At 43.5% G+C, this 72,089-nt stretch overlaps 1 protein-coding gene across 1 annotated transcript; it reads left to right on the top strand.

Moving 5' to 3' along the window:
• Positions 1–41,717: 41,717 nt before the first annotated feature.
• LOC147607584 (ATP phosphoribosyltransferase 1, chloroplastic-like) lies at positions 41,718–61,285 on the top strand. Its single transcript, XM_086790369.1, has 12 exons — positions 41,718–42,016; positions 42,150–42,247; positions 57,895–57,954; positions 58,067–58,180; positions 58,304–58,369; positions 58,451–58,558; positions 58,634–58,717; positions 59,612–59,713; positions 59,812–59,925; positions 60,003–60,083; positions 60,178–60,297; positions 60,817–61,285. Exons 1-12 carry the CDS (start codon positions 41,815–41,817, stop codon positions 60,913–60,915), a joined length of 1,248 nt encoding a protein of 415 aa, XP_086646495.1. The 5' UTR covers positions 41,718–41,814; the 3' UTR covers positions 60,916–61,285.
• The last annotated feature ends 10,804 nt before the right edge of the window (positions 61,286–72,089 follow it).

The following is a 72,089-nucleotide window of genomic DNA, read 5'->3' as shown; positions in this document are numbered from 1 at the left end:
GACTATATATCATAGCATATATAGACTACAAATAAGTCCAAGCATAGCTCCCATGATCATCTGAGACCGTTTGGACTCTTCAACGGGTCCCATAACCCAAGAACAATGTGTCCTTGGTTTGTTATGTCTAGTACTCACTTATGTAGTCACATAGCCTGCACAAGCATGCATCCTATTGGCAAAGTGCCAAGTCTAAATAAGCCATCTCCTAACCATCAAAGTGCCAACTCTACATAACCCATCTCCTAACCATTTGAACTTTTTTGTCCCTCAGTAGTTTGTGCTCTCTGCTTGACCATTGGCCTGTGTGGATAGTAAGGTGATGATTTCCGATGGACTACTAAGAATCCATGAAGTAAATAATAAATCACCTCATTAATAAAATGTGAGCCGCGATCACTAACTAATTCTAATGGGCAGACGAATCTCGAGATGATTTGCTCATATAAGAATTTTGTTGTTGTTTATACATCAGCTTGCTCTGGCCTCTACCCATTTGGTGAAATAGTCCATGGCCCCATGATCACATATCGGGCTTGTGTGATGGATGTGCCGCTGGACTAATAGGTCCAACACAAAATCTACTCCCCATTTTTTGAAGGGTTATCTTACAATAATAGGGGTGAGTGGCATCTTGTTCCTTTGTTGTGGGATAGCAAAGCGCTAACATTCTTTGCACCTTTTAACAATCTCTATGGCATCTCCAAATAATGTAGGCCACCATAATCTTGCCTTGAATTACCTTGTTTGCGAGCCGTGATTTCGCCAACAAAATGCCCTCCGCTATCCCTGAATGAGCTTCATCTAATATCTTGAGACGAACTCATCTTCTCTCACACATCTTCTTAGGACATTATTTTTACCTAGCTTATATACTTCTCCCACAATTAATTGATAAGGTGCAGCAAGCTTGATAAGCCGCTGCATTTTATCTTTGTTCAAGGGTATTTCCTGCGAAAAACCATAAGCTAGATAATCAGATATCTCCTTGCTCCATTCGAGTACCATGTCCAGTTTGAACAAACAAGCATCAGGGAGATCATCTTCAACACCAGTTGGCTGGTTCCCCATTTGGAATTCTTGACATATGATCGGCTAACACATGTTGTGTCTCTTTTCTTACCCTATAAAGTTGAATTTCAAATGTAATAGCAACCATCATGTGATTCTTCCAGTGGTATAAGGCTTATTCACTAAGTATAATAAGGCTTGATGATCCACAAAGAATATGAATTTGTTGGCCAATAGGTAGTGTCGATACTTCTTGACAGTGTAAACCATGGCCAACAATCCTTCTCTCTCTGTGGTGGTGTAATTTACTTTTGGCTCATTCGACTAGCGAAGCAGACTGGATAGTCCAATTTGAACTCACCAGGCTGGTCTAGTACGCATCCAATAGCAAAGTTTGATGCATTAATATGTACATGAAATATGAGGTCCCAATTGGGGTGTCTTAGAATTGGCGTGCTAGCCAATGCATGCTTCAGTCAATCGTATGCTTCTTGGCATTCCTTAGTCCATTCAAAGACAATAAGTAGCTTATACAATGGCATGGCGATTTCAGCATAGAAAATTATGAAGCAGCGGTAATACCCCACGTGGCCCATAAATCTTTGCACACCTTTGTAATTAGTGGGCGGTGGTGGCAACTCCAATATCAAGTTGACCTTGCTATCATCCGTGGATATATCGTTCTTTGAGACAATGTGTCCTAATATCACACCATGTTTGACCCAAAATTGGCACTTTAAAGGGTTTAGGGATATACAATATAATCGACATCACTCTAACACCTTCCTTAAGCAAGCCAGATGGTCCGCCCACATCGAGAGTGTGCACTCAGATCATCAATGAATACCTCCAACCACTTTTGCAAGTAGTCTTTGAAGGCTGTGCACATCAATCATTGGAATGTTGCTAGGGCATTGGTGAGACTCGAAGGGCATGACTTTGTATGCAAATGTCTCCCACATTGTACTGAAATCTATCTTATGCTGGTCTTCTGGTGTGCTATTGACACCTGATTGTAGCCAGAAAATCCGTCCAAGAAGCTGTAAGCTTCTTCACCAGCCACTCTCTCCAAAACATGTCCGGTTGTAGGGTGATGGATAATGGTCTTTCCTAGTAGTTGCATTGACCTTTTTAAGATCAACACATACCCTAAGTTTTCCATTATTTTTTGGCACTATTAAGATTGGTGACAACCAATCCATCTATTCTATCTCATAGATGAAATCCTTAGTAATGAGCTTGTCTATTTCCTCCTTTACAATTGCCGCATACTTATTCATCTGGTAGGGTTTTTGCCTGGTTGGTCTTGATCGTTCCATGATTGGAATCGTATGTTGCACTACCTCAGGTGCTACACCCTTCATGTCCTTGTAATTCCAGGCAAAACAGTCCTTAAATTCCTTAAGGAGGGCAACGAGCTCATCTTCTTCAGCACAGCTGAAGTCAAAGTCCTTAGCAAATGTATACAGGTCTAGCTTCCTCCCTTGGTCCTGCAATATCAACTTCCTTGACTTCTGTCGGGCTATCATATGATGTGGATAGCCCATCCTCCTTAACCCTTGTTGCCGTTAGTCGGACCACTTTCCATTCATCTCAACAATGCAGGTTTTGAAGTGGTTTGGTACTGAGAGCAAGTCTGGTTTATCCTCATTCTCACTTTTTGTTTTAGCCATGACTTTTCTAGCCTCACGTTCGGCTTTTGTTAAAGCTTTATTTACCTTAGTGGCCTCATGGCATCTCAACCATTGGGCATCCGTGGGTTTTCTTCGTTTTATAATAGGGCATTTCATCGAGCAAATTATCGTTTCTGTTTTTGCCATCTTCTGAGGCGTTGAGCGTTGGTACGGCCTTGTGTTACGGTACCTTCTATGCTAGAGGTCTCCTCTTCTGATTCTTCATCAATGGTTTGCCAATTAACCATACAGACAAAGTTCATAGGGAGGACAGTTCCAAATTCCACATATTTGGTCCCCCTGGGTTGCATCACATCTATGGTAGCTAGCACACACATCCAATTTTTACTGAAGTTTGGAGAAGGAAGTGATGCATACATTTCCGTTTCCTCTTCTTCCTTGGAATTTTCCACCGTGGGTTGACATATTTGTACAGATGTGGTCCGCTCCATGTGACGGAATCATTACTGAACAATTTTCCTTCCATGGGGTGTGCTTTCCATGTTTTCAGATCGATCTTTAGAATTTGTGAATCCCTATGCACATACACGTGATCTAATGCCCAATCATTCACCAATTTGGATTCCCTCATGAAGGGTCTCCCCAACATTATGTCATATAAGTCAGGTTGGTGCAGGAATGGACTAGAAACAGAAGCTGACAACGGCCCTATGGGCATACTGAACATCATATAAGGTAGTGTGACGGGATACACTCCCTTCCATCTAGCTTATGAAGTTGAGGTAGTAATGTCTATGGAATACCTAGTTCCAAGCTTAAGGATTGCAGTGCAAGAACGTCCGACGGAGAATGCATTAGCTGAATGGCTAATTGATTTAGAGAAGCTTGATGAGACCAGGCTAATTGCATCGCATGGACTCATGGTCGAGAAACTACACAGAAAGCATTGATTCGACTAAAATTTGAAACAAAAAGAACTGGAAACGGGGGACCTTGTCCTCATGTATGGTGTAGGAAGCACTAGGAAAAAGAAACTCAAATACAGAGGCCTAGGACCCTTCTGAGTCTAAGATCACACCTCTCATAGGTCCATTAGAATTGAGACAATTGACGATGTACAGATGGAGGGTTACGTCAATGGAAGCAAGCTCAAAAAATATTTTGGGCCACTGACCCAAGAGATGCCCTTGCAAGAACATCTCTTAAAATAACAAAAACAGCTTGCAAAGGAAAAAATCCAACAAGCTCAAGAAGAGGCTAAGGGAAGGGAGGCAAAAGCTAAACAATTACTCCAGAAGAGAATGTTACACGTCAACATGGCTTCCTTGACTCTCTTGGATGAAGAGGAACTGAAGATTGAACCAGCGTAACCTAATCTCATATGAGACATGGGTAGTCTTAGATAGACTGCACCTTGAATCCACCAATGCACAAGTATGGAGTATGGAACTCTCTAACGACTAAAAGTCATGCAACAAGCATTTCACCAATAAATACGAGATCAAGTCATAACTTGATCTCATATGAGACATGGGTAGCCTTAGATAGACTGCACCTTGAATCCACCAATGCACAAGTATGGAGTGTGCACTTAATAACTACAAAAGCTGAGGGATTTTTAAGTGTTAGCATTTCCATCAAAAATAATTCCTTGCTTGGAAAGGTGTTCGTCACGCCTGCATGTTCCATGGAAGAGGAAATGATCCTAGGGCGATCCTGGATTTACGCCAGCAAATGTAATATCCAATGGGAAAAGCGGAAAGCCCTGCTGAACGGGGGATACAATGTCATGTACGTACCTTTATGGAGCTTGACAAACACAGGGAAACAAGACGTGATTGAGGAGATAGCGACATCGAGCAAGGTGACATCAACTCATACATTGAGCACGGTGACATCAACTCATAAAACATCGAGCACGGTGACATCAACTCATAAAACAAAACAAGCATCTGTTCCACAAACCCTACACAAACAATATCCAAAGACACAAGGTACACAACAATGGGTGCCCAAGGTTCAACTCAAAAACCAGCCCCATAAGGAGGAGAAGCAGGCTAATACGAAAACAATAAGAAAGATTCAAAAACGGGCCAAAAACCAGAATTGGCCTTTACCAATAGGTTGGCAGTACTCCAGACATACCAACACCCCATAAGGCATTCATAAACAATAGGTCCAAAAGGATTTACTATGGGCACAAGGATACTACCAAGGCAATATGGCACTATGGGTGCCCCAACCCCGGTTAGTGGCCACCATCTCACAAAATATTCCGATAACAAAGGAAAGGGTAGTAAAAGCATGCAGCACCAACTCCCAACTAAAACCAATGCTAAAACTACACAAACATTGGTATAGAGGGAGAAGACAACTCAACAAGATGAGTTGAGGGTTACCAAAGGAATGTCAGTAACCACTTCGATCAAGGAACTGAACAAGGATCCTAAAAGTAGAAACTAAGAAGTTCAACAAAGGGACACTCATAAAAGCTCCCAACCACATGATCCAATAATAACATTGTTCAGTTGGGTGGAAGGAAGAATCAAAAACTCCCACACGGAGCTAAAACACCTGTAGCAACACCTACCTAGAAGTGCCAAGGTATCACCTTGGTTTTCATGGCAATAAAAGAAGAAGGTATCCATTTGTTGCCCAATGGATATAAGGTAAATTGGGTATCATTCACTCATTTAATGCATGTTTGAATGACTGAGCATGGAGGAAAAAAATTAGAAGGTATCAATCTTGCACACTCATGATCTTAAACAGTTCACGCCGCGAACTAATCCAAAAAAAAAAGTTCACGCGATGAACTGGTTCAAAACAATTCACATCATGAACTAGTCTAAAATGCTTCACGATGTGAAACGGTCACTTTCACAAATCTTCCACTCCTTGTCCCTTGCAATCTGCACAGCATCCTCAAACATTTTGGGTTTCTTCCCTTTGACCTTGAGCTTCAACGCAGGAAGCAAACCACTTACAAACAATCCTTTCTTCACAAACATCGGGGGAGCCTCACTCCGCAAAGAAAAGCACCATCGATCCCACAACCCTGTGAACACATGCAAAAAATCATCCACGTTTTGTCCTTGTCCCTGTCGCAAATCATTGAGTTCCTGCCATAGCACACTCGAGTCTTCAACTCGCTCTGGAACCGCTCCAAAAGAGCCTCTGTCAACCTGTCTAATGTCAAAACACTAGGTGGTACAACCTTAGCTTCCTTTACTTCAAAACCTTTGAGCCAATCTCTAGCATCACTCTTCAAAAAGATCCTCAAAAGTTTCAACACCTGCTCTTCATTATCAACAAGGTTGCTAATGCACGCAACCTCGAACCTCTCAAGAAAATCTGCTACATCTTCATTAGAACCACCAAAAAACTCCGGATATGACATCATTTTTATCCCCAAGCTTCACCTCAGACCAAGAAAAACACTGGAAACACCTTCCTTCAATCTCTTACTCTGGGGCATACACCCTCGTAGGCAAGAGAAATATACTTGAGCTCTCCTAAGTGGGGGCACCAGAAAGCATGTGAGGTGAAAAAAGAAAAAAGACCATGCCTCTATAGCCCTTCACCTCCCAAACTTTGAAAATACTAACACGAACGGGGGCACCACCAGCCACCACCGGCTGAAACACTTCTCATAGTTCACCACCCACCCACACCAGAAAGATAGCTCAAAACCACGATAGACAAATGATCATTCAGCAAAAACATACACAGCACCATCCACACTGTACAAACTCAGCAATTTCACCAAAAACCAAGACTCTGGCCTGGATTTGCTGCCAAGGGAATCCACCCTTGCGTCTGACAACCAAGCCTCTCTCCCGGTCTCTGCTTCTCTTCAGAGGGCGCCCCACCAGCAACCCTCAACTTCCTCTGTAGCCCAACTACTCTTTGTCCAGTTGCTGCCTGCCAAGTGTCGTAGGCGAGTTTCACCTGTCTCCAACCCACACATCAGTACCTCTACTGCAGCCAACACAAAACACCCAAGGCACTCTTTCTCTTCAGAGGGCGCCCCACCAGCAACCCTCCTTCACCGCTTCACTCTGTCCCCTCTCTTCTTTTGCTGCACACATCCACGCTGTCCACCACCAGACCTGTTCACCTGACTGTCGCCAGCCACACCTAAGACGGCTTCCTTATAGTCCCTCGCCAGCCAGTTGTCCACGCTACTCCCCTGCCCTGCTGCGCTGCGGCTCCAAGAGAAGCATCCCCGTGTGCTTGCGGCTGCACCTAGCCACACACAACAAACAAAAGGCCACACTCTCTTCACTGTCACCGGTGACTCCTTCTGGCGGCTACCTCTCTACAATGCCTGCAGGCTGCTACCTCTTTCGCTGATGTACCCAACGCTTCTCATCACCAAGGCGGCTCCCCAGCACTCGCCTGGCCCTCTGCAACGCCTACTCATCAGCCTCTGCACGATCACCCGAGCAAAAAGCCACCCTCTGGTCGCATGCTCCAGGCTCTCTCCCACAAGGCAACAACACTCTCACCTTGTCTGCATCTCTCTGCAGACTCACCAGAGCCAGGCCTTCACTTCCCCGAGAGCCCCCTCGCACAAGGCTGCCAACTTCCTTTTTACAACCCGACTCCACTTCTTCCTTGCATCCATGCTTCGCCAACCTTCTTGAACCTCACGCTGGCAGCGAGATAAACCTCCATGTGGTCTCCTACAAGCCAAACACAACCATTGTCCATGCTCCAAAGGCGGCTCTCTTTCGAATCGGTCGGTGCCCTGCATTTGGTAACCACCCGCACACCATACTGCTACAATAAAAAACTTCCAAATCTCCAGCATCTGCTCCCAAAAAAAAAACGTGCGTGTACCAGCTCACTGCAAAGCCATTCGCTCTGTACATTTGCCAGGGCATTCAGGGCAAAGTTTTACACATGCCATGCATCCCATATGTACACGGACCCAAAACACCTTTTAGAAAAACGCCTGACAACGGCGACTTACGTTGGATCACATGATGTGAAATGACAAAAGGGTGTTCGAATGAGGATTCCATACAGGTTAAAAAGCCAAAGCAAAAGGAGTGCTTGACAGGTCTTGAAGAGAAGCCATCGTTTTTGGAAAGCAGGGTTGTCGACGAAGACGTTATTATGCCGAATGAAGAGATGGAGGTGCCAATTTGTGTAGAGGAAGAGATGTCCTTGCAATCGTATGTCGATGCTGTTGTGGAAAGTGATTTGGAATGCTCTTTTGGTGATGACTTGATTGTGGCTGTGGATGTTGAACATATGTGTGATGACACACCCATGTGGGAGGATAAGCAGGTTCTTTTGGCCAACGAAAAAGATGCTTTTTATAATGATATTTGTTTTGATGATTCTTCTATACAAATATTACCAAGGAGGACAGGGTAGAGAGCTTTTCACTTGAGGATGATGATGTGAGTGCTTATATGTGTGGACAAGATGTGGACCATGAGCTGATTGCTTTGAAGAATGAAGAGGAGCAGGTCATTGTGGACTTCTTGGATGAGCATGTTTATGATTGTGAGAATGTGATTGATGCTGTGGATGTTTTCTTGTCTGATGAGCCAAGTGATATGGATCTTATGCATGAAGATGAAACCTGGATGGGCATAGACAAGAATGTTATGGATGATTGCTTTGATGTGACTTTGGATAGGAAAGATGATGCTCCCTTGTATGCTTTGGTTAGAGGATGGTGTTCACAAGTGGTCTTGAATTTGATGATGAGTGCTGCCATACAACAGGTTAGACAGATGAGTCTATGCATTGTGGGTTATCACTTATGTGATGCTTTGAAGCAAGAATCGACCAAAGTTTTGGACAAAGAGGCCAGGATGTGTGATGAGGATGTTACAAAGGGGTTTTTCACTGCTATGGGTGAGAATGGTGTGGTGATAAAGGAGAAGCTTTCAATGGAAAAGATGGATATATGGTCAAAACAGGTACTCTTGGATGTTAAAGTTGAATGGTGGTCTATGCTTTTTGGACATGGTTTGCATGCAGATGTTGAGGGTGCTTATCTTCTCAAGTGGTGGCAGTGTATTGATTAGTCCTTGTTCTTTCAAGAGCCTTTATGCTGGCATGGTGAATTTAAAAGGATGCTCTTTGACCCAGGTGGGTGGATGTGGTATGTTATGATGTTAAGTTGGGTGATACAACTTTGGTCGTTTGATCCAGGAATATGAATGCAATTCTTGTTTTCTGCTGAGCATGAATGCTCTAGCAGGCTGGGGGGTTGGCAAAGTATGTCAGGCGTTTTTTTGAAAGGTGTTTTGGGTCCGTGTACATATGGGATGCATGGCATGTGTAAAACTTTGCCCTGAATGCCCTGGCAAATGTACAGAGCGAATGGCTTTGCAGTGAGCTGGTACACACACGTTTTTTTTTTGGAGCAGATGCTGGAGATTTGGAAGTTTTTTATTGCAGCAGTATGGTGTGCGGGTGGTTGCCAAATGCAGGGCACCGACCGATTCGAAAGAGAGCCGCCTTTGGAGCATGGGCAATGGTCGTGTTTGGCTTGTAGGAGACCACATGGAGGTTTATCTCGCTGCTAGCGTGAGGTTCAAGAAGGTTGGCGAAGCGTGGACGCGAGGAAGAAGTGGAGTCGAGTTGTAAAAAGGTAGCCTTGTGCGAGGGGGCTCTCGGGGAAGTGAAGGCCTGGCTCTGGTGAGTCTGCAGAGAGACGCAGACAAGGTGAGAGTGTTGCCGCCTTGTGGGAGAGAGCCTAGAGCGTGCGACCAGAGGGTGGCTTTTTGCTCGGGTGATCGTGCAGAGGCTGACGAGTAGGCACTACAGAGGGCCAAGCGAGAGCTGGGGAGCCGCCTTGGTGATGAGAAGCGTTGGGTACGTCAGCCGAAAGAGGTAGCAACTGCTGCAGGCACTGCAGAGAGGGAGCCGCCAGAAGGAGTTGCCGGTGACAGTGAAGAGAGTGTGGCCTTTTGTTTGTTGAGTGTGGCCTTTTGTTTGTTGTGTGTGGCTAGGTGCAGCCGCAAGCACACGGGGATGCTTCTCTTGGAGCCGCAGCGCAGCAGGGTAGGGGAGTAGCGTGGACAGCTGGCTGGCGAGGGACTGTAAGGAAGCCGTCTCAGGTGTGGCTGGCAACAGTCAGGTGAACAGGTGTGGTGGACAGCGTGGATGTGTGCAGCAAAAGAAGAGAGGGGACAGAGTGAAGCAGTGAAGGAGGGTTGCTGGTGGGGCGCCCTCTGAAGAGAAAGAGTGCCTTGGGTGTTTTGTGTTGGCTGCAGTAGAGGTGCTGATGTGTGGGTTGGAGACAGGTGAAACTCGCCTACGACACTTGGCAGGCAGCAACACTGGACAAAGAGTAGCCGGGCTACAGAGGAAGTTGAGGGTTGCTGGTGGGGCGCCCTCTGAAGAGAAGCAGAGATCGAGAGAAAGGCTTGGTTGTCAGACACAAGGGTGGATTCCCTTGGCAGTAAATCCAGGCCAGAGTCTTGGTTTTTGGTGAAATTGCTGAGTTTGTACAGTGTGGATGGTGCTGTGTATGTTTTTGCTGAATGATCATTTGTCTATCGTGGTTTTGAGCTATCTTTCTGGTGTGGGTGGGTGGTGAACTGTGAGAAGTGTTCCAGCCGGTGGCTGGTGGTGCCCCCGTTCGTGTTAGTATTTTCAAAGTTTGGGAGGTGAAGGGCTATAGAGGCATGGTCTTTTTTCTTTTTTCACCTCACACTGTCTATCTTGAGCTCCCGCATATTCGATCGTGCATCACCTTCCCCGGTTCCTCCAACTCTAATCAACATTCACCCATTAAGGTGGGAGCTTGGACCTTTTATTGTTTTGTTTTCTTATTCTTTTTTCCTTTTCCTTTTACCCTTGAGTATGATCAATCAATATTGTGCTCTTTGACAGCATTTGCATCATCATCACTCTATGTTGCTTCTAAAACTCCCCTTACAGTATCATCACTTGCACTCATTGAATCTTTTGGATAGACTGAAACATAAAAATGTAAACATCACAAAAACCTATAGTTTCATGGAATTGCCACAAAATTGTAGTTTCACGGAACAATAAAAACCTACAACTTCACGCTTCCAAAAAATCTCAAGTAACAAACTCTCACAGGATTCTATCTCACGGAACTCCCTTTCACGTCACAAACTCTCACGAGATTCCGTCTCACGGAACTCCCTTTCACATCACAAATTCTCACGCGATTCCATCTCACGAAAATCCCTTTCACGTCTTTAACTTTCAAGTTTCACGTAACAAACTCTCACGGGATTCTGTCTCATGGAAATCCCTTTCACGTCTTTAACTTTCACGTAACAAACTCTCACGTGATTCCATTTCACGTAACAAACTCTCACGAGATTCCATTTCACGGAACTCCCTTTCACGTCACAAATTCTCATAGGATTCTGTCTCACAGAAATCCCTTTCACATCTTTAACTTTCACAGGATTCCGTCTCACGGAACTCCCTTTCACATCACAAATTTTCACGGGATTCCATCTCACGGAAATCCCTTTCACGTCTTTAACTTTCATGTAACAAACTCTCATGGGATTCCGGGATTTCGTCTCATGGAGCTCCCTTTCACGTTAAAAATTATCACGGGATTCCATCTCATGAAAATCCCTTTCACGTCTTTAACTTTCATGTAACAAATTCTCACGGGAAGCCCTCCTCTCACGACCTGCAAGTTCACGGGACCACCAAACTCCTGCACCTTCACGCCATAACATTCACCTGTTCAATTAACACACCTTGTTTATTGCTCCTACAATAACACACTTGTCTAACCATTTTACCTTTTTTTTTAAAGAAAGAAGAAGAAGGAGAAAATAAAAGACAAGAAAAGGAGTGGTACCTACCCCACCAGTTTGGAGATTGATTTTCTTTTCATGTACAGATGTCGGCCTCAGACACCGAAGCAGTAGAGACACCTGCACTCACCCAAGCTAGCACTATAGGCTCCCTGTGGTGAGCAAAAGAAGAAACCATTGTAGGGACGAAAGATGAATTACTTGGGCCCATATGCCCAAGCCTTCCATGGGGCCATCATCAGCAAGGAGATCCATATGGCCCATGGAAAGGTAGCACTGCAATATTATAGCCCGGAGTGCCTCCAAACTCTAGAAGATGCAGAGGTAAAAGAAAAGCTGGAGAAAGTGGGCCTAGGGAGAATGGCGTAGATTCTTCCAAAGAACATCGACACGGAGCTCTGTGTGGAGTATATAAAGACTTATGACAAAGTTACCAAGCGTGGCACCATCATGAAGGCCGACGGCACAACAGAGCAGGTCTTAATCATAGAAGAACTCATCCGTGAAGCTCTGCAGCTCCCACCAGCAGTCAAGGTCCACGCCCATGCCTTTGACAAAATGCCTTTGGACGCTATGCTAAAGAAGAGTTCGTATAACTCCAATGGGGCAGAGTATGAGAATATTCAGGATGAGGTCACATAGAAAGCATGCAAAGCTATGTCGTCGATCATGCAAGTGAAGCTAGTGGACTGCTTCAACAAGGTCCCACTGAGCAGGATTGCTAAAGTCCATGAAGAGAAGGAAGAGAACTGGGTGTATTATATACATTGGGAAATCGAAAACTATCTCAAGGCCTATCAGTCCAAAATATGCAACCCTTACCTGCTATTGACACAAGTCCTCAACCAGGTGGCAAAAGGCCTTTTCCAGAACCCGAACAACCAGAAGAGCAAATGCAACTAACATTACTGCCATAGCAACCAGCACTAACAGCTAAAGAGATGCAAGAGGCAAAGCTATGTTAGTGGAAACACAAGCCATAATGAAAGAGATAAAGGAAGGGAGGAAGAAGAAGACGGAAAAGAAGATGAGGGGAATCATCCCGGACGTGACTGCAGAATCACAAAGGCTAGAGGCTAAGCTGGCACATGAAATAAGATCATACCAGGAAGCACTAACACTGCAAGAAGCCACAGACAGTCAAGCCACTCAAGAGAAAACGTAGCAAATTACTCCTTCGACCAGCCCGGCACAACTTGTCTTCACAAACCTATCCCCACTCAAGGATTCAACCGTGGGCAAACACACCTACAGAGATAGAACCAGAACCAGCAACATCAATTCCAGTGCCGGTTGAGGAATCACAAGAAATGGAGACAGCAACACCCCCAATGCAAGATCCAACAAACCACATGGATACATGTAAAAGGCCAAGGAGTGAAGAGCCATCAAGCCCAAGCAAAATAACACGTCTGGAGGATGAGGGGAGAATACCCCAGCTGTCCTTCCTACATAAAATGTCAATTATGAACAGTTCATACAGGAAATAATGGAAGGTTTAGATGAACTGTTAAACATACCACATGTTGGACTAGAAGGGGCCGCAAGCACAAGTGCACCACTATGGGAGCAGGAGCAAAGAGTATGGCATTGCCACCACCTCACAACACACATGCTGCATGATCATAACGCTGCACTTTGAAAGCAGGTTAACGAGTCAAAAACACGAGTACAAACTTTAAAGAAACACTTGACACAGCAACCGAGGCCATGCATCGGGAGGTCATCATGAAGAGTTTGAAGGCCACTGAGGAGAAAGAGACCAGATACAAGGCACTGGAAAGAAATAATTTGGTTCTAAGCCAAACTATTGTTCAGAGAATCAAAGAGAATACGGACCTTAAGGCAAAGTTGGAATAGGCTAAGGAGCAACTCTAGAAAGAGGTTACCCACAACCATGAGCTCACAGCCCTTCATGCCCAGCAAGTACAAGAACTCCAACTCAAATCCATGGCCAAAGAAGAGGAGCTACAAAGCCAGATCCAATAGTTATCCTCAAGTCTAAAAGAAGCGGAAGCACAATAAGAAAGTGAACAATCAAACAAGGCACATGCAGAGAAAGTGAGAGCACTTAATGATGCAATCAGTGCCTGTCAAGTCGAGATGCAAAGGATGGTGTTAGCCCACCAAGAGGAAATGGCACAAATCATGAAGCAGTTACAAGATAGCCAGAGGCTGGCTGCCAAAAGGCTCCAGAGAATCATAGAAGCTCAAGAAAGAGAGGCTACAACCAGACATGCCCAAGAGGAAGCAACCCGACGATTTGAGGAGTTGGATGCTGCAAGGATGGTCCGTGAAACGCAATATAAAACCTCCTCAGCACTAATGACTTTCCTCTACAAGAGTTGGAATGCCAGTTGGCAATACAAGACCAAAGTCAATGATAGGAGCCTACGGATGACATGTGCCTACTCCTTGAGTGAGCCTCGAAGATAGGTCAGTTGCCAGTAACCCCTCGAGCCCTTTCTGAAACTCTTACTCTGTTTTTGTCTACACTAACACTCTCCTTACTTCAATACGATATAAATATATATGAGGACCTAGGCCTAGGTGAACTAACCCTCATTAAGCAGAATACTAAACGTGATGCTGACCCCACTATTATAATGGGAATTTTGAGATATAGTATTAACTAATCCACAAGATAACTTCTTTTATCCATTACATCCTATTGTGTTAACCTTTGTAGTTGGTGTCGGGTACTACAAAACTTTGAAATTCTAGACAACAGTGTCGAAAAATTAGACCTGTTTATTCCAGATGACATTCCCGAGACACCGGCCAAAGGTGGTAGCACAAAGCTATCAGTGGATTATAAGCCATGGGTGGCTAGAAGTCTACAATACTCACCAACATTTAAACTTATGTGAGTCTACCTTATATCACCCTTTTAAAATTTTAAAACTATACTCTAATATCTACAAACACTTAGAATCCATGTTAACCAATGTACTCTACACTTTTGATGCCACCCATATTGAATATCCTACCATAAATCTTGAGGATATCCGTGATCTTCACTCAAGAGTTTATGAAATCTCACAAACCTAGCCACCCACCCCCCAGCACAGGTCATGGTCAGGAAGAGGCATCGTCTTCATCTTCTATCTCCACTTACCTCGTATATTCTAATGTCGCTAGTAAGCTCCTTAATCCCTATCCTAATGCCCCACCTACTAACAAATCTCAAGCCGACTGCATATTCTCTACTTTCACTCCTCAATAGATAGATTTTCCCACTAACCCTCTCGCCCCCGAGGAGATACTGGCACCTCACCCATCTCCCCAACAACGGCCACCTCAGGAGGTACACTATACGGCACCCCAAGACAATATTGAAGCTTTTACTACTAATGATACAGTTTTGGAGTCATTGTTTGGTGTAGAATATGAAGGCTTCATTTGAGCTGGCAATCCACTGTTAAAGCCTAAGCTGATGTTCAAAGTACTCATGCAAATAACACCATTTGAGCCAACTCCGAAGGATTCTACCAAAAGCCTACTCTGAGGTCACACCAACAAAGCAGCCGTATATGTACCATACCCTCTACAAGTGCCTTCGAGATTTAGAAGAATTACTCCCTTTGGCTGGCGAGGGTACATTGTGGTCTAATGTGGCACGACACACCAAATTAGCCAATCCCTAGGCCGACCTGTTGGAGATCAGAATTCTCACATTCATAATCAATTATTGCTTTTGCAGGCGGAGAAGGGCTCGCCCCATACACAACAAGAGACGGCTATGCCACTATTATCACACGAGGGACATCCCAAATTAGAAGACTTTGGAATACAGTTGGATTGGAGGAAAGAATACTTAACAATTCCAGAATACAGCCAAGTCTATATGGGCACGCCACCAACTCAGTGAGTTGACCCATTATACATGCCACTAAAGAGAAGATGGACTCCATTGGAGTTTCAAGAGGCCAAGCAGTGCGACTCCTATGTCTATTACAATTTCCCAGTCTTCATTCTAGCAACCTTTATAGACATACGGGAGCAAAGGAAACAGATGCTCACTTGGATACAAGCATGGCGTCGTATCCCAGACCCATCAATCGTGTGGCTAGTGTTCGATTTTTGAAATTGCGTGTGGTCTTGATTGATCAACCCAAAGAGCCCTATGATGGATATGAAGCTGAGCAGCTGTAGTTCGACATGAATCAAGGCCCATCTGGCCGGGGTATGATGCTATATTACCATTGTCTACAGTGTCTTCTAGCATACATGCATGTCACATTCGAAGACATGGTGGACGCAAGGTTCTGGTGCTCACACTCAGCATTTAGACAAACCCTTAGAAAGCTTCACTCACGCCGAAAATTCTACCGACATGAGTTCAGTAACCATGTCTTTCGACCTCGGTAACAGGTTCTGATGAGGACAGAACCTACATCAAGTAGGGGGGATGTTAATCCCATTTTGGATTAACAAGTATGCTCCTCCAATTGAGGACATTAATAAGTGTCATTAAAAGGCACTATAAAAGTTGTACATTATGAGATATTAGCCACCCAAGGCGCCTAGTTAAGTAAGTTTTGGGCGCCCATGTGTGAATAAAGGCCAAATGTATATAAGGCATTTTCTCATAATGAAAAGACACAATCCCCCTTTGTGCTATTGAGAGCTCTTCTTTGTGTCTTGAGAGAGATTGAGAGAGAGCATTCTAGCATTTGTGCCTCTTCTATGCTTGTGTGAGTCATGCTTATGTGGGAGAGTGAGAGAGAGTGATGGCCTTATGCGACGGTGTGAGCGACTCTATGGTGACAGCGTGGAGGTGGAGCTCGGAGGTTTGGAGCTTAACAAGTGAGCTTAGAGGCCTCAAGGGACTCGAGTTCAAAGCATTGGTAAGTGCCCTACAACAGTTGTGTTTTATTGCTCATCATCACTTTCAACTTTAATCTTTTCACACATTTTTTTATGAGCCTCATAACTTTGATGAATTTCAAGAGCATGTTTTTGAATAGTGCTACTACCCTCTTCTCTGAAAATATTACCCACTTTCAAGAGCTCTTATAGCACAAAGGGGGATTGTGTGTTTCTCTTATGAAAAATGCCTCTTATACAACTAGCCCTTATTCATACTTGGGCACCCAAAACTTACTAACTAAAGCCTTGGCTGGCTAGTATCTCATAATGTACAACCTTTACAGTGCCTTTACATAGCACTTAATGTCCTCAAATGGAGAAGCATCTTTGTTAATCTAAAATGGGATTAACATCCCCCCTACCTAATGTAGGTTCTATCCTCAGAACCTTTACCTAGGTTGAAAGACCTGGTTGCCGAACTCATGTCAGTAGAAGTTGCAGCATGATTGAAGCTTTTTGAGGATTCTTCGAAATGCTAAGTGCGATGTCTAGAACCCGGTGTCTACCATGTCTTCGAATGTGACATGCATGTAACCTGGTAGACACTTGAGGTGATGATAATAATAAAGCATCATTCCACGTTCATTCAAGCCTCTGTTCATGTTGAAGCATAACTGCTCTACCTCATATCCATCATACCTTTCCTTTGGTTAATCGATAAGAACTATGATCAACTTCAAAAATCTGACGACATCCACTATGTTGAGATCTGGTATTCTACGCCATGCTCGTATCCACGTCATCATCTGATTTCTTTGATAGGTAATATCTTGAAATGTTGATGGTGAGAATTGAGGGAAGTTATAGCAAATGTGGGAATCCCGTTGCTTTGCCTCGTGCAACTGTAAAGGATGAGCCGCCTTTTTGATTGGCAAATATAGAGTGTCTACTCTTTGTTTTAGCGGGGAGCACTGGTACTGAAATCTATACTCTGACACTGTGAGATACTCCTTTCACTAATCAAGCTATATTCCAAAGTTCACTAGGCGGGGGTTGATATCGTCTATAACTATTGATGTGTATCCACCCCATGAATGTAATGGATGCTGCTTGTGCCACCTACGAAAACAATAACTAATCACATAAATGTGACTAGTCAAGCTATATTCCAAAGTTCACTAGGCGGGGTTGATAACGTCTGTAACTATTGATGTGTATCCACCCCATGAATGTAATGGATGCTGCTTGTGCCACCTATGAAAACAATAACTATTGATGTGTATCCACCCCATGAATGTAATGGATGCTGCTTGTGCCACCTACGAAAACAATAACTAATCATAAATGTGACGATGCAAATTTTCAGCAGATCGGCCAAGTGTGGGTTTGCCAGTTTGGTGTGCCTCGTCACATTTTCTCACAAAGTGTGTCTTCACCTCCCATCATTGGCAGCAAATCTACTAAGTCAAGCATTGGGGCTCATAGAGGATATGGCACATATGGTTGCCACCTAGATTCCATTGTCAAGTAGGCCTCTGGCAAGATTCTTTTGTATTAGTTGAAAGGGTGTAATCTGCATTAGGACTTTGAACATTAATTTAGGCTTTAGGAGGGGATTTCCTGCTTGGATGAGGCCCTCGTAGACTCAATGACATTTTCATCTAAAATCTTGTAAATCATCATGAGGAGGTAGATTAAGTACCTCATTAAGTTACCGTGGTGGAGATAGAGTAGTTGCCGGCAACGCCTCGGGGTCGAGATGGTTAGTGGGGAATTCCATAGGGGTAAAAGAGTAACGAGAGAATATACAATTTGCCTTAGTTTAGTTAGTAAGAGAACCGCTATGAAAGGGATTTAGGAGTTTACTATAAAGAGAAGTAACCACGAGGTAAGTTATGGATGTTGAGGATCCTAGAGTATCTTCCTAACCTTCCCCTAATCCGGGTGAGGGGGTTTCACAGTCTTCATAAAGTCATGAAGGCTAGGGATTTCTTCTGGGGCTATAGTGGGATATGCAATATGTTCATGATCAAAATGATAATTAACATTAGTAAGCATATCCTCTAGATGTTTATCTTTTTATAAAGTTTTATGATACCTAGGGGATGATACAAGGTTGATGCAGAAAGATTTAGATATTGATGTGTGTCATAAATTTCAACCCACCCATGGCTAATAAACTGGTTGCTTCTAGCAACAACCTCGTAGTTGGCTCATGTAGATGGCATGTCATCTAGCATGAATAGGTCGAGTTTGTCAATACTGTCATCGAGAATGACAGACTGTTGTAACACCCGACACCAACTACGAAGGTTGAACACTATGGGGTGTAACTTAAAAAAGAATATGTCAATTGGGTTAGTAAGAATGATATCACTTCTTAATAACCCCATTACCAGTGTTGGGTCTGCATCCCTTTCCACATTTTGATGTATGAGGGTGAGATCTCCTAAGTTGAGGTCTTCTATTAGATTTATTTCATACTGAAAAAGAGAGAGGGTTAATGTAGTTAAAAACAAAGTTTGAGTTTGAGGAGGGGCCCGAGGAGTCACCGACAAAGAGCCTCGATGAGTTGACATAATTCATCAAATTGGTCCTCCCTTTGAGGTTTGCTAGAGTGCTAGCCTTTTTATGTGAGGCTTATGCTTTCAATTCCCAATTGGGGGTCAAGGGTTGTGGTTACCTTCAATGGTGTTTAGTGTGCTCCCCCAGCGCTGCCTGATATGAAGCAATGTCCTTGGTCACCTTCTCTTCCAGGTGCTTGGTCTCTATTTCCACTTGTTGGAGGATACCTCTCATCTTTTTGGGTTTTCGTGGATTCTTACCTTCCTTGTCTTCCTTGGTGATTTCCTTTAGGAACTCTTTTGTGTCTTTAAGGACAGCTTGTCCTTGTTGCAAATCTATTGTGAGGTGTGTTGAATCCGCCATGACCTCTTGTTGTGTTGGGGCTTGTGATGCTTCCTGTTCCTGAGTTCCTGGGGCTAGTGTAACGTTACCTACATGGCTAAGTATTTTGGTGAGAAGGTAAGGGTTGCACACCTTGGACTGGTGGGACTTAAGGTAGTGTTTCATCTCCCTATGGATAAGCCATGTACAATCCTTTGTTTTCTCCTCATGTACCTTGGCGATTCTGTGAAGAGGTACTCTGTTCAAGGATCATCGACATGGCTCGACAGGTTCGTTCATTGGCTTCTTCTCTGATGTTTTCATATTCAGCCCCATTTGAATTATATGGAATCTTCTTTAGCATGTCTTCCATTGGCATTTGATCTATGGGATGAACATGTGATTGGATGGGGAGGGGGCAATTGTAGTGCCTATCATATCATTCCCTCAATGATGAGTACCTATTATGTAGATCCATCCAGCTTTGTTAGTGTACCTCTTTTTGTATTCCTGTTGTATTATTTTGAGGAATTTGGCACAGAGTGATTGGTTGAACATGGGGGGTAGTACCTCTGCCATTTTGCCTAGCCCCATCTTTTCCAGCTTATACTATGCACATCTGTGTCCTCAAGAATCTAGAGGCACTCGGGGCTGTGGTATTGGAAGACGATCTTTCCCTGATCCATTTGGAAGTCTTCTTGGAGCATTGTCCCCTTTAAATCATGTGCATAAGGTCTGAGATATGTTAGCTTGGTGCCTCGTGGTGCTCGCTTCTTTTTTGCGCGGCCAGAGATCTTATAGCCCCTGGCTTGAGTCACAGCGATCAGGTTCCCTTCAAACTCTAGATCGGAGTTTTCCAAGGATGCCATCTATAATATTATCAATAGAGCATCAGTCAATTGTTGACTCGTAGGAGCTTGTGTGTGAGTGGTGCGTTAATCGATGATGTATGATGGGAAGAGTGTTAGTAAGGTGAGCAATAATAATAATGGAGTGATGTGGTGAATTAGCATGGTAATTATGCAAATTACTTTGTGTTAGTAAGGTGAGCAATAACAATAATGGAGTGATGTGGTTCCTCAATCAACACCTGGTTGATCTTGGCCTATGGTGGTTATGGTAGTAGAATAGGTGGCAGAAATGGTGATATGTCCTACATTCTAAACATTCCTCTTGGTAGTAGAATAGGTGGCAGAAATGGTGATATGTCCTACATTCTAAACATTCCTCTTGGTAAGTAGGACGTATTCGGATGCCTTGCAACCACATTGGTTTGCGTCAGTGGTGCTGGTAAGGCTAGAGGCACTCGGGTGCTGGTAATTATGCTAAAGGCTGGATCCTTAGATATCTGTACATGGCAGTGTCATGGTTCCCTAGTCTCTGATACTGACTGAGCACAATAAAGTAAATTCCTCGGCCCTAGGTGAGGGCATTCAGTGCTCGTATGATTTTGTCTACAGATTGAGCACCAAATCAATTCTTTTCGGGGATAGAGATGGGCACTTCTTGATGCTTCTTTCCCATCCCTAACTTTCAACTTTTCCAAAATGGCAATACCAAGTTCCTCAACTGTCATGTTGCCAACTTGCTTGTTCTTGGATCCCACGTCCTAATGATTAGAGACTCGTGATGCTGCTACCACCAAAGCTACCTTGGCGTCTTTTGGTTTTGCAACAACTCAAGCATGTTATCCTCATATTCAATCGCAACCTTACAGCATCTGTCTAGAGTAGTCGGTCGGGCTAACACCAAATAATCATGCATCTTATGATCTCGGAATCCTTTCCAAAATCAGGGCGATAACTGATCATCAATTAACCTTTCCCTCAATTTGCATCTTGAGTTCAGGTGCTTGAGAGCTAAGAAACATAATCTCGCATGGACTCATCTTCTTTTTGCTTGATGTTGTGGAGCTGAGCCACAAGATTCCATCTATCACCACTTCAAGCAAAGCTCGATATGAACACATACTTAAGCCAAGTGAAATTGACTTTATCATCAGGCTTTAAGGTTTGATACCATTGGTGGGCCTTCCCTTATAGGGTCAAAGAAAAATCATGTATCATAGTTACATTTCTCACTGGCCTACATGTTTCACAGGTTGACTCAAAGATCTCTATGTGCTGGATCAGGTCCCCATCTCCTGAGAACTTTTGCACAAGCTTTGAAATGATGTGTGGCTTCATGTGAGATGGTATGGATTCAAGGGCAGTGCCTAGTTCCCTAACCATGCCTCTGCCCATTTCTGCAGCCATACTAAATAGATTCATCCTTGTGACTACATTTAGATCTACATTGGGATCCACAATTGGCCTTCGAGGAGCAACCCCCTACCTAGACCTCGTCCTCTTCCTGCATAGGTTCTTCTATTCAATTTGGATCCACAATTGGCCTTCGAGGAGCAACCCCCTACCTAGACCTCGTCCTCTTCCTGCATAGGTTCTTCTATTCAATTTGGATCTATGGCTAGGTCCAAGCACATCCTCGTCACCACACTTGGCTCATCATTAGCGGCCTCATCTCACCTTTGTTGAATTAGAAGTTCCATGCTCTGCAAGAATGTGAAATCATTGATCATTTCATGTATATCCTCTCTCATATAGAGCCGATCCTCTCCTCTTGTAGATGCCCTAGGTAGATTGTCTACTTCTTCTTTGTGTTTTGAGGACTTCCTCAGCGTTGGGTTCCTTGTTTATGGGTTCTAAGGTTGGTATTTCACCTTCTGTCATTCCCATCCACATGTTATCAGTAGCATTTCTAGATGTTTCGGGTTCCTTAGCACGTGGTCGAAACAAATTCAAATTATCAATTTCCCTCTATTCTGCCATCATTCTTTGTGTATCAAGCTCTTGCCTTTTTAAGCCTAGTAGTCGCAATTGGCACTCGGCTTCAGCCAATTTCATGTCAATGTCCACTTCCCCCAATGTGGGGAAGAAGGGTTGACCCGTCTGGGCAGCATTTTCGTTGTCCCTCCTAACCCTAGGAATCATTCCACTAATCCTCACTGTGTTAGCATTCTTGGGGCTAGAAGTTAGGGCTGTTTGGGTTGGTAAGTCCAATCTTAGACCATTTCCCACGCTTGTTAACGAGCGTGTACCCACAGATTACACTTCATCTTCCGTGTCGTGCTGCTACAGACTAAAAAATCCCCTAGCCATATCAAAGATTTCGCTTGACTTCGCAGGAGAAGCTAGTTTTTCTTCTCCAAAGCTATAGAATCTTAGTCTTCTTCCATGGATTCTTCACTATTGGTTTCTATGGTGGTGAGATTCCTCCAAGTTGCAACACTCAATTGAGTGCTTTCGCCAAGCGGCCTGAACCAACACTTTTTTGGTAGGAAGAACCTGTGTGATTTGATGCACTGTCGTCACACAGCGGTGGCGACAAAGTTGTCTCCAATGAGTTTCCTTGACCTCAAGTGCATGAGAATATGATTCAACAGGCTAAATCACTACTCCAACCGTTACGCTTGGTTTTCTGTCAAACTGACTCTTCTCGTCTCATGAAATGGTAGATATCCATGAAATAGCAGACTACGTTTCACATCGTGAAATAAAAGTTTATGTCTCATGTCATGAATTGTGTTTCATATCGTGAACTACTTGTGTTTCACGCTTTGAAAATTTAGTTTAGAATTGCATTAGTCCAAGTCGCGAAGACTCTTATAGTGCAAAGATGGTCCTCTCTTAACTCTAGTCTGACAATCCTTAATCGCGAAGACTCTTATAGTGCAAAGATGGTCCTCTCTTAACTCTATTCTGACAATCCTTAATCCATGAACTAGTAGGTCTCCGTGAGATAGCGGACTACAGTTCACGTCGTAAAGTAGCAGTCTGTGTTTCATGTCGTGAAATAGAATATGTTTCAAGCCGTGAACTATTTGACTGCTCTTTCATGAGATAAGATTTTCTGTTTCTTTATGTTAGACGTGTCAGGATAAGATGCCCTAACTTTAGTAAGGTAATCCTGAAATTTTCAGCGTTAATGGTGGCGGATAGTGTTTCACGTCATGAACTATGTTTCACGCCGTGAAACGCATTCTTGCACTTTTACATGTTTAACAGTCGAGTCCACAGTCGAGTCGACATAATGATGTTTTGATTGAATTGGAGTGTGATTTCCTTGCCCAAAAGATCCACAAAGGTTGTGCCTAGTAATTGGAATGCAATGCAAGTCACCAAAACAACCAATGGCTCCTCGTTTTTATAATTTCCGTGATTTTTTGGAAAAAAAACAGAACAAAGCATGTGTCACCACTACTAGCTCACGGTAGCAAAATTGGTGTCAAAAACAACAAAATTGAAAGTAAATCCCAATGTAGCTTTCCTCTAGGCAATACCAAGTACTCGCCCACATTCCAAACACACAATTTTTCTCAACTACTCTAATTTATTCTCTTCCACACAAAACTTATCCACACTATTTTTCACAATGCACCTGTAGAATGCAAAGGCAATAGTGAATCTTGCATAATGGGAGCTAGAGCTCTGAGAGAATGGAAGAAACAATGGTTGTTTCCTTGACAACAATGCCAAAAATGTTGTGGGCTACCACACCTCCCAAGAGGGAACTCCACACATCCATAGTCGGCAGAAGAAGCAATAGACAACAACTATTGTTGCGGGGGTACTTACTAATGCTTTGAGCTCACATCCCATGAGGCTATCCAATATCACTTTTGGAAGCTCCACTCCTCCAATCTCCACCTCCACGATGTCACCCCAAAGTCGCTCACACCAAAATGCAAGGCAATCTTCCTCTCACTCTCCCACACACATGCATAGAAGAGAAACATGCACTAGAGTACACTCTCTCTATCTCTCTCACAAGACAAAGCAAGAGCTCTCATAGCACAAAAGAGGGAGGATTATATGTTTCCATTATGAAAAAATGCATTTTATACAACTAGCCTTTATTCATACTTGGGTGACCAAAACTTACTAACTAAAGCCTTGGCTGGCCAGTGTCTCATAATGTACTACCTTTATAGTGCCTTTACATAACACTTATTAATGTCCTCAAATGGAGGAGCATCTTTGTTAATCCAAAATGGGATTAACATCCACTGGGGAAACTTCATTGTACGGATACATAAAGGTTCTTTGTTTTTGTTTTCTTCTCAAAATAAGATCATGTCAAGACCTAAGAGTCATGTGTGTGCAAGCTGGGAATTCCACAATCAATGAATTGGTGCCTAGGACTAATTTATCTAAATCAAAGCATGGGAGTTGCATAGTAAGAGAAAATTATAAGCACAAAATTAACCTCTATGATGCTTGTGTCACATATATAATTAATGCAATCTTGCAATATGCTCGATAACTAGCTTTCATGGAGGGAAAAAAACATTAGTAGTGGTCCTGATCTTCAAATGCTAATAATAGATAGAACTTTGCCAAGGCAGAAGACTAATCACTTGCATCCACTTTACGAATAGTTAGTGATACAATCATGGGAACTCCAATGTTTATGTATTGGATCAAATTTAAGGGGGAGAAGAAGACTATTAGAGCAAAGAGGCCTCTTCACTAAGGAGAAGAGGAAAATGCTGCTAATTGTAGTCATAGACCTAAACTTATCTCTGTGACAGTAGACTGGGTAGACTTTGTGAAGGCAGAGGATGTAGAAATAGACTTGGAGGAGCATGACACAAATAAACAACTAGTAGAAATGGAGACAAAAATTCATGACACTAAATGGGCTATCATGAGAATTCCAAAGACAAGCAAGGTAAAGTGCCATCATTGGGCAAAGGGTCATAAATGTGATGTACAACTTTAGGGGGATGTAGCTCTATGTTTTTCAAGTGATTATTAATTATCACAATGGAAAAAATATAAGATGTGCTATTTTTATAATACTATGTTAGATATACATGGAAGATTCAAACAATGGTTTTACATCCACCCCCTAATGTTCTTAATGTATGGCCTATTCAAAGGGCACATCCTTGAAAATTGGGGAAGAACAAAAGCTTATTCACAAGTTTTAATATTGGTATTTTGCTGGAGGATCTCCCAACATCCGCAACTTCACATGGTGATGGTGTCCTTCTGGGACAGAAAGCCATCCGTTTCCTTATAAAAGAGGTATACTTAAAGTAGTATTTGAACGGATTCAGCAAGACTTTAACATGAAAACATAGATTGTTGGTGGTGCTATATACAAAGTTGGTGTCAAATAAATGTTCTGTGTAAAAACAAAGGATGCTGATGAGAAGGAGTTGCCACCATTTGAAGTGGTAACACAGAAGGAGCCCTCATGTTCATGTGGTGCATTTATGGAAAGGGTAAATAACATGAAGACATATCTTGCTTGAAACATATATATTTTGTGTTTTTGATGGTGCTTAGGCAATATGTGAATACCATAAGCACATCCAATAAGCAAAAATTGCTCAACATGTTTTGAAGGATATGCTCACTGTTAGATCACCGTAGCGCCACTACGAGTGCTACCACAGGAGGGGACGGCCTCTGGCCAGCCACAGAGGAAGAATGAGGATTGCCCCTCATCCCCCAGGCTATATAGTGTGTGGCCTGCCGTCCACACTAGCCTGGCCGCCCATGACTCCGCATGGGCATCCTCTCCCCCGGATCCCTCGGATGGCCACGTCCTCGGCCATCCGGTCTACCGCCGTCGGTCACAGGCGTTACAGCCTACATGACATTACTCCCTCCTTAAGAAGAGTTTTCGTCCTCAAAAATAATATGGGGAAACCTTTTGGTGGAAATTGCACTACGGCGTTCCCAAACAAGTAGCTGCCTCCTCATCCCTGTCTGTCCACTTAACAAGTACCTCCTGGTACACTTTATGTCGGGTTTGTCTGTCACGATACCTTAGAATCTTTTCAGGTTCATGTGGTATCTTTGGTGGCTCTATCAAGTCCACCAAAATCTCTGGAGAAACTGCGTTCTCTAACCCGTGAACCGATTTCTTCAATTTACTAACATGGAAGATAGGATGGACTTGAGAACTCTCCAGTAACTCAAGTTTATATGCTACGTCCCCAATCTTCTTAAGTATTTTAAAAGGACCACAATATCTCGGAGAAAGTTTATCACACTTTTCCATTTTTATGGTTTCAGACTGTGCAGGAACCTTGAGGAATACAAAGTCACCTTGTGCAAAGGTCACCTTTCTACGTCCTTTATCCGCATAAGTTTTAGCGCAATCCTGCGAATGCTCTCACGTGCGACTCTAAGCATATCATTCATATCTTCAAGGAAATCCTTGACAGATTGAATCTTCTCCTTTTCTAGGCCTACAGCCATCAGAGATCTCGGCTGGAATCCATACATTAACATGAATGGTGTAAATCCATACATTAACATGAATGGTGTAAATCTAGTCGCGCTGAGTGTTTGGAGCTGTTATAGGCAAACTCCAATAATAAGGGCAAGTACTCTTCCCAATTAGATTGCTTCTTACTAACATAAAAACGCAATGTATCCTCTAGAATTTGGTTAACTCTTTCAGTTTGACCATCAGACTCCGGATGATCTGCCGTACTCATACTCAGAGTAGTATCCAACTTTTTGAAGACTTCCCTCCAAAAATGACTATTGAACTTTCTATCTCTATCCGCCGACACTATATCCGCGGGGAGGCCATATAGCTTGCAGAGATGTTCCATAAAGAGTTTTGCCAACTCTGGCGTTTTAACAGTTTTCTTCGTGGCGATAAACTTTGCCATTTTAGTTAACCTATCCACTACCACCCACACCGAGTCATTCCTTCGACTTGTCTTGGGTAAACCGGTAATGAAATCCATGGAAATGCTTTCCCATTTCCCATGAGGAATCTCAAGTGGATGGAGTAGACCTCCAATCTTAAGATGTTCGTGTTTATTGACCTGGCACTTATTGCATTTCAGCACATAAGTCTGGACGTCCTTAAACAAACTAGGCCAATAAAACTGTCTTTTACTAGTGCATAGGTCTTCTGAATCCCGGGATGACCCGCACTTGGACTCGTCTTGGGTAAGGTAATGAAATCCATGGAAATGCTTTCCCATTTCCCATGAGGAATCTCAAGCGGATGGAGTAGACCTCCAACCTTAAGACGTTCGTGTTTATTGACCTGGCACTTATTGCATTTCAGCACATAAGTCTGGACGTCCTTAAACAAACTAGGCCAATAAAACTGTCTTTTTACTAGTGCATAGGTCTTTTGAATCCTAGGATAACCCGCACTTGGACTATCATGACTTTCTTTAAGAATTTGGGCCCGAAAGTCACCAATAGTTGGTACACATACTCTACCCTTGTAGAGTAAGTACCCGTCGTCAATGGAGTAAATAGCATATTTCTCCCCCCGACGAAGTTTATCACCCCCCTTTGAAGCCATGGCAGTCAAAGGTGATGAAGGGCCTACGTCCTCTCCGGCTCCAAACTATACCCGGAAGACACGGCTAGTCTCTCTGGACTAACTCTCCCTTCCCTTCCCGTTGCACCTTTGGCCAGTCTCTCTGGACTAGCAATCCATGCCAATGAGGGAGGTGGTCGCGTTTGTAAAGAAGTGCATACGTGTACAGTGCGCCAGACCTCTGTAAAAGATAGATCATGCTCACATAAACCACATAGTGACTCCAAGAAATCATTCTTGAAGAGTGTGAAACTAAGTTCATTAATCTGTGGTGGCATGCGACTAAGTGCATCTGCCACCACGTTATACTTACCTTTCTGGTAACGTATCTGAAGGTCAAACTCCTATAGAATCTCCGCACAACGAGCTATTCTACCCTTCAGTTCACTTTGACTTGAAAGCCATTTCAGACTTTCATGGTCCATCCGGACCTCAAAAGAAGCACCATATAAATAGTGTCTCCACTTTTTCAGTGCATGCACTATCGCTAGTAACTCTTGCTCGTCGTCGTAAGCCGAGTAATTACGCTGCGCATGATCTAACTTTTTACTCTCAAATGCAATTGGGTGTCCCCTTTGCATAAGTACGGCCCCAATGGCCTCATCACTAGCGTCTGTTTCCAAGACAAACGGCTCATTTGGATCGACAATAGTCAAAACAGGTGCAAGTGCTACGGTCACCTTGAGCTTATCAAAGCTCTTCTGTTGGGCTTCCCCCCAACTAATGTTTTTAGTTTTTGACGTAACTGGTCAGTCACAACAGGACTACGATCTTCGCGTAGTCCTTCACATACTGTCGGTAGAACCTCGACATGCCAAGAAAAATCTGCAGTTCCTCGAGATTCTTCGGCACTGGCCATTTAAGAATAGCCTCTACTTTTTCTGGCTCCATCCGCATACCATCAGCGGATATAATATGGCCAAGGTAGTGAATTTCTGTTTCAAAAAATTCACATTTGCTCTTCTTTACAAATAGTTTGTGCTCTCGCAACAACTCGAACACTAAACGCAAATGCTCTATGTGTTCTTTCTGTGTCTTACTGTACACAAGAATATCATCTAGGAAAGCTACTATGAATTTTTCCAGATATGGACGTAAAATGCTGTGCATCAGCATCATAAACGTCGCTGGAGCATTGGTTAGCCCAAATGGCATAACCAAAAATTCAAAATGCCCGAAACGGGTCCTAAATGTTGTCTTCGCAACATCTTCTACTTTAATTCTAACCTGATGATACCCTGATCTCAGGTCTACTTTTGTAAAGTATCTCGATCTATAGAGTTGATCAAACAACTTATCCATGCGTGGCATCGGATACTTGTTCTTCTTAATTGTTATCTGATTAAGAGCCCTATAGTCTATGCACATCCGCATAGATCTGTCTTTCTTCTTTACCAGAAGAATAGGCGATGCCCACGGACTTGAACTAGGCCGAATGAAGCCTTTGTTCAAATATTCAGTCATCAATTGTTTTTCCACCTCCTGTGCCTCGAAGAGTGGCTTAACCTATAAGCAGGTTTGCTTATAGGTTTTGATCTTGCCTTTTTCAATGCCATGGTCTACTTCTCTAGATGGTAGTAAGCTATCTGGCAAATCATCACGAAAAACATCTTGAAATTTCTCTAATAAATTCATTAAAGTATCTGTACTTTTTCTTTAATGTCTCTTTCGTCTTGGATTTTTTCTTGTTTGAATCGCATGCATGTCAAACACGGTTTTCAAACAATGGGTCTCGTCTCAAAGGCTATTTTGTTTTCCTTGTTTGTCTACGCAAACATCATCTATAGTTTCATCTACGGTCCAAGTGGCAGGACGAGTTGTCAAACTCATCCACCACTTATAGACTTTGCCGGTTAATGAGAGGCTAGCCTCCTACGGGCACCCGGCTAGGCTGCTATCACAGCGCGTGTAAGTCTAACCACTTTCCTAGAAACATGTTGACCGAGTCCTTGTTTCTCTCCTTCTCCTCGTCGCCACCAAAACTAGGCGGCTTCAAGTCTTTCAATAACGAACGAAGCTGTCTCTATACGGACAGCCCCACAGGCGCATCGGCCTGTACTCCTGCAATCACTGGCGAGACTACGCTCACCCGTGCTGCAGGAGCTCGTCTATCACGAGGAGTCAGAGTACTAGCCGAGGCGACTGTCAGTGCGTCTAACCGTGTGGAAATGCTCTGTAGCATCGTGACTAAGTCAGCTTGGACTTTACCTATATTGTTCAGTTTTGCATTAAGATATTCAAAAAGTCCACTAGAGAGCTCTGTCTCTGTCAGGACGTCAACAGGGTCCAAAAGGTCATAATCATTGTCGTCATATTCCAAGAGGTCCTCCTCGGTCCTCTTTTGGTGACGTCGGTGTTCATGTCATCTGGCTCATCGGCCAGAAAGGGATCATCTGCTGCGACCACTGCTGCGAGCTCGCTGGGTCCTAAGGTGGGGTCAATAGACAAGGAGGGCGCTGGGGCGGATCACGTGTGATCGACGAGCGCACTCCAGACCAGACAACGATCGGGCGTATACGGCCTGACAATTCAGTCATCGGGGTCAAACCCGCGAGACCGAGGACAAGAGACCTAAAAACCCTAGAGAAGTAGAAGGCGGTGGGGACACACTACGCCTAGCAGACATATTTTAATTCTTGCACCCAAATAAAAATGTGAGAACTCAGAAATTACAAAAAAAACGCTAATAAAATGAGCAGTGGAGAAAGAATAGTCACCTCCCTTATGGTCGCCTGCGATTGTCATCGACTATCGATTTGTGTTGCGCTGCGAGCCTCTACAAGCGTCGCTACTCCAGGATGCTCCGATCCGAGAGAAAGGTGCCTACAACGCATTAAAAAAAATTATTCCCCATGGGAGCTTGTGCGTGAACCACCCTGGATTATCCCTCCACTACCGGGATTATCCCTGAACCACCCTGGATTATCCCTCCATTGCCGAGAGAGAGGTGTTCGTGCCCCGTCGGCACTGGCCTGGCTGGCCGCAGGCTGCGCTAGCCTGGCTGGCTACCTAGGGGCTGGCCGCCACCACCGGCACTGGCCTGCTGGCTGGCTACCCCGGTGCCAGGCTGGGAGACAAGCGCGCCACAGTGTGTGCGAGTAACCGGTTCTGCACAGCTGCGCCAAGCGTCCAGATTCCCACCCCAAATCCCTCTGGCTGGCCGTCTTCCCCCCACACACAGTGGGCTATTACACAGTCGACCAGATTCCCACACGGTCGACAGCACCAGACAACCGCCCTTACACAGTCGACTTCTTCTCTTACAAAGAATTAAACACAAATTAACAAGCTCCAAAGCAAAAAAAACACAGAAATTGCTTACCTACAATGGAGAGCTTGAGTGTGTGCAAGGGAGAGAGAGAGAGAGAGAAAATAGAGGAAACCTTCCAGCTATGGCCAACCTCTTCTTCTCCACGACTTCTTGCTGTAGGACCTTTGGGATAAGGTTATCCTCCCAAATTTGATTGAGAGCCAATCATTAAATGGCTAGGCCCGCTTTGCACACCACTCGCGATCTCGATGCCAAGCTCTGATACCAATGTTAGATCACCATAGCGCCACTACGGGTGCTACCACAGGAGGGGACAGCCTCTGGCTCACCACGCAGCCACAGAGGAAGAATGAGGTTTGCCCCTCATGCCCCAGGCTATATAGTGTGTGGCCTACCGTCCACACTAGCCTGGCTGCCCATGACTCCGCATGGGTATCCTCTCCCACTGAACCCCGGATGGCCACGTCCTCGGCCATCCGGTCTGCCCGTCAAGCGTTACAGCCTACGTGACACTCACAAAATTTATAAGGAGCTACCCTACTACTTCATACTAGGCTAAACTTCCATTGCCTCTTTTGATGTTGTACTCTTTTTGGGTTGACCAAGAAGACGTGGTATATCATTGTTTCTTGATGGTAGAAATATGAATATAGGCATCTCTATGTTTCTTGATGGTAGAAATATGAATATAGGCATCTCTATGTGAACTTTTTGACTTTATCATTAAATGTAATTTGTTTTAGATTTTCCTTACTAGCACTATAATGTTACTTGTTCTTACCTCAATATTACCCTTGGTATATTTTGAATGTTACATGATCTATAAAATTTCTTATCAAAAAAGATAGGCATTTTAGTAAAAAATCTCATTAGTGCCATCTTTCTTGCTCACACACTGGTCAGTTATTGACCTAATCTACTCGCTCACTCATGCTCATTCCATAAACATTCTCATTAGCAAATGCTCCTACCACATCCAACTGCCTCATGTAAGAAATCTTCAAAGATCACTTCAATGATTTTGTCCTTGTCTCCTTTGATAATTCTTTTGATAACGAGATGCGTGTGCACAATTAAGTCCAAGAAATCCTAAGGAAACTCTTTGTCAAAAAGAGTAAGTGTACTTTCTTTATCAACCATGTGGAATACTTGGGATATATAGTGGGATATATAGTATCCAAGGATGCCCTATTTGTGGATCCGGCCAAGATTCATGCAGCCATAGGTTGGCCGGAACCTAAGATAGTATAAGAAGTTACGAGATTTTTAGGATTGACTAGATGGTATCAAATCTTCATACCATTGTATGCAAAGATAAAATCTCCATTAACTTTCCTTCTAAAGAAGAATACCCCATTTCAATGGACCCCCTTATGTCAAAGTGCCTTTGACAAACTAAAAGTTGCCTTGGTGCCCAACCATGTTCTTAAGTTACCATATTTTGGTACATTTTTTGAAGTTATCTTCTAGGACAAAAATTCACATTAATGACTACAAAAGTCTGAAATGGATTTTTACTCAAGATGATCCCAAATAAGCACGAGAAAAGATGGATGAAGACTCTCCAAGAGTTTGATTTTAAAATCAAGAACATAGGACACGGAAGGAGAATGTAGTTGCAAATGCACTCAAGGCAAGATAGCCTCCTTGCTTATTATAACCATGGTTTCAAAACCTTACTAGGGGAAATTAGAGAGAGGACCAACCAATCTTCTTTACACCCATTACTTCTCTACTTCTGTAAAAGAGCAAGACTCCTCAATGGAGTAAAATGGAGAATCCTCAAGCTTATGACAGTCTCATTGCTGATATAAATTCAAGTATTTGCTTACACATCTAAAGTGCATGTTCCGTATTGTTGGCTAACTAACTTTGCCATCTTACCTCCTCAAACAGGCACTTAACTTTTGTAAGACAGCATTGTACCATATAAAACGGCCTTACCCTACACTTGTCAACTAGGAAAAGTCTACGGACTTACTATACATAGTTGCTTCACTACTAATAGAGGTCGGACCATTTTTTAGTTTGGCCAAACTAGTGTGAAAGCTAGTCACTTGTATATAAGTCAACTCGGTTAGGAGACGTGAGCCCACAATCTCACACAAAAAGACACGAGTCTGGACACGTGAGCCTATAGACATGAACTTGGATACGTGAGTCATGTCTAGCCATGTGAGTCGTGAGTCCGAACTTGTGAACCTATAGACATGAGCATGAAGATGTGTCTAGAGGCAGGTATACTCATATGGACACACTTACCCATTTCCTTGGAGGATTTTCATGTCATACAATTAAATTCCAAGAAAATTTATTGTCCTTTGAGGAATTTACACTTATTACCTAATAATTGCACACCAACCCTATCATAGACCGAGTTCCTAGATTTCCATGCCATATGTAGGTCCTTTCATACGAGGGAAGTACGTGAAGTGAGTTCATACAAAAAAGGTATGAGCTTACATATGTGAACTTGGACATGTGAACATGCATATGTTAGCCTAGAGATGTGAGTCTAGAGATATGAACCTGCTAGACACGTGAGCCTACAGACATGAACGTGTAAACATGAGCACAGATATATGAACCTGTAGAGCAGGCAGATGTGAGCCTATAGACATGAGTCTATAGGCATTAATCTAGAGACGTGAACAAAACAAAAAAATAAAATTGACTTCTTTTTTTTTTTGTATGACACCATTTTCAAACCTACATGATGTGAACTCGATCTAGACTAATTGTTGGAAATGATGATACAATCAATTGTAATGCATCAAACTAGACCTCCTTGAGCCCTACGAAGCCTTCAATGACCAGTACTCAATAGAGTGCTCCCCTATTAAGAAGACTATACTCCTTCAAATCCACCTCAAGTGAGGAGCTTTGGGAGGAAATGAACTAACAAAACACATACGTTGAGAGCGGAGGACTAGTGAAACCCCTAGAAACAAGAGCTACCACCATGGGTCTCTGAACTCCGGATTCACCAATTGCCTTTGTAAATGCCTTAAATTTTACAAAGAAGGCATCCCCAACTGCCCTCTTTTTGGGCACAGTTCCAATAAAGGAGCGGGAATAGGACCTATAATCTCAAGGTTTGTTCCCACATGAATCAAACTATGTCCAATGCCACAATATTTCAAACATTTGGTTTCAATCCTGAACTAGGTTTATCCCAAGTCGACCATGACCATTAAACAACCCAACAACCACAATTTCACAACAAATGGGACATGTCTCTTTTGCGTTACCACCAAGGACAAATATTCCATAGTACAACAAGTACGCACACAACGCATGCTAGAGTCCTTCTCTCCACATAAGTCCATTATAGAAGCGCCTTTTTCATAGAACCAAGTTAAAAAATTTTCTTTGTTTGGATGAGGAACATCAAACATAGGGAGGAGAGGAGCCAATGCTAGAAACTACCTTATCACAAAGGAAGCCATTCGAGCATTCATAGAACATAACCTCATTCGTACAACGGTGAGCTCGAACCACCTTTAAGACTAGGCTAATAGAGGGTAGCTGCCATTGGAAACCGCATAACCTAACTACATAGGGCAAGAGATTACGTATCCTAAAATACAAGGTTTCATTTATAAGCTTGCACCCTTAAGGCTAGGCTGATAGAGGTCAAGTCCCATTGGAAACCACACAACCCAACCCCATAGGGTAAGAGATCACATATCCTAAGATGTAAGGTTTCATGCAACTAGCTCCTTACATTTCATCACTACATGAATATGCAGAAGACATGCTGAGGATGGCATTTGGAATAGAAAGGGGGGTTACAACCAACATAGCACCTAGAGGTTCAAAGTTGGGCAATCCACATATCAAGGATGATGACTAAATTTGATGGAAGTGGAGATCCCATAAAGTACCTAGAGAAGGTCGATCAAATTTGTGAGGCTATGGGATGGATTTTATGATCCCACCGAGATTTACTCATTTGAATTTGCCTTGAAGGAAAATTTCAATGGTTTAGGTTACTAAAACCACTTGAAAAGGCAAACTATGAGGTCTTGAGACATGCATTCATAGTGGGATTCTCACCCAATAGAGCCAGATGGAGCCCCATCGTGTAGATCTATAACCTCAAGCAAGAGGAGGGAGAAACTGTGCAAGACTACATTGCTAGAACCAAGTATCTCCACATGAGATGCAACACCACAAAAGACAATGATCTATCCCTCATGAGATCGGTCTTATGAGCAAGAGGCTTCACGGCCATATCTATAGGTCCATGCACATCATCTTTGATGAGTGCTACCATGAGGCAATAGACTTAGCGGGGATAACTTACAAGATCAAGATGTAAAAGTCGTCCACTCGAACTAAGAGATAGGGGATCCATCATCCAAAGCCTCGTCATTGGCTAAGGGTACCCTCCAACCAACACCAGCTAGAGTCCTAGTTAAGGATATGAGTAATATGATTCATATATATATCTCTAGCAACCCCCAACCACATTGACTATACCTCTCTGTTCAAGGCCATGGTACAAGAAACAACGAAGAACCTTAACAGAGAGACACATGAAAGAATGTGGAAAAGGGATTGCCACATGGCATGACACACGTAAAGGAGATTGGGCTAGAGGTTATCTATATTAGAAGCCTTTCATTGTGTGTGGTTAACAACACATTGCAATAGAGATTGGTTGAGTGTGCCTATCTTGTCTACTTTACATTAGTGTGCTAATTATCATTATGGATTTTCTTGATTATTTTGAGCCTCCTAGACTTAGCACGATTCCACTTGCTTAACAAAGAAACCATTGGGAAAATAGGAAAATTAAAATAAATACTGAACCCAACTTAAGGAATGGCTCCTTGCCATTTCTTGAGGAGTAGACTAGACTTACCATGATTCCACTTTCTTAACAAAGAAACCCTTGGGAAAATAGGAAAATTAAAATAAATACTTAACCCGAGCTTAAGGAATGGCTCCTTGCCACCGTAGTCAAGATTAATCAAAAAAATCCCTAAAGAAAAGGGAAGTTAATTTAGATCTCGTAAAACTGATGGTTAATTGGCTAACTAATCAAGGAAATTGTCCTTAGAGAGTTTAAAATAGACGTGCTTAGAAAGATTACGATTATAAATACCAGTGAAATAATGACTACACTAGATTTAGGATCTTGACCTAAACTTAACCCACCAAGATGTTGGGTTAAAAAATGACAAAAATCTGACAAGAGAAACCTTGGCTGTGAATGTTTTATGGTTATAGACATTATATGAGAAGTCCTTGTGAGAGAAGGACGTGAGATGTGTTCATAATTCTAGGAAAGTTCTAACCGAATGAATCTTGATGACGTATATATGACTTTATCTTGATTTGTATGATGCCAAAGTTAATTCAAAAATATTTTTATATATTATTTATTGAAAACAATGATTGATTCAATCTCTAGGAAGGCATTGCGAGCCGTATGGGCTTATGTGTGATGTGGTGCTAGGAAATTCGTAATTGAATAAATCCTAATGATGTATATATGGCTCTCTCTTGATTTGTATGATGCCAAAGTTAATTGAAAAAGATTGTTTTATATTGGTTGTTGAATGCATTGATTGATGCAATCGCTAGGAAGGCATTGGGAGCCATGTGGGCCTCTGTGAGATGTGATGCATTGGGATCTTGGCATGTGACATAATTGAGTTCAGTGCACTAGATGGGGTGTCGATGCCAGAATGAAGCTACCATGTGAGTGTCACTCTCAACTCCATGCGGCCATCTTCCAAGGTAGTGACGTTCCTCTAGAAGAGTGATAAAGAGTGTCCTCTCGGAACAACTGGGCAAGGAGCATCAAAGCGGCCTCTTGAGGAAACTATGCTCCCTATGCTAAGGCCTAGCTAGAAGAAGTGGCTCAGAGGTGGGCATGCTCTAGTGTAATCCCATGACCCCAATTGCCTGCTTAGAGGGAGAGATGTGCATGACTCCGTTAAAGGTTCTAGTCCCAAGAATTAATGTGTGAAGAGTTGATTCCTCATTGATCTACCCATTATAAAATTGGAACTAGACAAGGGTAATCCTCAAGAAGCCTAGAGCATTGAGCGGTAAAATGAGAGGTCTAAAGTACATGGCATAATGTGAGGACCTAAATGAATTGGTCATGAGAATTTCATTGTGCATATATGATGATGGAAATGAGGAAGATTATGTGGATAATGATCATGATGTTAAATTTATTGTTAAGTTTATGTTATAGACGTTGATTTTAAATAAACGTGAATTAAAGAAAGGCATTGTTTTAGATAGATGTATATGTACTTAAGGTGTGAAAGCAAAAGTAACAGGGTGGGTGAGTACCTAACATGACACTGAATCCATAGCTTGAGTGGTTGGATGTAGACCACTAGACTTGTGGTAATTGGATGATGCTAGGCTCAACCGATGAATCTGGGAACATAAGGAAAGGAAAATATATATAGCCCACTGGCATTGTCATGTTTAATTTAGGATTTACATAATTTATTTCTTGATGGAAATGATTTTTTAAGTTTCGTGGAGCTAGTACTAGGATAGCCTAACGTAGGGAAAATTATAGGAGAGGGCCCGAGTAAGTCACTATCCTTTAGAATAAGCCTTCTACTATACATTTAGATTAAAATGATGAGGTAGGGGTCATATAAAAAGATCTGCCTCTCTTAATGCATGATGCTTGGGAGACCTTCCAATTTCTTTGAGAGAAGTATTGCTTATTGAGGCTTAGTCGAGATTGTCGCTTTTTTTTGCTCTTCAGACCTGGTTGAGCTTTGGGGGTGGTATTAAAGGCACAGCTTTTGGTCTTCAATCCATTTTAGATTTTAGGAACCCAAATGTGAGGATTTCCTTCATAGTGGCCTTGGGCTACTAAGAACGTTGTTGGGATGATCCAATGGGGGTTTCATAATAGGGGTTTGACTTTGGTGTTCTTTGTGTCCTGCTTTGACTTAGGTTGGGTTTCTTTGGTGACATGTGGTTGCTAGATCTTAATTTTGGCATCATAGATTCCTTGGCTAGCCATGGTACTTTTTGTCATCTTGTATTGGTTTGGGAGCCTCCTTTGTGTTTTAGAGGTGGGCTTCATCTCTATGGGCAAGTTTTTAGATTATTGTAAACAATTTGAAGGGGAAGTTGGCAAGCCAAGGAGAGGAGTTTGTTGAGTTTTAGGAGTTAACATGTATTTGGAAGACAAGGCATGAGATGTTAAAAGGTTCAAGGTGTTCTTGTCCAACAAGGGTACAATAATTGCTCTTGTGGGGAGCTCGAACATTATGGTTCTATTGTGAATTGATTGTGCAATTAGTGGTATCCCCTTCTAAAAGGAGGATGATTTCTTCCACCATTGTGCATGCTATAGTTATATAGAATATGCAATAAACAAGCTTAGTTCCAATGTAAGACTTAGTTTCAAAACAATAAATGGTTAAGGATAGACAATTATTTACCATGGTGATGGTAGTTGTTGAGGAGGGGTGGCCGAGTGAAGGTCCACATCTCCCAAGATAATAAGTTATTACTAGCCTTGGTATCAACATAGACTATCCACATGGTCTTTCTAGGGAAACTCTAGCTTAAGACAAGTAGGTTTCATAGTGGTTTCTTTTTCTTTCTATTTTTGTCACACCTTGAAGGTCGACTTTGTGCACGGAGATTTTACACTTTTAGCTCTACAACCTCCTTGGTTCCTTAGTAAAGTATGTCTAGGGTGAGATGTCTACAATGGCATTTAGTTTGTGACCATTGAAATATCCTCCATCTAAGGTCTCTAGTCTTGTTTCTTGTGGATTTAGTAGAGTATATCTTCGTTGAGAGTCTTAGCCAAGATGTCCGCACAAGTAGTGGCATTTTAGTTTGCTACCATTATTGAAATATCCTCCATCTCAATCCCATCCAAGGTCTCTATCCTAACTGCTCCTTTAGGAGTGATTTTTGTGACTTGAAAGGGACCTAGGCCTCTATACTTAAGTTTCCTTTTGCTATTTTTAACCATGTACACGAGTATTATACATAAATACCATGGCATCTTCTTTCGTGTTTTTATCCTTTAGTTGGTTGTCAAAACTATTGCTTGCATTGAAATAATGCACTCTTTGCTCACTTAGTTGCTCTAGGGTAACAAGTCTTTTGGTGAGAAGGTTTCCTTGAAGATCATGGCAAGATGCAATTTACTCTCCATACATGTGTATCACAAGCTATGGAAGTTGGACTCTCATGTGAAAAGAATGTTGGACCAAATGGGCTACTCTTCTCATATGGGGGTGCCATTGTTTACAACAATTTAGAGAAAAGCATTAATGGTTATAGACTCATGTTAGATCAACCACAAGTAGGCTACTCTTCTCATATGGGGGTGCCATTGTTTACAACAATTTGGAGAAAAGCATTAATGGTTATAGACTCATGTTAGATCAACCACAAGTAGGCTACTCTTTTCATATGGGGCTGCCATTGTTTACAACACTTTGTGAGAAACTTATTAATGATTCTGGACTCATGCCTACCAAGTTCATAACAATGATTTAGAAAAGTATCCATGATCAACCCCTCACTTACACTAATCACTTATACTAAATGCATCCTCATCAATAAAACCCCTCATGAAAATATCACAACTAGATTCTTTGCATTAAATATTACAAAAGCTTTGACCCCCCACCATAGTGGCTTCCTTTGATGGCAACTTGATCCCATGTGAATGATGTTGATGTAGATCCTTCTCTTCATGTGGCTGTGTGTAAAAGTATATGCTCTCCAACTTCTCCTCTTTTTGTTTCCAAGTGTTAAATTAGCTTCTTGATGTTGCTCTCCAAGGCAATCAATGCATCTTTCATGCTTGATTCACCTTCTCCATCATGCCCATCGAGCTTCTCCTTACACAAGTCTTCTCCCCTTCATCTTGTCTTTCCTTTTTCTTTTCGTTGTTTCCACAAACATAACACTAAGAGGCTTAGAGTTGAGTAAAACAAAGCTAATCCATACCTCAAGGATGATGGTCAAATTTGATGGAATTGGAGATCTGATTCTGTAACTAGAGAAGTTCAATTAAATTTTTGAGGTCAGGAGAAGGATTAGTGATCCCACTAAGATATGTTCATTCCGAACTTTGCCTTAAAGGCAAAGCAAGCCAGTGGTTAGGCCTCTAAACCCACTTGAAAAGGCCAGCTATAAGGTCTCTAAACCCACTTGAAAAGGCCAGCTATAAGGTCTTAAGGTGCACATTCATTGTGGGACTCTTATCCAGTGTGGAGCTAGATGAAGCCCTATTGCACAAATCTATAACCTCAAGCAAAAGGAAGGAGAGATAATGTGGGACAATATTCCTAGAACCAACTATCTCCACATGAGATGCAACCCTCGCAAGAGACTAGATATGGATAATATGGTTAACTTCCCGATGGGTAAGGTGAAGGGAGGGTGAATCTAGGCTAGCAAGTGGTCCATGTGAAGCCCTTGTGGAAGCATCCAGCTTGTATGAGAAGGGTGGCAAGTGGTGTGTGAAGCCCTTGCATGAGGAAATAATGAGTGTTTCTTGCATACCACGCTCTATCATGTTTATGCTCAAGGAATATTCAGGGAATATATGTTTATCTAAGGTGTGAAGGGGATGCATGTATGTCACCATCTGAAAGAGTGCATCCAAAATCTATAAGAATGATGGAATAAAGCACTTATGGTGGGTGGGTGGGTGTGTGTGTGTATGCGTGCTTGCGTGCGTGTGTGTGCGTGTGTGTGTGTGTGTGAGAGAGAGAGAGAGAGAGAGAGAGAGAGAGAGAGAGAGAGAGAGAGAGAGAGAGAGAGAGAGAGAGAGAGAGAGAGAGAGGGTGGGTGGGTGGGTGTGTGTGTGTATGCGTGCGTGCGTGCGCGTGTGTGTGTGTGTGTGTGAGAGAGAGAGAGAGAGAGAGAGAGAGAGAGAGATTCACATGCTATATCTTACTCATTGAATGTCTTGGGATTCTTGCAAAGTTTGCTAGCTATCTTGGTTTTTGTATGAAAGGTGAAAGTATACTACAAAAAAAATGTAATGCACAACCACCTTCAACCTTTACCTAATTCTTTAGTGACATTGAACAATTGCAAATTACCTTTTATTGAGCCATACCGGTCACTCCCATTGATTGCATAGTGATGCCTATGGAGGAGAAAATTAAAGAGACTAGAGCACTATCCAACGACCACAAGCTCCATGATTGGTCTTCCTTATTGCTCCTTGCTAAAATAATGAGTTAATGCATTTTAACTTTAGCTAATGATGCCCCATGAGTTCCATGCTTGGCTTTTATCAAAACCATGCATTTGTACCTTAATGGATCCTTTTTAGTGGGACTTGCATGATTAATTCTAAGGGAACAATCACCTTAGTGAAGCTTGTATCCTTAGTGAGGTTCATTGTGGGGGGCACTTCCCTCTCTTACAAATGTGGTGACATAAAGAATTGACTTGACATCAATACAAGAAAACTCCAAAGCTTTACCACCTAGGGACATACCATTAGCCTATGCACATTAGTTTTTTTAAAAATAAAAATGGGAGATTGTTACGCATACAGCCTAGGAAAGTCCTACCCCTGCCCCCATGTTTATACAACAACTTACAAGTGTAGTGAGAGAGAATTGAATCTAGGCCATCTTGGGAAATTTCAATGCGGTATCTCAGATATCTTTATTAATAAAGGTGTTTTTTGATTTCTGTGAAGCCAAGTTTAAGGTTGTTCGATATTCTTGAAAAAGACGAATAAAATTGTTGTATTAGGATAAGCGCTGTCTAATCTCTAGAGAGATATAAGCTCCCAAGACTTAGATAGTAATTTAGTTTTTGGGAATAAGTGATTTTATATCCAAAAGTATGAGAGCTTGAGAATTGTGGAACTCTAGGGGCACACGGAATTGATGGAAAACATGCAATGGACATTGGACCTTTGAAAAATGGCAAAAAGTTCAAATCAAGGATTCCGGGGGCAAGTATAATACCTGGCATATCATAAGGCCTGAGCTCGCCTTTCCTAAGCAATTGTGCTCCCGAGTCTCCCCCTCCCCAGCCTCTGGCAATTCGAGCGATGGCCCAGCAGAATGCTTGGTCCGTGTCCGAGCTTCAGCAAAACCTTGGTTTTCGGCCTTGCTTTTCTTTTTCCTCCTCTCAGGGTTTAGCATTGCAACGCTGCCGCTCCCCCCCCTTTCTTGCTCAACGTTGGCGAGGCTTCCCCCTCCTGAGATGCTCCTCCACCTCTACCATCGCCCAGCCCCAGGCCACTAATGCAGGTTTTGCACTCCTTCACCTTGTGCTCCGATTTTCTATAGGGTTTTCTGTTTTGCTTTCTAGGGTTTCGGCCAAGCTTTCTCTTTGGGTGTGACTTGGGGGCTGCACACTGATGCAGACTGGTCACCGAAGCAGGTGATAACCCGGGACCGCAGAAAAACGACCGCTCGGTTGTACGCCTGGCCCTTCCCAGCAAAGGCAGGATGGCGGAAGACACGCTCGGTTTGCTGAAGGTACCATCTGTCTTTTCCTCATTCAACCTTTGTATCCGTTTCTGAGAATTTTGCAAGCTGTATTGACGTCAGTAAGCTTGGACAAATGGTTGTCCATATTGGTTTAGTCAAATGGGTTCGTGGGTTCTGGTCCTTACCAGTCAAATGGGTCCATCTTGGCTTCCCAAGGGTTACGTGATCGGGGATCAGACGACTGATATGGATAGGGAACTGACAAATGGTCCCACTCCCATGGGTTATGGGGTAGGGAGTGGTCAAATTAGATCCACCTTGGCTGCCCGTCGGCTGTGGATAGCGGCATCAGTCATTCAGTCTTATGGACCCTTGTTCGGTCGAGATTGGTGACACGGAGCCATAGATGTGTAACAGACAATGGACGTGTAGCATGTGCCCATGGCCCATCTTGGCTATGGATAGCAGGGTGGTCAGATAGGGCCCTTCCTCCTGGGTTGCAAATGAGTTATGGGTAGAGGACCAGCGAACTGGGGTCATGGGCTACCATGGGGTATCAGTTACATGGGTCCCTTGTGGTCGTGCACAGGAGATTGGTCAAACGGAGTCCATATTTGTCATACCAATGGATCAAGCCAATGGGCCGTGGGATTCAATTGGGCAGATGGGCTAGATAGGGTTAGCCTGCCAGCAGGAAAACGGAGTGTGACTGTGTGTCGTGGTGGCCCATTGGCTGTGGATAGACTGCCAGTTCGCATCTTTTTTTTCCATTGCCTATGGATAAGGGATTAGCTTGCTAGTCAAGTGGGCCAATGTTCCTCCATGAGCTATGAAACGGGAGGTAACCCTAGTTTGATAACAAAATATGTCTCGCTGTTCCCAGACGCCTCCTTATCAAATGGGTGTATCAATTGATGGGAAAACTTGCCATTTATAGTCCATGGATGGACATGGTAACATGGTTGCCCTATTTCAAGGAGCAGGTTACTCCCCTGGTGGCAGTTTAGCGGGTGGCCAAGGTGGCCTTATGGTGGCTCCATAAGGAGCGTGGGCCCTCCACCGATCCGACAGATCTGATTGTTGAGGCTGAGGGCTCTTTCTGAAGGAGGGTGGCCTTGATCCTCTGTTCATAGTTTAGTTGATTGCCAAGATGGCCTTAGGGTGCCCTTCATAAGGTGTTAGGGGGCCCTCCTCTCTTCCATGAGATTTGATTTGGTGAGGCTCCTTTGGGGAGGAGGGTGGCTTTGACCCACTGCTTGATAGGGTGCTGATGTAATCCTTTGAAGTCACACCTTAGCCTCCTTTTGAGTTGGATCCTCCTCTCCATACTTGCTTGAGTTGCCAAGACGACCCAAAGGAGCTGGATCCCCCTATCTATACATATCTATCTTGCAGACTATAGATTTTGATTGGCAGGCTCTGCTCAGTTACGTTCCTTAGTACGGTAACCTGAAGTTTAGCTTTTGCACTATAGCCCATCCCAACATACAGTCAAGTTCTCCCTAGCAGTCTCAGCGTCCTTGCTTTTGGGACTAGCAGGTTTGGTGGCTGAACATGTTCCTGTTCACTTTGGACCTGGGGTCCTTTTGTGTGGTCTCCTGGGTGATCATTGCATGGGGAGCAGGTGTGGGACCAGCACTCCTTTATAAGGAGTTGGTGAGGGTCTCGTGATTCTGCGCACTGATTTCAGGATTTTCGCTACTACTACTGTGGCAGCTTCAATGGCTCGGCAGTGGGAGCTCATTAGCAGCATCGCAGCCAGCATATATCTTGGGGGTGCTCACTGCTGTGCAGTGAGGCCATTGAGGGCAGTCACCCCGCTTGCGGAGACCATTCACTTCAGTTGGATAGATCTCATTCACATAAAGAAACGCGGAAGAGCTGCCTAGGAGAACCGCCAATGATGCGGAAAGGACGGAGGCCTAGCCTGGCCGATGATGGTCTCCCCACCCCTGGTCTCGTTGTCCACCATAAGTGGGGGTCCGGGGATGAGGCAGACCATGGGGCAAAGTGCCCCATAAAGGAGGGCTGTGAAGGCCGAATCCCTGAATGTGGGATAATCTTTGCTGATGTGGCAGCGAGGAGAGAGGGTGGTGAATTTCAACGCAACACTAGACACCCAACCAATGCCGAGCATCAGCGCCCGAACGATGCCGAGCAGGAACGGAACCCAAGAGCTGAACAGGCTCTGATACCATGAAAGAAAGGTGGAAGAGCCGCCCAAGAGAACCGCGAGTGATGCGGAAAGGACAGAGGCCTGGTCTGGCTGATGGTGGTCTCCCCACCCCTGATTCCGTTGTCCACCATAAGTGGGGGATGAGGGAGATCATGGGACGAAGTGCCCCATATAGGAGGGCTGTGAAGGCCGAATCCCTGAATGTGGGATAATCATTGCTGACGTGGCAGCGAGGAGAGAGGGTGGTGAATTTCAACTCCAACATGGGAGGCCACCTCAAGTAACTCTGAGAGCATGCAGTCACGCTGTGCCACCTTCCTATGTACACAGTACGTGGAGCCTTGGACCCTTGCTCACTTGAGCAGATGGCGGGTACATCCCCCATCCACTCACTCCCAAGATGTACTCCTCTCTTAGAGTGGCCAGCCATGGAGGGATCCCTTCCCTTTTTTCTAAATGTATCCTTTTTCCTAAACGTATACTCCACTTTTTACTAATAGAAGGATCTTTTCAAACATATGGTCAAGTTTGGGATGAGCTTTGCTTAGTTCTTTTAAGTATCACATAAAGAATTGCATGGGAAAGGTTTCCAAAGATTATTACAAGGGAAACTCTTGTAAGGGTTATTTTGAGAGGAGGTCATGACTGAATTGGCAGGGACCTTCTTCTAGATTCCAACGCTTTTCTGTCTTAGGAGAAACCAATATTATTTTCAATGGAAAGACCCTGGCTTTAAGTGCGTGGGGGCTTGGACACCACCTATTGACCTGTGACCATATGGAGTCGTGGCATCAGTTGAAGAAAAGGAGTCATTCAAAACGGCTTGAACCAAAGGCAAAAATTGTTTCCACTTATCTTGTTGATCGTGGACATAGCACTTCAACATGCTGAACTCCAATCAATTGTAAATCTTAGTCTGGCTGTCCGTTTGTTGGTGGAATGCATTGGAAAAATTCAACTTAGTACCAAAATGATCAAACAATGTCCTCCAAAAATGATTGGTAAACTTGGCATCGTGATCTAATACAATGGTCCTAGGTATGCCACCTACTAGGTACAAATACCGGATAAACAGTTTTGCAACATCTTCGGCAGTCACATCAGCCGTGCAAGGAATAAGTATAATGAATTTGCTAAAATAATCAACAATGGTCAAACTCTGTGTGTTACGCTTACCTGGATTGGGAGGTAGATTTGTCACCAAATCCATAGAGATATCTTGGAAAGGGCCATGGTGAATGGGCAATGGGTGTAGCAAATCCGTTTTATTCCCATGCAATGCTTTCACTTTTTGACCAAAAGGATAATGTTGCAGATACGTGAACACGTCCCGCCTCATTCTGGGCCAGTAGAATTGCCTCTTGATTATCTCCAATGTTGAGTTTGAGTATCTCCAATGTTGAGATCATGCCCTTGTGGCCACCCATGATGGCATCACGGGCATCGTGGAGAATCGTTATCCTACAGTGCTTCAAGACACAGAGTCAACTTTTGTAGAAAAGCTAACCATCCCATATCAAGAATGGTCTTGTGGCGTCTAGTGCATGTTTCCACTGAGTACCAAATTCATCAAAATCCACTTACTTGTGCTTCATTTCTCCAATGTTGAGTTCAAGCCCCTACGGCCATCAATGATGGCTTCATGGGTGTCATGGAGAATCATTGCCCTAAACTGCTTAAAGACTACGGTTGACTTTTGTAGAAAAGCCAACCATCTTGTATCCACACATGACATGGTCTTGTGGCATCCAATTGTCACTAGCCCGGACATTTCTCAATATGAAGGGATTTGGTGGATTCCAACACGTGTCATGTGCATGAAATGCCATGGACATTTACTGAAGCTAGTCCAGAAAAGGGGCAGCCAGAAAAGAGTGTGAGAACCAGAAGTTGGAGCATTAGGTGCTGTTTGGCAGTGATGGACTTGGAGCAAGGCATGGAAAAGAAGGAAGGGGTGTTGTCGGCTGCTTACAGGACCAGTCGGCTGAACCAGATCATGGCGGCTGCAGCAAGCGCTTCATCGTTAATGGGAACAGGCCTGCCCGACCAGCGTTTATGAAGAATATGCCAAGAAGGCTAGTCGACCAGTAGTCGGCCAGTTCTCCACATGTCCCAAGGCCTATAAATAGACGCATATGCTCATTGTAGGAGTCATTCAACTCATTATGAGTTGGGTCCTTAGGGTCCAAGTATAGGACAAGATTTTGGGTGATGTTCACCTTTTGTATGAAGGCAACCTAGGGCTGCAGAGTCAGGTACCTTTTTGTACCATAGGAATATATTGAATTTCTAGCACATCTCTCTCTCTCTCTACCCTCCCTTCTGTCTGCGTTTTGCATCAGCATGTTCTCAGTGGTGTTTAGGGCTGAAAGAAGACTCTCAGAGCTTCCGCGTGTTACATTGGTATCAGAGCATTAGGCTCAACAAAGCTAAACACCGATTCAGTTCCATATGATGGTGTACAGGTCCAAGGTACAAGAAAGCACATGGATACGAAGCCCAAGGCAAGGAACACAGAATCGGGAAGAGCTCTCAGGAGGTTTGTTGGTGGTGTTCCACAAAGCCAGAGGGGATGGCAGCCCTGTGAGCCAGATAGGTTCTCGGGCAATGGTCCCAAGGGAGGATTATCCTCCAAGGGGTGATGTGAGTGCCAGACTCATTTCTCAGGAATGAAGACCAAGACAGTGTTCAGAGTCTGGGCAGGAATGGATTGGGGATTGGAGGGAATAGATGCATAGATATTATTCAGAGTTAGAGTGGTTTTGGAGACCGGGCCGGGCTTTCAGAGAAAAGGGTTGTCAGAGATGGATGGATGACAGAGGGACTTCGGGAAAAGATTGGGATGATGACACTCATCCAAGGGAAAAGTTGGAATCCCATCATCAAGTTTAGTAGAGGGGGATGTCACGTGCATGAAATGCCATGGACATTTACTGAAGCTAGTCCAGAAAAGAGGGCAGCCAGAAAAAGAGTGTGAGAACCAGAAGTTGGAGCATCAGGCTGTTTGGCAGTGATGGACTTGGAGCAAGGCATGGAAAACAAGGAAGGGGTGCTGTTGGTTGCTTACAGGACCAGTCGGCTGTACCAGATCATGGCGGCTGCAACAAGCGCTTCATCGTTAATGGGGACAAGCCCGCTCGACCAGCATTTATGAAGAATATGCCAAGAAGGCTGGCCGACCAGCAGTTGGCCAGTTCTCCACATGTCCCAAGGTCTATAAATAGGTGCATATGCTCTCTGTAGGAGTCATTCAACTCATTATGAGTTGGGTCCTTAGGGTCCAAGTATAGGACAAGATTTTGGGTGATGTTCACCTTTTGTATGAAGGCAACCTAGGGCTGCAGAGTTAGGTACCTTTTTGTACCATAGGAATATACTGAATTTCCAGCATCTCTCTCTCTCTCTCTCTGTCTCTCTCTACTCTCCCTTCTGTCTGCGTTTTGCATCAGCATGTTCTCAGTGGTGTTCAGGGCTGAAAGAAGACATACATTTCTAAGACTATTTTTGGACAACCCCGGATGGAAATTATGTTCATGTCATTGTGTCTATAAGCTAAGCAGGCCAACATAGCTTCTCCAATAATCCACACAGTTGTCCATAACCCATATGGTTGAATCATAAGCCCATAAAGCTGTCCATGAACCCATATGGCTGAATCATAAGCCCATAAAGCTATCCATAAGCCAATATGGCTGAGATGTAATACCCCATGGCAATATCAAAGTGCCGAATGGATCAAATACATGCTCAAGTTTTGTCCATATATAACCAATTAAAAGGACGAATGCCCAATGGCTGAAAAGCATAATGCAATGATCAAATACCGTTGCCTTCAATATTTCTTTGCGATGGAAGCCTTCAAAACAGTCCCCAATAGGCGGTATACTTCATGGGCAGCGAGAGAGAGAGAGAGAGAGAGAGAGAGAGAGAGAGAGAGAGAGAGCAGCCTTTGGGTATTGGTTTTGCTCATCCTGGTTGAGGCTACCACCGGTCTTGTTTGCTTGCGCTTTCTGGTATAGAGTTTGTTTCGGCGCATTAGTCGAGTTCTTGGAGCCAAAGGCTCTCTTGCTCTATCCTAGGGAAGAGCCCGCTTGGTTCGCGTTGTGGGCTTGGAAGTCTTGGGCTTTCCACTGTTGTACTTCATCTCGGCACCTTGTGCAAGCGCTAGTACCCATTCGAAGATCGGTGGTTCAAACATACGCACATCCCATTGGATTTGCGTGTCTAAATCATAAAGGAATTGCCCTTTCTTGTCCTCCTCTGATTTTTGCAACTATAAAGCCAGATGAGTGACCTTATTGGCAAATTCGAGGACTGGTTGCACATTTTGGCGCAATCCCCTGAACTGATCCTTGAGCTGCCCAAGATAATGAGGTGGTAGAAATTGCTTCTTGAGATCGGTGACAAATTGGGCCCCTCCATAGGCAATAACCCCAAATTGGGTCAAATGAGTCCACCAAGTTCTCTCTTCTTGAGATCAGTGAACAAACTAGTCCCATGCATAGGCAGTGTCACGTGCATCCCGCACTTGGATGCCATGTAGACATATTTGTACAGAAGGTGCATGACTTGGGATGGTAAACTGGTCCCATGTGAGCCCAGTCCGGGACGAGTCAGCCAGGGATCCATCCCAGTCGTCCGAGGTTAGGTGTGCATTGTCCTGCACATGAGTCCAAGGTCAGGTGTGCACTGTCCTGCACATGAAACAGTGCCAGTCCGCGCTGTGAGTCTCCCTTTGGAATGATGTCAGTGATTCTGTGTGTCTGGTAGGGTATTGGATGCCAGATCATTGTGTAGGTAGTTAGGGTTTGCTTTTAGGAAAAGGGGCCAGCCCATAGGGCTACCCCAAGTCCTTGTGTGGGCATGGGGACAGGGTAAACCACCCCCATGAGGGCTAGGAAGGCCCTGGCTGTACCCACCAGCCATGGGAGGGCCATAGGAGTGCTTTAGGACAGTCCCAGGGGATAACCAACTGGTTATCCAGCCCTAGGAGACTGTAAGGGCAAGTATGGGGCAGCCCATACAGGCTGCCCAGGCTCCAAACAGCATTCAGACAGTGCACAGATCTGTTAGGAATCAAGTGCCTAGTGCCCAGCCATCAAGGGAGTGATGCGCAGCTTTTATTTGATTTATTTCAGCATTTATTGCTAATTATCAGTCGTGGGCTGAATTTCTGCTAGCCGACTGGATAATAGCTGGCCGACTGCTGTTATTTGGTAGTATAAATAGATGAGCCCACAATCCATTGTGTTATCTCATAATTCACCAAGAGCTAAAGCAACCAAAGGGCCAAGACAGCCAAGGGCTTGCTAATGCAAAGGGGTGAAGGATTGCAGGTCAAGGGCCGAGTTATCTCAACCAGGAAAGGTGAAGTTTTCCTGTATTTTCTTTCAGATTTACATCATTCTAATAAAGCAAATACACCATTCGTGGTGGGGGCCCTACAGAGGGTATTCGGGACCCAATACTGTGTCCCCTCCTCCCTCTCTCTCTCTCTCTCTCTCTCTCTCTCTCTCTTCTGCACATCTTCATTCAGTTTTGTGCGTTAATTCCGTCGTGAAAAGTGTGCTGATTTCTGAGCATTGAAGTTACCGATCTCCCCCGAAACTTTCGCATATTACAGTGGTATCAGAGCCTACTTCAAGTGCAAAGATTCAGCAAAGAAACCAGAATTTTTTCTTGCTCGTGTGGTTGGTTTTCAGACGCTGGTGGACTACCCCTTTCGGAGTGACTCCTGTCCCTCGAAGGATGGTTGGTTTTCAGCCTCCGGAAGCCTCCGGCGGACGTCTCCCACACACACAGTGGATGGTCAAATTGTGCTCTGGAAAGGAAGTGCGTTTTCCTGCTATGGCGAGCTTCGACGAGAGAGACCGAGAACCATGGGACAGAGTGCACCAGGCAGCCCAACTAGGGTACGAGGCTTTGAGTGTTACAGATATGTTCCAGCAGATGATGCGAGCAATCACAGACCAGATAACCAAGTTGGAAGAGCAGAAGGCGCAGATTTTGGCTCTGGAAGAGTGTACTCGTTCTCCAGCATCGCGTTTTCCATCTCCTTTCTCTCCTTCTGTATCCTAGATTCCAGATCCTCGACACAGGGACCCTCTCGTGCGCAACCGAGCTCTTTGCTTGAGTTGCAGATGCGTGCATTGGAGATCTGACAACGTGAAGACGAAGCCATGCGACGTGTGAAACACGAGCGTTACCTTGCAGCTTTGGATGCCAGATTGACACCAGCGGCGCCCTCCAATCATTTTCATGAGACAATGAACTTCAATAAGTATAATGGTAAACTCGATCCCACAACTCTCTATTCATGGTTGCATCAGTTTGAAGCTTTCTTTGCCGCAGTTAGAAAGACAGATACTGACAGAGTGATCTTAGCTAGTTGGTACTTGGAAGGTGAGGCCATTCCTTGGTGGACTCAGTGGGCTCATGCCCACACCAGATTAGGTATGGCAGCTTATGTGTGGGACGAGCTTGTCCGCGACCTTAAGCAGTGGTTTCTACCGACCCACTACCTTGAGCGACTCGAAGACGAGTTCAGGGGAGCGCGCAACAGTACTTCAGTTTGCCAATAGAATTTCGACTTTATGTTTGCAATTAGGCTTATCTGATTCGGAGAAGAAAGAGCAGTTTTTGTATTGCCTTGACGCACAAATCCAGTGGGAGGTGCGTATTTTTAGGCCAGCCACCTTTGAAGACGCACTCTCGCTTGCGCAGAGTGCAGAAATGAAGCATAATGGTGGCAAGCCCAAGACTTCCCAGTTGGCTTCTTCCAAAGCTACCGCCTCGGGAAGAAAAGGCCAGAACCAGACAGGGTCTTACCCAGGACAGAGCACGGTAGCCTCTAGCTCCAAGAACTCGAACAATGCGTCTAAGCTTACTCCAGACCAGAAAGCGGAGGTAGGCAAGACAGGTGGCAAGTTGAGTGCCGAGGAGCTCTCTCAGTACAAGAAGGAGGGTAGATGTTTCTTTTGTCATACAAAAGGACATACTTCTCGGGAGTGTCCTAAGGAGGGTAGATGTTTCTTTTGTCATACAAAAGGACATACTTCTCGGGAGTGTCCTAAGAAGCCTCCAAAGCCTGCCGCTGCTGCCTCCATAGCTTCCGTGGTTAGCCCAACTCCCACACAGACCCCAATGGCTGCCCCTAGTTCTTCAAATCTCGGTGCTTCAGTTGGAGCAATTATTAGCCGGGAACTCCAAGATAAGCAGAAGGGTGTCCATGATCAGGAGTATGAGCGCAACGAATTGCTCAAGTCCTTTGGCTACATAGGTGGCTAGAGAGGCGTTGTCTTGTTTGGTAGCGGCAGCATGGAGGATGTGGTCACGAAACAGGCCACTAGGCGTGTCCGTTTCGTCCTGACTTCGGTGGACAAACGGGTTGAGGGTTTTAGCAAAGGCATGACAACGAGCGTCAAGTATGAAGCTCTAGGTGCTAAATTAGTTATTCAGGCCATAGAATTTGTGCGTGATTTTATGGTTATCCCTCTTGTAGGAGTAGAATAATTTTGGGCATTCAGTGATTTCACAAGTTTCTTCCTGATGTCAAGTGGGATAAGCACACGCTCTAAATTAATCGGAATGTGTCAAACGTCCCAGTGACCATTAAGTGTGAGCCAGGAATTCCGAACTTTCCGCTCATTAGCCACTTGCAGGCTAAGCGACCAGTTAGGAAAGGCGCACATTGTGCGATAATATACATCCAAACAGCCCAAACAGTGGCCAGTGCTTCCGAGAAGTACTCGGCTCTCCATGAAAAGTTCCATAAGATTTTTCTTCGGGACAGTCTCCCTCCCCAGCTTCCCCCGTCCAGACCGGAGGACCACAAGATTGACCTTCTCCCAGGCTCGGAACCCCCGAGCAAGTTTCCATATCGCCTTTCCAAGGCAATGGAATCGGAGTTGGACCGCCAACTCCAAGAATTGTTGCAATCTGGCTTCATCCGCCCCAGCGTGTCGCCATTTGCAGCACCGATCTTATTTGTTAAGAAGAAAGATGGGTCTTCTCGATTGTGTGTCGATTATCGTGTACTCAATAAGCTGACTATCAAGAGTAGTTTCCCGATGCCTCGAATTGATTATATTCTTGAGAGGCTGAATGGAGCAAAGGTGTTCTCGAAACTTGACTTAAAGAATGGGTACCACCAGGTGAGGATTGTGGAGGGGGACATCTCCAAGACAGCCTTCCGTATGGAACGGGCCCACTATGAATTTATGGTCATGCCATTTGGCTTGACAAACGCCCCAACTACATTTAACCGCATGATGATGCGTGTTTTCAGGGATTTGATTGGAAAGTGTGTGTTCATATTTCTGGATGACATACTGGTATTTTCAGCTACGGTTGAGCAGCATGACATTGATGTGGAGAAAGTCCTTAAGTTGCTGGAAAGTAACGAGCTCTACGTCAATGAAAAGAAGTCGGAATTTGATCTGTTCCAGGTGCATTACTTGGGATACATAATTAGTGCCAAAGGCATTCGACTTGATCTGGCTAAAGTGGCCGAGATTGTCAATTGGGTAATACCTCAAACGACATATGACATCAGATCCTTTGTGGGTTTATGCTAGTCATACTTCACCCACATAGACAAGTTTTCTGACCTCTCGGTGGATCTCACCGATCTGCTAAAGGGTGTGAAGACAAGAAGGCAACGGATTCGAATGACTCCACGAGCGTTGGAGGCATTCAAGAACCTCAAGGTGGCTTTATCAGAAGCTCCTTGTTTAGCACTTGCCTCGTGGAACGAGCCATTTCAGGTGATCACCGATGCGAGTAACATCGCAATTGGAGGTGTGTTACAATAGAATGGTCATCCAGTAGCTTACATGTCTCGTAAGTTACTGTCCGCCGCAGAGAAAAATTACTCAGTCTACGATCGTGAACTCTTAGCAGTTATTTAGGTCTTGAAACATTGGAAACATTTTCTTTATGGCCGTGACTTTGAGGTTCGCACTGACCATCAGGCATTCTGCTGGATTCAGACAATGCCAAGTGCACAATGGAGTGACCGACAACACCGCTGGAGCTAGATATTCTAGCAATTCGGTGGTATGATTGAGTACCTTCCAAGAAAGGCCAATCCAGTGGCCGATGCTTTGAGCAGGAAGAGACAAGTGACTTCGATTCAGACCACTAGACTCGATCTTGTTGGTATAGGACTAGATGACATGAAGCACATGTATGCGGATTCCGAGGAATTCGGTACACAGTGGGAACATGCATTGGTTGCCACAGGATCATGCCACTTTCTGATACGCGATGGTTGGCTTTTCTACAAAGGCCGATTGTGTGTCATGAAGTCGTTCAGGACAGCTCTTCTCCATGATGTCCATGACGCCATTACTGGTGGTCATAGGGGCATGAATTCGACTTTGGAGAATTTGGAACGGCAATATTATTGGCCAAAGATGAGGCGAGATGTGTTTACATATGTACAACGCTGTGATATTTGTGAAAAGGTGAAAGCTTCTCGTGGAAAGAAGATAGGGTTGTTACAGCCCTTTCCAATTCTTGAGGGTCCTTTCCAAGATATTTCAATGGACTTTGTCACGAATCTGCCTCCCAGTCCGAGTAAGCGTAATACGTAGTGCTTAACTATTGTTGATAGATTTAGCAAATTTGTTATGCTTATTCCTTGCAGGGCCAATGTGACTGCGGAGGATGTTGCCCAGTCGTTCATTCGGCATTGGTACCCGATTGGCGGGATTTCTAGGACTATAGTGTCAGACCGAGATGCCAAGTTTACCAGTCATTTTTGGAGGGCATTGTTTGATAACTTTGGTACTAAATTGAATTTTTCTAATACATTCCACCCACAGACGGACGGCCAGACAGAGATATACAACCAGTTGGTCTTTGATGTGCTGAAGTGTTATGTCCACGATCAGCAAGGTAAGTGGGAATCTTATTTGCCTTTAGTTCAAGCTGTTTTGAATGATTCTTTTCTTCAGCTATTGGTTAGGACTCCATATGAGGCAGCGTTTGGAAGACCTTCCAGTCGTTTTTGACTAGGACCTCGTCTACAGTACCTGAAGCGAACAGAGTGACGGAGTCTTACCAGGAGATTTTAGAGTCAGTAAAAGACAGGTTGGCTAAAGCGCAAGAGGCCTATACTCGACAGGCCAATAAAGACCGAAGGGATATAAAGTTTTCGGAAGGGGATTGGGTTTATCTTCGGATTAAGAAGCAAAGGTTGAAACAGCTGGGCAAGCGATGCCCAAAGTTGTCTTTCAGGAGCTTCGGACCTTTTCCCATCCAGAAGAAGATTAATGAGGTGTCTATGCAGTTAAAGCTACCTCCGAGTTGGACTATGCACGATGTATTTCACGTCAGTTGGTTAAAGCCATATGCAGGTCCGATTCCTTTAGAAGTTAAAGACGAGGCGGAACCAGATATTGTTGTATGATGAAGCGGAAGTTATGGTTCCAGAACAGATCCTTCTGCACCGTTCCAAGCATGGCTTAGGCCGAAGACAAAGACAGTTCCTCACGAAGTTTCATGATCGAGGGACCCACGAAGCGATATGGCTTGACAAAGAGTTTTTCGAAGACTATCCGGCATTATTGACGGATTATTTGGAGGCTATGTGGCTTTCGTCAAGCTAAGCAGAAGGGGATGTCATGTGCATCCGGCACTTGAAAGCCATGTAGACATATCTGTACAGAAGGTGCAGGACCTAAGATGGTAAATTGGTCCCATGTGAGCCCAGTCCGGGACGAGTCAGCCAGCGATCCATCCTAGTCGTCCGAGGTCAGGTGTGCATTGTCCTGCACATGAGTCCAAGGTCAGGTGTGCACTGTCCTGCACATGAAACAGTGCTGCCAGTTCGCGCTGTGAGTCTTCCTCTGGAATGATGTCAATGATTCTGTGTATCTGGTAGGGTACTCGATGCTAGATCATTGTGTAGGTAGTTAGGGTTTGCTTTTAGGAAAAGGGGCCAGCCCATAGGGCTACCCCAAGTCCTTGTGTGGGCATGGGGACAGGGTAAACCACCCCCATGAGGGCCAGGAAGGCCTCGGCTATACCCACCAGCCATGGGAGGGCCATAGGAGTGCTTTAGGACAGTCCCAGGGCTCTTGCAAGGATAACCAACTGGTTATCCAGCTCTAGGAGACGGTAAGGGCAAGTATGGGGCAGCCCATACAGGCTGCCCAGGCTCCAAACAACATTCAGACAGTGCACAGATCTGTTAGGAATCAAGTGCCTAGTGCCCAGCCATCAAGGGAGTGATGCGCAGCTTTTATTTGATTTATTTCAGCATTTATTGCTAATTATCAGTCGTGGGCTGAATTTCTGCCAGCCGATTGGATAATAGCTGGCCGACTGCTGTTATTTGGTAGTATAAATAGATGAGCCCACAATCCATTGTGTTATCTCATAATTCAACAAGAGCTAAAGCAACCAAAGGGCCAAGACAGCCAAGGGCTTGCTAACGCAAAGGAGTGAAGGACTGCAGGTCAAGGGCCGAGTTATCTCAGCCAAGAAAGGTGAAGTTTTCCTGTATTTTCTTTCAGATTTACATCATTCTAATAAAGCAAATACACCATTCGTGGTGGGGGACCTAGAGAGGGTATTCGGGACCCAATACTGTGTCCTCTCCTCTCTCCCTCTCTCTCTCTCTCTCTCTCTCTCTATTTTCTGCACATCTTCATTCAGTTTTGTGCGTTAATTCCGTCGCGAAAAATGTGCTGATTTCTGAGCATTGAAGTTACCGATCTCCCCGGAAGCCTCTGCATGTTACAAGCAGCAACCCTGAATTTCGCCCAATTGGTCCACCAAGATATCTCCCTTCTATGTAGTAGCTAGCTAACACAACATTTTTCTCATGTGACTTTCTATCAGCAGCAAAGTAAGCCTCAAATTGATGAATCCAAGTATACAAAGATGTGGGATCGAGTTTACCATTATACTTACTAAAATTCGTCTTCCCGTGACCCCGGTACTGCCCTTGTGTCGAGAGTTGCAAGGAAACGCTCGGGCTCCACATGTTGTCTTTGTTCCTCCTGTGCGGTCGTGTGAGTTGCTGCCTGGGTCCGAAGCTCAAACTCCAGAACCTGTAAGGCATGTAAAACACAGGACTGTTGTGGTAACTCCGCAACGGAGTTAGGCGAGGTAGAGATTTGGGAAGGGATCTGGGTGAGAACTAACGAGAGGAGAAGGGGGGGGGGGGGTGGGTGACGAGGAATCCTGAAGAGGTAGCTGCTTCTCCGAGGTCTGAAACAAAGCCTTTTGCTCAAGCAATTGTTCCCCCTGTTGGGTTATGATACACATAAATTACTAGAACATTGCTTGCATATCTCCACTAGAAACATGACTTTCTGATGTCATCGCTGTCGGAGTGACAATCTCTTCCAGGATCTGGTGTTCTCTCTCATTGTCAGAGTTAGCCATAGGGGGGGTGGTTAAGTTTTTCTTGGACCGCAAATAAACCATCCACTGTGTGTGTGGGAGATGTTTCCAGTCGCTTTCGGAGGACCGTCTTTCGAGGGACAGGAGTCACACTGGAATGGGGAGTGCTACCGGCATCTATAAACCAACCACACAAGTGAAAAAGTTTTCGTTCTTTTTTTCTTAGCTGAATTTCTTCACCAAAAGGCAAAGCTCTGATACCACTGTAACATGCGGAAGCTTACATATGAGGATTATACTTTGATAAATACTTTCAGCCCTTGGTTCTTCTAGATGAATAGCACAATGTAGAGAAGATAAGAGAGAGAGAGAGAGAGAGAGAGAGAGAGAGAGAGAGGAGACAAATACACAGTATTGCATCCTGAAAATCCTCTGAAGGGCTCCCACCACGTATGGCATATTTTCTTTATTGAATGAATAGAATGACAGTATTCTGGCTGTAAATAGCCTGGACTGAACTGACTTGACTTGGAGAGCTCCCTTGGCTGAGTTATTGACGTATCGTCCAGCCTGAAGACCCTTGATCTATACCTTTCCAGCTTGTTTTGGCCCTTCACCTGACTTGTCTACAGCCCTTGGACTTCAGCACTTGCAGATTTGTGAGATGTTATCAGCATTGAACGTGCGCTTTCCCACACGTGAGAAATTTGTGCTGGCCGACAGGGTGCATAACTGGCTGACCATACTTCTGGGGTCCAACAAGGCTGTCCCAAGTGAATTTTCAATTAATGGGTGGTGGCTGGCCTAAACCCTAGGTGTCTCTTGGACAGCCCTTCCATGGCTGTCCCTGAGACAGACCCCTACAGGCTCCATCTCTTGACCCTACCTTGGTTCCTGCGCATCTGGCTGGAGGCCTAAGAAATGCTTGGTACACCTCTACATCATTCCAGAGGTGGACATACGCACTGACCTCGTGTGGGACTTGCTGTACAGTTATGGCCATGTGGCATCCAAGTGTGGGATGCACGTGATAGTGTGTATCCATGTCTAGGCCACTAGGTCTTTAAAGTAGGGTTGTTCATAAAAGGTTAGTGCACTAAACTTGTGATTTTTTGTTGTTGCAATTATCTGGCTTACATAGGGTTTTAGTTCCTTTTTTCAGGACTGCCAACTCTCAGTTCATAAGCCTAATCCGCGGCAATATATCGCAGATATTCCAAGTGTAACGTTCACGACCTTCAAATTTTTACATAGTCCCAGAGTAGTTTTATTTACCTGTACTAAGTGCCAACATGCACAAATATATCATATATATTCTAGATTGCTATGTGCAGCTGCCGGGCTTGGAAGTTTGGTTCCAACGTGCTTCAGATGTGGTACGGAAGATCAGGGCAGGTGATGTGGATTTGGGAATTGTGGGCTATGACATGGTGTGTGAGTATGGTCAGGTGAGTCATTTGCGTAGAATCCTAAGTTTAGGGAATTTGCAGAGAAGTAGCTCAGGATTGTTGGATTGAAGAGCTAAGTAACTCATGTGATTAATGCTCTTATCTCGTACTGTACATCACCAGGGAGATGATGATCTGATTATCGTGCATGATGCTCTTGAGTTTGGAGAATGCCACTTGGCTATTGGTGTAAGTATTGCCTTCTAGATCCAACCATAATTTCAACTGTAGCTGGAGAACGTCAATAAACCTTGTGATGACAATGTGCAGGTCCCGACGTATGGAATATTCGCAAATGTTTCCTCCATAGCTGAACTGGCAGCAATGCCACAATGGTCTGCGGGAAGGCCCTTGCGAATTGTCACAGGCTACACATATGTGCGTTTTTATGCTATATTTTCAGCACTTTCTGTTAAGATCAATGGTAGATTTTGATGTGACATGGTTTTGCAGCTAGGGAAACAATTCATTCAAAAAATTGGTCTCAAACATGTGCAATTGCTGACGGCAGATGGAGCCTTGGAAGCTGCTCCTGCGGTAGGAAGCTTTCGTTTTTGCAGAGTGTATTTTAAAATACCCATTCTTTGTAGACATTTGTATTATTGCCTTTTAGGGCCTATTAGAAGCCAGACTTGCAATCCACACTACCCTCTCAAGTGCCCATGTTCCCTACCATTTGCTCTCTATTGTTCCACCAACACATGGTAGCAGTAATCTGCAAGAGAGCACGTAGGACAAGAGAACACTACACAGGGTATGTGATCTTGTAATCGGGTTTCTCCCTCTTGCTACTTGCTTTCATATTTAGGCACAAAAGCTTACCAATTGCAAGTAGAGTCGATGACAGCGGAGTCTTCGCGATGGAAGTCCTTGGAGTGATGAGATAACAACTGTTGGTACTCCTTGAAGAAATCCTTGTCCAACCACAGTGCACATAGCCTCTTGTGTTCCTTGGTCCTTGAACTTGGTTAAAAATTACCGCTGCTTGTAATCTATGCATCGGTGCAGGACGATCTATTCCGGTTGTAGGACTTCTGCCTCATCACTGATGTCTAGCTGCTCTTCATTGGTACAGTTGAAGGTTATTTCCCTTGTGCATACCTATCCTCACTTCATTTATAGCCTATGTTTCCCTATCAATAGGGCTACGGTGACCTGAAATAGTATGCTAAACCCCCCCTAGTGTTCCCCCAGTAGATATAATACATGCATATGACACTCGGGAGGAGCTAGGATTATGCATGCATGATTTTATTCTTATTACTTTCTCATTTTCCATATTTGTGTTTCATAGGATGGATTATGTGTTATCCATGGTGTGTAGTGAATTGGTCTTTAGGGAAGGTTCAAAACTTATTCTTTTGGCTTTTCACAGGATGTTTTTTGTCATTCAGTTCAAGCATTGTTTAATGATCACATTTCTGGTGGCAGATGGGTACAGCCGATGCCATCCTGGACCTTGTGAGCAGTGGCACTACCTTACGTGAAAATAATTTGAAGCAGATTGATGGGGGCTTAGTTCTGAAAAGCCAGGTCCTTGGAAGTTCTTTATGTATTATTTGTGTTTGCATTTTCTAAATATGTAGTATATCTCAAAATAATTAAAAAGGTTCCGTGGGAGGATTGTGCAGGGTGTTCTAGTTGCAAGCAAGCGTGCGTTGCTTCATAGGGAGATGGCATTACAGACGACTCATGAAATATTAGAGAGATTGGAGGCTCATCTTCGGGCAAGGGGTCAATTTACGGTAAAATTTTATTTTTTTAGTAGTTTTGAAGTCCCTGAGAAATTTATCTAATAGAGTTTATTTATGCTTGTATGCAGGTTATAGCTAACATGCGTGGGAAGTCAAGTGTAGAGGTTGCCGAGCGCATCTTGAAGGGAACCGATTTCCATGGATTGCAGGTTTTGTTTTGTTTTTAATCTTGCATGTGCATGTAGCCACTATGTTCTCTTTTTTTTTCCCCCCAACAATTTTGGTGTTTTCTTTCCGGTGCAGGGACCAACCATCAGTCCGGTTTTTAGTGGAGCAAATGGGACATTGCAGGAGGAGTATTATGCTATTGTCATCTGTGTGGCCAAAAACCGTCTCTATGATGCAGTTAAACAATTAAGAAAGGTATATCTGCAGCTGCACAGCCTTTGAGTTACTTGTTTTTTTTTTCTTTTCTTTTTTTGGAGTAAGAGATCCTGCATCAGTGAATATTTCCCCGCATGTAGGCGGGTAGAGAGTCCCCCATCCGTAGGCAGTCTAGTAACCTGTTTGTTGACAGTGGTGTCTTCGGGTAGCCCTTGGGGAGGCTTAACCTAGGACCCCTCGGTCCTGGGTGAGACCTTCAACCTTTAACCACTTGGGCTACAACTCCGTCGGCAAATCTATGTACAACCACGCTCATTAAAAGGGGAGATCTCACTTAGTGATCCCTCATGGGTGCCTGCCCATCTGATTGTGTTGTTCTACGAGCCGGGGTTTACATGGCGCAAAATGTGTCCAGTAAACTCGTTAAGGAGAATGCTTCTGTCACTAGTTTCATCTCTCTGCTCACCTGCCCATCCGATTGGTGGGAGAGATCTCTGTAAAAACCCGAAGAACCTCCATTGACAGTTAAAGATGTCTTGTCGGTTGTTTTGATGCCAGGTTGGAGGAAGTGGGGTTCTTGTATCTCCATTGACTTACATTTTTGATGAAGAACCTCCTCGTTGGCGCCAACTACTGGATAAACTGAACCTTAGCTGAATTCTCAGGCAGCACTCAAATATAGTGGTTAAGAATTTTGTTCATTGATATTGAGATCTTTTGTAGTGGCCTAAAAATTTGAAGCTCCCCAGGCAGGGTAAATGGTTTTGAGCATTGAAGGCATAAGCCATTCTGGTTTTACTATACATCATTTGGCGGTTATATTACTAGCTTGTATGAAAATCAAAAACATCATTCAGCTCATGACTTGTCGTGGCGTGTTTACAAGTGGGTGTGGAGCTCTGTAAACAGAGCTATAGAAGAGTGAAGCATGCAGTGCATGTTCAGAGGAAATGCTTTTTGTTGTAAGCACAAACTATTTGGGATTGGCTAAGACTGATGCGAAGAAATCATTTTTTTGTGTTTGATGTACCTTGAAAAACTTGAACTGATTACTAGCTTGAAAATGGTTAAACAGATTGGTAGCTTGCTCACCCAATACATCATTACAGCATTGACTCTAGCCTTAGATGGCATCAAAGATTTGGCAAGTGGCACCCTCACTAGTACGAGTAGTTTGTTTGTTTTGCAAAACAGTTCCTGTTGTGTTTGCTTGTCATTATTATTCTTAAGCTTTTCATGTCTAAGGACCTATCATGAAACTTATCTAGCTAAAGTGCTTAGAGTATGCAATGTTTAGGTATCTTCATGATAATTTTTGTACGCTTCATGACCTCCATACCCCCTCTCTCTCTCTCTCTCTCTCTCTCTCTTCCCTTGCATCACCAAGGCAAGACTTGAATAGGATGGAATGGATTCAACAATTAAGAGATACATTGAACAATTAGCATCACATATAGAGTTTTTGAAGGTGCTTTGTGAGAATAGTTGTTACTTCTTGTCCTGTGGAACAATAGTTAATTTACTTATTTTTTTTAAATTTTTCATGGACGAACTGAGAATGGATCTGTTCTTGCCTAAAAATAGGGTTCTTTACGAGTTGAATACAACTTCGTTAATTGATCTTTCTAGATTTCACCAAGTAACCTCTTTACCTGACACGTTTACACATGACATTCTTGGTTGGATTTTCCTCATTTCAATAGATGGAAAAGCTATATATTCCTAGAATTTGCTTTTTCATCATGAAATAGATTTGAAGCCAAGAGAAAATACACGTGGATTTTTATTTCCCTATTATCAACATTACAAATTGTTTGAACTGCATCATAGAATCTTGAGTACACAATTTCCTTTTCTCTAATGCGATCTTTTATATTAGCCATATGTTCACTTATGGTTGTCAAGACATGAGTTATGTTAGGATGTGTAATTGTCAAACATTTGACTTATCGTAACTTGTATGAAAAGATTACTATCGACACTTCATTTGTGCATGAAAGATTTCAATATTTTGATTCAGTTTTAGTGGAGTCAAGACGGTCTTACACTCCGTCATGTTGAATCTTTCTAAAACCTGATTAAGATACATACTTCCTTTATCCAAATTTTGATGAACCCATTCTAGAGGAGATGTTTATCAATTCTACTTGTTTCGAGATGAAATATTTGATCATGCTATCTTCAATGGTCTTTAAGCAATTCCTTCATCGATCATCCCCCCCCCCCCCCCCCCCCCCCCCCCCCCCCCCCCCCAAAAAAAACCAAAAACTCCACAAAGTGCATGCGCATGTGCGCGCGCGCGCGCGCACACACACACACACACCCATTACCAAACCACAACCCCCCATTCTCCTTTGCATTCCTCAGCTAGAATTTGTTTTTATATTAAACCACAAAAAGAAGACTATTCTACCTTCCTTCCTCCCTAAAAAAGAATATGCCGCCCCATACCCTTGACTCCAACTCCTTCTTTCCTTTTCATCATCTTTATTCTTCTAGATCTCTCTGCATCATCATGATTAGCTTATCGTTTTTACTAGGTGCATGGCCTTTATATATTAATCACCTGCTTGAGCCGATTGATTGTATTGGTTTCATACTACATCGACCACCTCCGTCGACACAAGGTAAGTGTATAGTTACATTCTAGTGCTGGGGCTACATCAACTAAGGTGGCTCAGGAAGCTTAAAAAATAAAACTATATTCAACTATCTAGACTACATCTATAGCTACTGCTGGGGCGAGAACATTATTGAAAGTAAATACATCTAAGTGAGATCATATCTAGTAGATCTATCACTATTATCTACACCACTAAGAAGAAGATCTTGGTATCCTAAAATCCTGCATCATGGTATCCAATTGACCAAGGCACCATGTATATATTACATCATGTTGTGAACTCAGTTGTAATATGGAAAAATGTTAACTTGGTAAGTATACTTTGAGTTTGTTTTGACTATTAACTCAAAGCAAACATGTTAAAGGAGATGCGAGTACAATACATACATCTCGAGTAGACACTCATACACAGCACATCCGAAATTCCTCTCTCAACAATCACAAAAGGTTCTTGCAATCAAGATAACAAGCAAGAGAGAGAGAGAAGAAAGAAACAACAAGAGTGAGAGATAGAGAAGAAAGAGATAGCAAGATAATGATGAGGACTACACAATGAAGGTGCCAGACGACATCTACAAAGTAAGGCAAGCAAAGGAAAGAAGATGACAATGACAATGACTACATAGAGAAGGTTTGCAACAAGAAGCCAAAAGGCAGTGGAAAAGGGAAAGATGCACAAGTGGAGGCATAAGCTGTACAAGTGAAATTAAAAAGTGGAGGGCAGAAGCTATACAAGTGGAGGCAGAAGCTATACAAGTGAAATTAAAAAGCATATCAAAATCCAGCGAGAGTACTACTCAAATAGTGGTGAGTGAGGGGGGACGAGAAAAATGAAGATGAGCAGCGAGATGCTTTCGTTATCAACTATGGTAACAAATTACATGTAAGGCAAGCAAAGGAAAGAAGATGACAACAACAATGACTACATAGAGAAGGTTTGCAAGAAGCCAAAAGGCAGTGGAAAAGGGAAAGATGCACAAGTGGAGGCATAAGCTGTACAAGTGAAATTAAAAAGTGGAGGGCAGAAGCTATACAAGTGAAATTAAAAAGCATATCAAAATCCAGCGAGAGTACTACTCAAATAGTGGTGAGTGAGGACGAGAAAAACGAAGATGAGCAGCGAGATGCTTTCGTTATCAACTATGGTAACGAACTACATGTCGACATGCTCCAAGAGGTCTTGGATAGATTGACGGTATGTCATGCTCTCAATAGGTGAATATATGAATTGGAAAGTCTCTAGTCAAAAAGACTATTTAATCTTATCGTTTTTTTTAGATTAAAAAAAGCACGCCTACTTCATTAATTCCATGTTAACCAAATCAACATGCTACCTTGCACAAGAGAGGGATAGAAGAAGAGAAGGAAGACCATGCAAGGGTCGGTTTAGGAACTAAAAAATAGCCAACCCTTTATGAGGGTTAACTCCCCTACGCGAGGCCACTAGGGGCTCACTCCATCTCCACTTGTGTCACTCAAATGGAGCTTCCACAAGCTAGGTAGAGAGGAAAGAGGAAGGGAGCTATGGAGAGCTCAACGTCTACTCCATGCCTTTGTGTGTGCAAGAGTGATCTCAAGAAGAAGATAAGAAGAGGGAGAAGAGGAAGCAAGACAAGAACCATCATCTAGATGCACACAACCACAATCAAGTAAGCAAGCATCAAGAAACACAAGCCTACAACCATAGCCACAAGAGAGTGAAAGAGAGAGAGAAGGAAAAATCGAATTGTGATAATGGGATTTTCCCTTTCATATTTCATAAGTCACTTATATACATGAGCTCACTTTTTACAATGGCCAACATCCCATTTAATGATTGGGGGCCCAAAACTAATTTCCTAGCTCTATGTACACCTAGGCTTATTCTTGTGATCAACATTACACAAGGTGTAAGCTTGGTTATCCCATATATCTTTTACATGAAGTGCGCATGCGGTTACATAATAATGAGTACAAGAAGCGTAACCATGCTTAAAAAAATGTTAACCAGTGTGGTTAACATACCCCCTCCCTAATTTAGCTCGGAGCTGGCAAGGAGACTCAGCGGTAGTAGATGGAGTAGGTTCGGATGAAGTCGTACAAAGAACATGCCTATTCATTAAAGACACACCCCTAAGTCCTAAGGACATAACCATTGATTCAAGAGCCACACCCCTTCACAGGGATGTGTCTCTTCCTATGGAGTTCTTAGTACCCAGCTTAAGAATTGTAGTACAAGAGAAACTCACGAGAAATATCCTAGGCTATTGCCTTTTCAAACTTGAAAGGCTTAATGAAACACTCCTTCTAACCGTGTACAATATGATGGTGAAAAAGCTAAGGCATAAACAATGGTTTGACAACCAACTTAAAACCACAAAAAGAAACTTAAATTCAAAGGCTTAGGACCTTTCCTAGTCACTGAAATAACCCTGCAAGGCGCACTGCACATAGAAACACTCAACGACATCAAGATGGAGGGATATTTCAATGGTAGCAAACTAAAATGCTACTATGGCCCACTCACCAAAACCACATTAAGGTTCATTCATGCCAAAAAATAGTGAAAGAAATAGCATGAAGAAATGAAAGAAACGGCCGTGAAGAAAAAGAGCGGCAAGCAAAACTTAGGGACAAAAGCATCATGGTAAACATGGCCAAAGTAGTGAACCTCGAAGAATAGGAATGGGAGGTGAAACTCACGTGGTTGTGGTTAGAAACGACCACCCTGACAAGTTTCACACAAAATTTGGCTCTCGTTGATACATGAGATAATCAAAATCTGATGTCCTATGACACATAGCACTCCCTCAGAAGGCCAACATTAATGAACACCCTGGCCTAGTCACTATTGTTGCCTCACAATTGGTCGAATGTCTATGCACACTCATAACTCTGTTTCACATTGGCAATAACCCGTCAAAAGGGAAGTTTTATGTGATACCTACAGGAATAATGAACGAAGAGATCCTTCTAGGGCATGGATGGATGGGACACAACTGATGTCAAATTGATTGGGATGCAAGGACAGAACCCTCCTGCAACTAGGCTTTGGCCAAGTTACAGTCCGGATGACAGATGAAGAAACCTTGTCATCCAATCACCCACCCTAGGTCAATCACTCCCTTCCACTAACCACCATCACTCTTCTCTCCAACAAACACAAAACTATGCCACCCACCAAAAAGAGGCCCCTCCCCATAGTGAACACCCAATTGCCTCACCAAACCTTATCAACACCAAGTGTTGCAGTAGGTTGCCCAAGCCCACATCAAAGAAGCCACTACCACTAATAACCCAACTAAAATAAGACTAACCCACCCCAAGTACAAATTTGGCCCCAAGACACACAATGCAAGAACCCTCACACCAAGGTTCCCAAGAAGCTCCTTGCTGGCCAAGGCTATTATGCGGGTGCAACACTTCTGTGGATTCCTCAAAGATCCACTTCCTCAACTCATGCCCCGGCAAAGCCAACTCCGCATACCTCTCGCCAACCTCCAATTAGATAGCCACAATCCCACAAGATACAAGAGAACCCTAGGTGCAAACCTTTCACGAGGCCTAACCATCATCGCCAACCTCAGCCTCGCCCTGCAACTACTCATAGATGGATCCCTAAGCCTTTACTACAAACTCAGCACTTCTATGAAGGAAATTGGAAAATTTGGGTCGTCCCGCAACAACTGTGGTATACCTCTCCTCCCGTGATTCTACAACAACTGTGGTATACCTCTCCTCCCGTGATTCTACAACCACAAAAATTTGAATGGAAGCCCAAGATAGCCTCCATTGCTACCACCACTACTACCGCGCGGGATGAGGGGAAAGCAAAACTTCAGGAGGGCGCCATGCCCAACAACCCCCATCCACGGTCCCTGACAGTGATGAACCTTCAACATCAGCTACTCCACCACCCCTTATCATCCGACTCCCTCAGTGCACCCCCACTCAATCCCTTGCTTCTCCAACCCCCCTTTACCTAGTTTCTCCCTCCAATGAAGTCTCCAAGCTCCCGATGGAGCTATCAACCTTGCCAAAACCTCATTGAAGCCACCACCACCACCTCACTCTTGCCAGCAGGCAAGGAGTTAATACAAAACTGCACTGGGGCACTGGATATATCCCTAGGGTACAAAACCTGTTTACAGGGTGCCCAAAAAAAAATATCTCTGAGGACACGGTCGTTCCTTCCTAAATACCCGACCGTTCCTTCACGAAGACATGGCCGTTCACTTAGTTTGGCCACGGCCGTACGCTCCTAAGGACGGCCGTTCCCTCATGAAGGAATGGCCGTTCCCTTGTAAAATGCCAAGCTATGGCTATTCCTTTGTCACCTGTTTAGCCACGACCATACCCTCTTAAGACACGATCGTTCCCTCTTGAAGACATGGTCGTTCCCTCATGACATGCTCTTAGGACATGACCGTTCTCTTGTCAAAGGCAAGACACGGTCGTTCTCTCATCAAAGGCTAAGACACAGTCGTTCCTTCATGAAGCCATGGCCATTCACTTTATTTAGCCACGGCCGCATGCTCCTAGGACATGTCCATTCCCTCATGAATGAACGGCCATTCCCTTATCACCAATCGTACGCTCTTAAGACATAGCCGTTCTCTTGTGAAAGGCTAAGACACGGCCATTCCCTCATGAAGCCATGACCGTTCACTCTGTTTAGTACCTTCTTGAAGCCATGACTATTCCTTTCCTTGAAATCTATAAAAAGGACCCACCACTTTCATTTCACTCACTTTTCTCTCTCCCCTAGCCAAACTATTGCAGTTTTTATCCTGAGCTTTCATATTTCCCTCGTATTTGCTCCAGGCGGGCCACTATGGCCGGATCAGAGACTGCGTCCCATAACAAAGTTTGGTATAATACATCAACTTGTGCTCAACCTTGTGGTTGTTCTTCATGAGACTGTGGACTCTATGGCTACTGACTTGGCGCATGAGGTTCTTACTGGATCAGGTTGTTTGTTACCAAATCCTTTGGTCGGCCACTCATGGGATGAACTTTCCAAGTGCACAGGAGGTTGACCTTTATCATTTGGTCTTTCTTTCGGATATAGATATGAACCGTGTCAGAGTCACATGGATCATTTTGGTCTCTCTCACATGAAGGGATGTCCTAGGATGCAATCATACGAAATAGGTTGTTGGCCGAAGTTCATCAGCATCATGAAGGTGTGTCGAAATTTGTTCCTGATGAGGATCTTGATCTTCAAATCTCTCAGGAGTGTTAAAACCCTAAGATCTCTCTGGATAATCAACATGCATAAATCATACATAAACTCTACCACCACCCAACCACCCCCGAGCCCAAGGGTTGTACACATGAAATATAATGGAGTACCACATACCATAACCTTAGTGTCCCATACCACCAAGAGGTATAACTCCAATACAATAGCACTCAGCTCTATAGTGAAATGGCAAGAATGTAGATACAATCCTCTACACAAGAGAACATCCCGTGAGTGTGTCCCATGCCCCTATTATATAGGAGGACCCTCAAGTGACTCTTGACTCTCCATTTTCCATGTGTGACCCTTGGATGCCTGACCCTAACCTTAACCCTTAAGGTTAGTCCTAACCCATGCTCCACTAGAGCTTGTTCCCATGCTCCCATGCTCACAAGCCTAATGTGGGTTAGCCTCCTAGTATATGCACATATAATGTGCACATAATATACTTTCCCTCTCTCAAAACATTGCACTCTTACAATGAAAAGAAGGAAATCTGCACTGAACATTCTCAATCGACTCCCAAGTCGAATCCTCTATTTCCCTATCTTTCCACAAAATTTTAACCTTAGGGATTAGTCGACTACGAAGTTTCCTTTCCCTGAATTCAAGTACCTTTTCAAGTTTGTGTGGAGCATAAGATAAATCTTCGACTTCAATGAGTTCTTAAGGAGTGATTGTGTTATCCTCACCTCCCAACTTCTCTTTCAATCTACTCTTTCAATCTACTAACATGAAAGATTGGATGAACTCTAACATGTGGAGGCAGTTTTAATTCATACGCAATCGTGCCAATTCGACGTATAACTTGAAATGGACCACAATATCTAGGAGATAATTTTGAGCATTTTCCCGTTGATAAAGTCTAAGAGTCTTTAGGAACTTTTAAATAAACCAACGCTCCTGGTTCAAAAGACCGAGATGAGCATCCTCTATCAGCATAAAACCGTGCTCTATCCTGAGCACTCCTGATAGAATCCTGAGCTTCAATTAGCATTTCTTGCATATCATGTAAGAAATCACTCGATGCATCAAGCTCAATGTCCTTAAGACCAACATCAACAAGTGCTCTGGGTTGATACCTATACACATAAGCATGAACGGACTAAAACCTGTAGTAGCTATATGTTTAGAACTGTTATAGGCAAATTCCATCAGTGGAAGATACTTTTTCCAATTTGATGGTTTTCTAGAGACATATGCACGAAGCATATCCTCTACAACCTGATTCACCCACTCTGTTGCCCATCAGACTGCGGATGATCAGAGGAACTCATACTTAAAGTTGTTTCCAATTTCTTGAAAACTTCCTGCCAAAAATTAGCCGTGAACTTAGAGTCCCAATCGCTCATAATATCAGAAGGTAGACCATATAGTCTAAACAGCTGCTCGACAAATTGGTATGCCAATTCTGAAGCTTTAACTGTTGTTTTTGTGGGTGAAAACCTCACCATCTTTGTCAATCTATCCACGACTACCCAAATGGCATCGTGACCCCTAATGGTATGTGGAAGTCCCGTAATGAAATCCATGGAAATACTTTCTCACTTATTAGACAGAATATCCAAAGGATGTAATAACCCAGCAGATTTACGGCGTTTATCCTTGTTTATCTGACATTGATGACATCGGACCACATAACTCTAAATAAAATCTTTCATTTTTGGTCAATAAAATTTCCTTCTAACTAAAGCCAAGGTACGATGTGTCAATAAAATTGTGAGTACTACCAGGATCAAACAAAATATGAACCTGATGTCCTTTCACTGATCCATAAACACGAAATAATTTGTTTGGACCATAAATGTCTTTATTGAAAGTACAATCTGAACATTGGGTTCCTTCAAGATGCGAAACATTAACTTCAGAGAATTTACCTTGAAGTTCTGTAAGTGTACAGATTTCCTTGGAATAAACTTTTTTGGTGCTGTCTTTTGACCAGGTGCCGAAGTTGTTGTAGCTTCATTCAAAGGATAAAATTTCTTTGTATGCCCTTTCTCTTTGCACTTAAAGTATGTGAGTTTTTCCTTACAAACTTTGGTTTTTTGTTGGAATTGTCACCATTTTTTTGTTTTGGTGTGAAAACCAATTTCTTTTTTTGTCCACTGTTTGAATAAGTGAACGTGGGTTTCTTTTCACTTGACGTTGGTTTTGATGAATTGGTGCCAACCATTGTATTATGAAAAACCTGAGCAGCCTAAATAGCATCCTCAGCCGTTTTAACTTTGCACTTCTTCATCTCGTATTGATAAATCACGAGACAAACCATTGATGAAAATACCACACAAAGTATGATCATCAGACTTGGCTTTAGCAGCCAACTGTCTAAACTTTTGCACATAGTTATCAAAAGACTGATTAGTCGTGCTATTTTTAACCAACTTGGCAATAACTTCGAATTCATCCTCTGGTTGGACAAATTCCTTCTTGAATGCAACTTCAAATCCTAGCCAAGTAGTGGGAATAGAATCTTGTTTTAGATCCTTCCACCAGGTCAAAGCTTTTTCCTTAATAAACCCTGTGCCATTTGCAATTTTTGCACATCAGTGAAAGGGTGAAAAGCAAAGTGTGTATTCCACCTGTTAAGCTAGGCATCCACACATCCTTGTGTCTTCTCCTTCTTCTCTCCGCCATACACCTTTGGTGCAAAAGACGGAGCAACTGCTTTGGTAGTTGTAGATGAGGTGGCTAGAAGAGCTTTCTGCGGAGTTAAAATCTGCACCTTAAGTGATTCCATCTCATCATGGCACTTTGTTATAGTAGCCTCGAGACGTTGTGTCACCTCCAAAAATTCGCTCTTTGCTACCGCCTCCTCTTCTTCTTCATGGAACTTAAGATCTTCCATGTGCTAGAGTTAGGATGATCACTCATGTCATCGACATTTTCATTGACCGAGAAGTCAATATGAGCCATGGTAAATGAGTTCTCTACGAATATGGATTAAACTTTTCTTCACCTTTCTCTTGACTCCTCTCTTGACCAAAAGTTCTAGCAGATTAATTCACTAGAAACAACTGCACATAAGAAAAATGCTTTAATTAGCATTTGGTGGCTAGACATTGGCTAAAAAATCATGAAAACATCGTCTAGAATCAATCCAAATGAATAAAGTATTAATACAAGGCATGCTCGCATTAATAATATGTAAATAACCCGCATTTGTTTAGTGTGAGTACATAAAAAACGTACTATAACACCAAATATCCCTAAAAAATAAGAGTTCTCGAGAAAAAAGAATTACCATGATTTTTTTCTAATTTTTCCTAATTTTCTAGGGCCTCAAAATATGTTAATTTTGAAAACCACCAAAACCCATCTTATGGCACTCCAAACCTATAATTTTCTAGAAAATTTTTAGCAAGTAATTTTGCTAAAATACCATGATATTTAAAAAATACCAATTTCTAGGATCTCTAAAAATAATTTCTAGAATATTTCTAATTTCTCATGAGAATCCCATCGGCCACGAAATTTCCAATTTCGCCCGACAATTCTCAAATCCAATGAAAATTTAAAAAAATTTAATGGATTTCTTAATTTTGTGGGCTAAAAATAGAACTTTAAAAGAATTTGAACGGTCACGGCTGCCCGAATGGACATACCACATGCCAATCACCAACCCCAAATATTCCAAAAAATTAAAATATCCTTTGTCTAATTTTTCACTAATTTTTAAGAATTTTTTAAAAAATTTAATTTACCCTGAACGCATTTAGAATACGAACAGTCAAAAAAATTTCGAAATTTGAATGGTTTTCCCGGAATACGGAAAGCCAACAGTTTCGGGAAAATGAAAAGACAAAAACAATGGAATATGAAAGGTCAAAAGTTTTCGGAATCCGAAAGGCCAAAAGATTTTCCGGAATTCGGAAGGTCAAAAGATTTTTCGAAATTTGGAAAGTCAAAAGATTTCCCGAGAATGCGGAAAGCCAAAAGGTTCAAGGAAAAAAAATTCCAAAAGAAAGAATAAAAATTTCAGAGAAA

The sequence above is a fragment of the Cibotium barometz genome, chromosome 55 (genome assembly GCF_041138505.1).
Source record: "Cibotium barometz isolate CiBa-2024 chromosome 55, ASM4113850v1, whole genome shotgun sequence".
Classification (NCBI taxonomy): Eukaryota; Viridiplantae; Streptophyta; class Polypodiopsida; order Cyatheales; family Cibotiaceae; genus Cibotium; species Cibotium barometz.
Note: the sequence above shows the minus strand (reverse complement) of the source record. Positions and strands in the feature narration are given on the sequence as shown.

Excerpts from the sequence above, each read along its gene's own strand:
- LOC147607584 (XM_086790369.1), top strand. The coding sequence starts at position 41,815 with ATGGCCCAGCAGAATGCTTGGTCCGTGTCCGAGCTTCAGCAAAACCTT. Across the intron at positions 58,181-58,303 it reads TGGTGTGTGAGTATGGTCAG|GGAGATGATGATCTGATTAT; the intron begins GTGAGTCATTTG and ends GTACATCACCAG. Across the intron at positions 58,718-59,611 it reads CCTTGGAAGCTGCTCCTGCG|ATGGGTACAGCCGATGCCAT; the intron begins GTAGGAAGCTTT and ends TTCTGGTGGCAG.